Source organism: Porites lutea, chromosome 5 (assembly GCF_958299795.1).
Source record: "Porites lutea chromosome 5, jaPorLute2.1, whole genome shotgun sequence".
Taxonomy (NCBI): domain Eukaryota; kingdom Metazoa; phylum Cnidaria; class Anthozoa; order Scleractinia; family Poritidae; genus Porites; species Porites lutea.
Window position 1 is genome coordinate 16203581 of NC_133205.1, and position 66857 is coordinate 16270437.

The 66857-nt window shown below is 40.5% G+C and overlaps 3 protein-coding genes across 8 annotated transcripts in view; 2 read left to right on the forward strand and 1 right to left on the reverse strand.

Annotated features, from left to right (window-relative positions):
* The window catches only part of LOC140936388 (threonine--tRNA ligase 1, cytoplasmic-like), a 27768-nt gene extending 8985 nt beyond the window's left edge, over positions 1-18783 (forward strand). For both annotated transcript variants that reach the window (XM_073385850.1, XM_073385851.1), the window contains 16 exons: positions 122-239; positions 1139-1203; positions 1677-1755; positions 1925-2008; positions 4050-4112; positions 4334-4432; positions 5131-5226; positions 8176-8246; positions 9188-9350; positions 10239-10376; positions 11595-11672; positions 13078-13178; positions 15775-15879; positions 16561-16633; positions 17019-17133; positions 18236-18783. In XM_073385850.1, coding sequence (XP_073241951.1) covers positions 122-239; positions 1139-1203; positions 1677-1755; positions 1925-2008; positions 4050-4112; positions 4334-4432; positions 5131-5226; positions 8176-8246; positions 9188-9350; positions 10239-10376; positions 11595-11672; positions 13078-13178; positions 15775-15879; positions 16561-16633; positions 17019-17133; positions 18236-18384 — 1597 coding nt within the window. In that variant the 3' untranslated portion in view covers positions 18385-18783. The remainder of the gene's footprint in view (positions 1-121; positions 240-1138; positions 1204-1676; positions 1756-1924; positions 2009-4049; positions 4113-4333; positions 4433-5130; positions 5227-8175; positions 8247-9187; positions 9351-10238; positions 10377-11594; positions 11673-13077; positions 13179-15774; positions 15880-16560; positions 16634-17018; positions 17134-18235) is intronic.
* A 5385-nt stretch (positions 18784-24168) lies between these two features.
* LOC140936839 (uncharacterized) lies at positions 24169-38342 on the forward strand. Its single transcript, XM_073386337.1, has 10 exons — positions 24169-24706; positions 29121-29290; positions 29902-30208; positions 31078-31149; positions 32131-32184; positions 32671-32976; positions 33169-33507; positions 34085-34248; positions 35514-35598; positions 36512-38342. The coding sequence occupies exons 1-10, from the start codon at positions 24568-24570 to the stop codon at positions 36709-36711; spliced, it is 1836 nt and encodes a 611-aa protein (XP_073242438.1). The 5' UTR covers positions 24169-24567; the 3' UTR covers positions 36712-38342.
* A 382-nt stretch (positions 38343-38724) lies between these two features.
* On the reverse strand, positions 38725-59606 carry LOC140936840 (uncharacterized). Of its 5 annotated transcripts, none has more exons than XM_073386340.1 (11): positions 59463-59606; positions 55561-55767; positions 53969-54226; positions 53506-53550; positions 52342-52416; positions 52191-52253; positions 49472-49765; positions 47985-48332; positions 46730-46893; positions 45683-45773; positions 38725-40744 (listed from the first exon to the last, which is right to left on the reverse strand). In XM_073386340.1, exons 1-11 carry the CDS (start codon positions 59536-59538, stop codon positions 40542-40544), a joined length of 1824 nt encoding a protein of 607 aa, XP_073242441.1. In that variant the 5' UTR covers positions 59539-59606; the 3' UTR covers positions 38725-40541. The 5 variants fall into 5 exon arrangements, with proteins under 5 accessions (XP_073242441.1, XP_073242439.1, XP_073242440.1 ...); XM_073386338.1 differs by having other exon boundaries at positions 53506-53556; XM_073386339.1 differs by lacking the exon at positions 59463-59606 and adding an exon at positions 56931-57280 and having other exon boundaries at positions 53506-53556.
* Between the last annotated feature and the right edge of the window lie 7251 nt (positions 59607-66857).

Sequence of the window (66857 nt, forward strand, 5' to 3'; positions counted from 1 at the left end):
GGTTTTTTATTTATTGTTAAAGAGAAACATACTTTTTGCATTTGGATCATTGTTTAAATTATCAGTTTCTGGAGAATGATGTTGTTAAAACTGCTACTTTTTCTCCTGCTGCATGGAACAGACAGGTGTCTTCTAACGACTACCCATCTCTGGACAGTCTGACAAAATCTATTGTAAAGGAAAAACAGCCATTTGTCAGACTTGTGATGACAAAGGAAGAACTTTTAGAGATGTTTAAGGTAATCAGAAAGCCTATGAGGACCACATTTGCTTCCAATTTAGCCATTTTTACCTCCCTTGCACTTTCATGCAGTGTAATATTATTGAGGACGTGCAGTAGATTAATTTGTTTTCTCTACTTGAATGTTCAAGTCCTCAAGTAGCAGCTCCATGAATTATGTAGCTCCATTAACCCTTTAAGTCCCAAAAGTGACCAACATCTACAGCTGTATGTTCTCCTAACAATAGGCATACATCATCAAGAGAAAAGGTTATGAGAAGTAATAAGATGATCACCATAGGGAAACTGCTTTAAGATGGAATCCATCAGGAAATTGAGTCATTTTAATTCTCTGTGGACAAAAACCTTGTACCAGAATAATTTAAAGAATATTGCATTCTTTTATACATTTTCATGGTCTAAAAATGTAATAAGTCTTCTGTAACAACACCAAAGAAAATTTGTCAATGGAGTCTTAGAAAATGAATGTCAAATTTCACAAGAATTGTGAAAACACAGGTAAAATTCTGAAAATTTCATGTGTAAGATGCAATTTTGTGAGATTGGATATTCATTTTCTTGGGCTCCTGTACGAAATTTTCTTTGGTGTTATTACAGATGACTAATCACATCTTTAGCCCTTGAAAAATGTATAAAAGAATGCAATAATGCTTTAAAATATTCTGGTACAAGGTTTTTTCCTGGTGGATTCCATATTAATCTTTTATCAAATTCTCTGAAAACTCGTCAAGGAAATGTATTGAGATCAGTTTGGAACATTTGTATGTGGAATTTGGCGCTTAATTAAGGGATAATCAGCTCTGAGATCAAAGAGGAATCACCCTTTTTACTCATCAATATTTGCTTGTTATTATTATAAGGTTAAATAATTTCTTGCTGGTGTTGTTGTTATTTCAGTACAATGAATTTAAGTGCAGGATTATACGGGAAAAAATAAATACTCCATCCACAACTGTGTACAGGTGGGTTTATTTCATAGGGTTTAGAACTTGCAGACGTCTTAACCTGATCTCGGATATGTTAATCCCTATCAGGCTCTTTCATCTATGTACATTGTTATTAATTTCCATCCTATTTGTACAAAATTCTCTTGAAGTAGAACACCTCAAAATAGTACTTTGTTAACCTGAGAAAAAAGTGTAACAGTGTTAGAGGATGGAGAAGACCAATATCGATAAGAAAAGACAAAAATTAATCAAAACTCAAAAAACTTTGGTTAAGTTGTTTTTTTAAATGCAGACTGTGTTTAATCTTAAATTTTTTTCCTTAACAAATGTTCTGATATACCATGTTTTTAGAAAGGGTTCATAAATCTGGCTGTAACTTTTCAGCACTTGAAGCCGACATCTTGCAACCACAGTTATAATAAATTATAACTCTAGACCACTATCTTGAATTGGAGAAATCTAATTACAGTAAAATCTTGTTCTTAAAGGTGTGGTCCCCTGATTGATTTGTGCCGAGGACCTCATGTGCGGCACACTGGCAAAATAAAGGCTATGCGAGTTACAAAGGTATGTTTAGATAGTAAGTAGGGTAATATAATTTTCATTTTCCCATAGGAATTCTTACACAAGAGAGAAAAAAGGTAAATCTTGATACTAGAGTATTGTTTGATCCTACTGTACTACATGTAAATCTCTTTGAATGTCAAAAATGGGTTTTCTTTTTTTGTATTATCAGAATTCTGCCACATACTGGGAAGGGAACTGTGAGGCAGAGTCTCTTCAGCGGTTGTATGGAATCTCGTTTCCAAATGAAAAGCAGGTAAATTACTTGTTAATATACTGTATCTTTCCAAATTCTTGTATTGACAGATCAGAGAAAATAATAGGTCTCTTAACCACATAGAATTAAGGCTATGATTACTGTGATTGCAACTACAGTGTACAAGCAGTTTATCTGTTAGTGTATAGCTTTATCAACATCATTAGAGACCTTTAGATTTTAAGACGAGGACAGCTACAAGTAAGTGATTTTCTCAATACTACAGCTGCTTGCAGTGCTCAGAGGTGAACCAGCGTCATTTTGGCAGGAAAACATGATAGTGGTCGTCATTCTACTGTGACTTTTTAACGAGAATGTCGTGGTGGTAGAAACAAGTTATCAAATGTTTGAAGTTTTATGACCGTAAAATTTGGAAAATAAACCCCTCCGTGTATAAGCCCTCCAAACCGGTAACTCAAAAAACCCTCCGTTAAATTGCCCCTCCAAACATAAGCCCCCTGGGGGCTCGTAGCTGGAAAATTGCCCTCAAATACAAATTAAAACAAAGCAAAAACGATAAATTTACTGCGAACTGTAAGGCTTGTCCAATCGATTTTGAAACGCAAATTTCCCTCCATAGATAAGCCCCTCTGAATATAACCCCCTTGAAAAGGACTTTTGAAAAATATAAGCCCCAGGGCTTATTTTCGGAATTTTACGGTATTTTGCGATCAGGAAAGGGCTGTACCTCCTTCAATTACGATAACAGTGCTAAATTTTCAGGTGAAAAAAAGTACAATGATGCTTTCCAGGGTGTCTATAGTTTGACAATACGCAAAAAAACTTTACATCAAATCTTGTCCTCGAATCTAAAGGTCTCTGTTCTGTCTACTCGAGATGAATTAATTAGCAATGAATGAGATATGAAGAATTAAGCAGATCGAGGAGGGTGTTATGGGTAACATCGTCCGAGATCTGCTTAATTCTTCATATCCTACAAAAGCTGAATTCATTATTTGCTTTATTATTCATTCACAATAACTCCTAGTTTAAAAACGTAGGTAAAACATGCTTACCTGCATCGATTTTAACTTCATCTTTGGTAATGTACGTTTACGTTTGTCCAGCTCCGCAAATATTCTCCAAATAGCGGATGTCGCCCTCCAAGTTGTCTTCTTGCTGTTTTTGCCATGTTTTTAGCTATTATTTGGCCTAGTTCTAGCTGTAGGTCTTACTCTTGAAATGAGTGAAATGTCCGCCATTTTTTTTTCACAACCAAAACAACTCAACCTCGTCCCCAGGTCTTCTTGGTAACATTTTTGATGTCATTTCCTCATTAAACACAAAATTCTTCCAAATTTTGGTCATCAGTAACTGGTTATGGTGAATTATGCGTGTGCTTTTAGCTGATCAGAATTCGGGAAATATTTTGAATGAATAATAATATAGTTTAACTAGCTAGTAAGGTGGTTGGTCCCTCTATCTCATGCTCCCAGGAAAAGTGTCTTGGCAGGTAAATAAAATAATATTAAATTATTATAGTGCTCCAGAGCTCCCAGATTAAAATAGATCCAATTTGCCAATCTTCATCATCAATTCTAATCTTTTCCAATATAATTAAAAAAATTCCTTGCAAAAAGAAAATAAAGTATAATAATTAACAATAATACATAGGTAAATAAAGAAATAAATATCAAATAACAAATACCCTGCGAGCTGAGGCTACATTTTTGTTGTGTGAGCTGTCGAGCGAAAAGTAGCCACCGCCGACAACCATTCAAATCTGTCCAGACTAATAAATTTAAAAAAACGGGTTTTTCTCTTTTCTCTTGACCGGTTTAGAGCATTGTGTGAGTCTTGCGTTAGTTTTGCGTAGCAGATCACAGTTGTCGCAATTTTTTATTCCCGCAAAACTTGCACCATTTGACGACAGACCTGACGATTAACTGTGCTTGCGAATCACTTGACGAATTTTGTGCATGCACAATGGAAAATTGAACTGTTGTTGGCAGAGGCTACTTTTTGCACAACAGCTCACACAGCCAAAATGTAGCCTCTGCTTGCAGGGTAAAAATAACAAATGACTCTTTGTCCCAACTAGATGAAAGAATGGAAGAAATTTCAAGAAGAGGCTTCCAAAAGAGATCACAGAAAACTAGGAAGGGTATGTACATTTTTGAATTTGCAGACTTTTTAGATTTATATTTTTTATTTTCTTTAACAGTTCTATGCACATGTACTTTCTTCAAATTAATATGACCAGTTATGTTATTATAACACACCTGTGACAGTGTGTGCCATTACTTTTCCTGACCAACTGTAGGACTTATTCAACCTATAAATCATTGGTAAAGTTTGATCTTATGCACAGTTTTCTTTCAACAGGATCATGAACTGTTCTTCTTCCATGAGTTGAGTCCTGGAAGCTGTTTCTTTTTGCCCAAAGGGGCTCACATTTACAATACTCTGATTAACTTTATCAAGGTCTGTTATTATGCACCTGCCCATATGCTTTGTTTTTTTTATGTTTGTAACAGATGTCTGTATATTTTAGGTTTTATAGAGTCATATAAAATAATTCTAACCAGTTTAAGTGACCCTTTTAGTGGAGGGATGAGATCATTATACGTTTCTGGGAATGTGCCCACCTACCCCTCCCTTAAGCCAACATTTTGCTCTAAGTGAGAAGTAAACATGTAAATGTTAATGTTGGCTTAGGGGAGGGGTCGGTGGGCAGTTTCCCAGAAACGTGTAATGATCCAGGGATTTTCCCTTGGTAATATGATTTGGACATGTTAGTGGAGTTTTGTGTTATCTCATGTTATTTTATAATATCAGAGTTTTCGCTAAAATTATTGTTTTTACTGGAAATGAGCATGAACACAAAAGATGCAAAAATCTAGAGGGGACGTAACCTCTTTCTTGGAAACGTTTTGTTATTAAACAGAAACGCTGAAAGACCTTTTGCAACACAAGTCCCTGATTTTTCTTTTTTTTGACCAGTGGTCTGCAAATACGGTGCAACCTCCCAGAATGCCAACATTTCATTGTAGCTTGTGAGAGTTTCCAACTTCAGTGGCCTTTTTTGTTGTGGTATAAACTAGATACAAGCCATGTAGTTGGTTACTTAGGAGAGATGGTTGTAAATTAATGCTGCTGTGTTTCTGTTAATTTTGTTCCAGGAGGAGTACCGCAAGCGTGGATTCCAGGAAGTTGTGTCACCCAACATTTACAGCACCAAGCTATGGGAGACCTCTGGACACTGGCAGCATTACTCAGTAAGACATTAATAATAATAATAATAATAATAATAATAATAATAATAATAATAATAATAATAATAATAATAATAATAATAATAAAAGAGTTTAAAGGGGCCATGCTACGAGGATCACTTGACAAGTAATGTCTTCACTTCCTGTTGCGAATGTGTATCTTGGACTACCCTGTATGAACTTGTACTAAAAACTCACATGGGTATCATTTTGCGTTAAATTTTTTTTTGTGTAAGGCTGGTTTCCACTTTTTATGATCACATTCCATGATTTATGATAACATTCCTCGTTCTATAAGCCATAAACCACAACAAGCGCGCTCCAAATGTAACATTCCTCGTTCTATAAGCCATAAACTACAACAAGCACGCACCAACAGTAATATTCCTCGTTCTATAAGCCATAAACCACAACAAGCACGCTCTAAATATAACATTCCTCGTTCTATAAGCCGTAAACCACAAGAAGCGCGCTTCAAATGTAGCATTGCTCGTCCTATAAGCTGAAACCTCAAGAATCGCGCTCCAAGTGTAACATTCCTCGTTCTATAAGCCTAAACCACAACAAGCAAATGATGATGATGTTGATACCTTTATTTAAGTGTCAAAACTGTAATAGCGGTGTATAACCACTAAGTGGGGACATTCCTCGTTCTATAAGCCATAAACCACAAGAATCGCGCTCCAAATGTAACATTCCTCGTTTTATAAGCCATAAACCACAAGAAGCGCGCTCCAAATGTAACATTCCTCGTTCTATAAGCCATAAACTACAACAAGCACGCACCAACAGTAATATTCCTCGTTCTATAAGCCATAAACCACAACAAGCACGCTCTAAATATAACATTCCTCGTTCTATAAGCCGTAAACCACAAGAAGCGCGCTTCAAATGTAGCATTGCTCGTCCTATAAGCTGAAACCTCAAGAATCGCGCTCCAAGTGTAACATTCCTCGTTCTATAAGCCTAAACCACAACAAGCAAATGATGATGATGTTGATACCTTTATTTAAGTGTCAAAACTGTAATAGCGGTGTATAACCACTAAGTGGGGACATTCCTCGTTCTATAAGCCATAAACCACAAGAATCGCGCTCCAAATGTAACATTCCTCGTTTTATAAGCCATAAACCACAAGAAGCGCGCTCCAAATGTAACATTCCTCGTTCTATAAGCCATAAACCACAAGAAGCGCGCTTCAAATGTAACATTCCTCCTTCTATAAGCCATAAACCACAAGAATCGCGCTGCAAGTGTAACATTCCTCGTTCTATAAGCTATAAACCACAAAAAGCGCGCTTCAAATATAATACTTCTCGTTCAATAAGCCATAAAGCGGGGTCAAGCAAGGGCCTGGACACTACCGAGAAAACATGTGCTGAGGTTCCCTTTCAACAAAACAATGGCAGACGGAAGTGACGAAATTTATTTTAGTATTTTTTAAGATTTACAGAACGTATTAGGGTTTCATGTAACGTACGACATTGAGAGTTTTTTTGCGGATCAAGAGGAGATAGTTGACAACTCTTCGAATCGTATCAGATGTACCGTAAGTCCTCTATTAAGCCCCCTTCCCTTTGGCTTATTTATTTCAAACACGTTTCGCGGGGGTGGGGGGGGGGGGGGGGGGGTAATAGAGACGGGGCGCGTATTAGAGAGGGAGGGCTTATTTGATTTAGTGAAGATGGTGGTATCAGCTCTCCATAAAGAACTAGAATGCAAAGTGGAAAAGCTCAATAGAGGAAGTTGAAGTTCATGCAGCCGAGGGTCAAAAACAAATCCGACCTTCCAACATGTGAATAAACTATCAGACCAAATGAAGTTTTATATTCGTGATTGATTTAATAGTCTATCATTTATCAGTGAAGAACAAAAAGGGTAGGAGAGAGGGGGGCTTTTAAAAGACAGGGGTCAAAGTTAACGTAAAGCAAAGTTTTATTCGTGAAAAATTGGACGCATAAAAATCCCCAAAGACGCAAAATAATTCACGGCATGCGTCCTGTAGGACGCAAAGATCGATCAGTCGATCTGAACGTGTGTTTTAGTAGTAATATCATAGGTGACGAATTACTCCTTAATTTTGACGCGAAATTTCAGCGTTAATTTGTAATTTCACATGTGAAATTACAAAATTGCCATGGCAACCCGTCCGTATGTCTCAGTGTCAAGAAGGCGACGAAGTTTTAAAATGCCGTGAATGAAGATGTCAGGGCACAAAAAGATGCTTTAGAAAACCTGAACACACAAGAGAACATCAAGAAGGATTCTAATAGGTATTTTGCCAAAAAAGTCTAAAAAAACTCTGAACTTTATAAGCCAAATTTAATTTGAGAGAGTGGAGTTCTCGATCGATACGATCCAGGATAAACATGTCAAAAATCCAAGATTGCTAACGTAATTCGTCACCCATGATATTAATAGGTAATCAAATGGTATACTCGTGAAATTAGGGAATAATTTCACTTGCGTTTTGTCCAAATCCTAATAATTTCCCTCGCCTGAAGGCTCGGGAAATTATTAGGATTTGGACAAAACGCGCGTGAAATTATTCCCTAATTTCACTCGTCACATTTGATTACACATACATATATTCTGTCCGTGTAATAATTATTACTGTGGCAGTTATTATGACTGTTGTTTAGCTTTTGTTGTGCTTTAAAAAAGAAGGACTATATTTTAATGTCAGTATACTGTAATACAGAGTTTTGGAGTCTGTCTTCAGTTTATCTGTCTGGTTACGTAAAGGTCAAGCATTTTCAATTTTGGACTCGTTGTTTTTTGAACTGGGACTCAATGGTTCTGGATGGGGACGCGTGATTTTTCACAAGATAAGTCCCAGGACTCACCACAACTATTTGTAACAAAATCACTCTGTATTATTTGTTTGTAGACTTAGAATTTATTATTATCATTATGCAATTACATGTACTGATTCTTTGATTAATTTGCTAGGAAAACATGTTCTCATTTGAGGTGGAGAAGGAAAAATATGCCTTAAAACCCATGAACTGTCCAGGGCATTGGTATGTTTTTGTAACATTTCAACAATTTGCAATGTAATGTAGCGACGTTCCGGTTAAAGCTCCAGATACTTTAAACCCTATATCAAATTAAAGCTCTTTTAACTTACTATCGTAACAAACCAACAATGTTTTAAAAAACTTGCAATGTCAAAAAAACAACAACATAAAAAAACAGCATTCGCTCGCTTATCCCGCCCGCTACGCAGGCTGTGATCATCCAAGATTTTTAGCTCTGCTCTATTTCCAACTGTTATTTAACTCTTCTTACTACATGGCTGAATCCACGAGCGGGCAAGATGACGCGAATCCTGTATTCAGATTGGCCACCCGAGCGGGCAAGGAGGGAACCTCTTGCCCGCGCGGGATTTCCCGCGTTGGTCCCGCAAAAAAATTATGTAATAAATGTACACATGTAATAAATGCTTTTTTTGACTAATCTTGTTCGTTCAAGATGGCTGCATTTTGGCCTCTTTGTGTTTTGTGTGTTTTCATCGGCCTCAACTTCGTTTTGGTCTACAATGTATAAAAACGTAGCCTGCATGGCATACGTCCAAAGGGGAGGTGAAAGGAGGGGAAAAGGGCGAGGGTATTGGGGAGAGAAGGAAAGGGACTCTCTCCCTTTTCCCCTTAGCTCTTTTCTCCACCCTCCCCTCCCTTCCCCTCCCCTTTTTTTGCGCTTAAGAACTGATTGGTGTACGGTCATTGACCTCACGTTTGGTCAATAATGCATATATCACAATCATTTTCTTAGCGCTTTTACTCCAGAAGGACTAGAACAAATTAAATTATTGAAAATTAAAAATCGCTTTGAGTTTTAGCAACAACACATTAACAAACTCTTTTACATGAAGCTTGAGTTTCTTTTTTAGATAGATTAAGACCTAGAAGGACGTTGCTTTTGTTTGTTAACTCTGGTTTTGTCGTTGTTGTTGTTGTTTCAGCGTTATGTTTGATCACCGTCCTCGTTCATGGCGTGAACTTCCCCTGAGGATGGCAGACTTTGGGGTTCTTCATCGTAATGAGTTGTCTGGAACGCTGACTGGACTGACCCGTGTCAGGAGATTCCAGCAAGATGATGCACATATCTTCTGCAGACCAGACCAGGTCTGTTAAGAATATTCTTCCTTTGCCAGGTTCCTTTTGCCGTTGGGGAGCTTTTAAAACAGCTAATATTAATTAGGGAGCTTAAGCAAAGACGTTTTTGAGCAACGCACGTCAACCGCAAGTGAGGTATTTCTCATTTTAAAATACCTCGACGCTACAAAATTTGTATTACTAAGTTTCTTTACTGTTATGGAGACGACTTGTTGGAAAATTTGGGCAAAACCCCAGCCCATGAATGGAAAAAGTCTACTTCCGGTTGATGTACGTCGCTCAAACCCTTTTTGCTTAAGCTCACTAAAACATGTACGATGACGGCAGCAAAAACGTCGCCGTCGCCGTCATCACTGCTTCAGCTCGCTATTGTTATCTAGAATCCGGTTGGTTTAGTGGTTGAAGCTTGACTTTGAATCTGTAGGTTCAGGCACAGGCTTTGTCATCTCGCTGTGTCTCAGCTCCTCATTCTTTCTTTTTTTCCACTCAGGCTTCTAGTAGTGCTATCCACGGGGTAAATCACTATTAATTACAACTGTGTCACCTACTGGATAGATGGCTTTTAAATGCTTTAGTTGTGCACTGTAACCTGAAATTCATATAAACTACAAGACAAGCGTAAAGCAAGGGGCACACGTGTTGTGTGGAGCTTGCGCTTAAAGGATTGCTTTGCACTCGCCCTGGAAGGGTTCGCCCTTTTGTAGACCCGACGGCTATGCCATGCCGATTAGCCCTAATAAGGGCGAAACAGCTGTCCATGGCTGCCACTGCCAGGTAGATATGGCTGTGCGCATGCGTGAGATACTGGCCAGGCTGTGGATGGGTCTATGCGTGCTCCTTGCTTTAAGTTTGTCATATAAACTACAGCTTGTCTGACAGTCCTTGTGTACTCTGCAGATTGGCGATGAAATTAAAGGCTGTCTGGATTTCCTGAGGTTTGTGTATAACAAGTTTGGTTTCACCTTCAAACTCTACCTATCCACCAGACCTGACAAGTATATGGGAAAACTAGAACTGTGGAATGATGCAGAGAAGGTGAGACTACCAAGGGCCTGATAAGATGCCGATATAGCGTAAGCATGATTAGAGAGCTTTACCAAGGGCTTGATAAGGTGTCGATACAGCGTAAGCATTATTAGAGACCTTTAGCTTCGTTTACTTGGGCAAACTGGTCGGTTCACGGTTAGAGTTAATGGTAAGCAAAATACAGGACTGGTGTAAATTTCGTCCCGAAATCGCTTTTACCAGTCGTACAAGGTAGTTCTATTTGCTAAGAAAAAGGCCCCGAAATCCTGTGGCATCAAAGATGGCGTTGAAGAAATGGAACGCGAGTTCCTGTTTGGAACATTCCGTCCGGAAAAATAGGCTAAAAACCGGAGTAGAATGGCGACGGCTATCGCGTTTTCCCACAAAAATAACGCTGGTTCACGTGCTTGTATTACTTAGTATTGAGAAAATCTCGTCTTCGTAGTCGTACTCGTCTTAGAATCTAAAGGCGGTAATTTCTAAAAAGGATGCATTAAATATAGGAGGCAAAGGGTTCTTATCGTTTACACAAACCACACGTGTGGAAATTTTGTACATAAACATAAGACTATAAAATTTGAGGTAGTGAAAGGCCGACCCGATACAAAGTGTATCTAAGTCAGCTAAACCGACTGAAATGAGCTAGTGGAAAACTTACATGGCCTCAAATTACAGCCCATGTTTTCTGAACCTTCCCAAACGGAATGAGGCAACCATTCGATTATCTAACCGGAATATCCGGTTTTCTCATGTAGATGGTAAGTACCCAAGGACACTCGCAAGTTTTCTCTGCGTATGTTTATTCCTTGTAATTTGGAAGGCGTTTGCGGTATCCGATAAAATGACGCCAATAGTACAGGCTGTAGCTCAGTTGTTTTGGTAGGGCTGGAGAAAATGACAGAAAATTTCACACCTTTTGCGAAGAAGAAATAGCCGAGCGTCTGCCTAAAACCATAGAAAGAACATTAAAAATACAACCGAACGAATGACAACTGCTCTTTGAAGAATAATCTTCTATACGGCCTCGGCGCTTAACACTCTCCGAAATCTGCATAATTCTTCATATCATACGAAAGCTAAATCCAATAATTGCAGCTGCTTGTTAGTTCATCCATTAGCACTGTATTGAATCATTAAGGTCTTTTTGTGTGATGCAGGTTGCAGTTACTTAGTCCTTGAAAAGTGTTTTTGTGTGTTGATAACAGTTTGATTCTTTGTTTTCTCCAGGAGCTTGAAAACTCATTAAATGAGTTTGGAATGCCATGGACTTTGAACCCTGGTGATGGAGCATTTTATGGGCCTAAGGTAATAATTTCTGTGCCCTCCAAAGTCAGAAACTACATGGCTTCGCAACATTTATGCATTATGGAATGCCTGACGGTGAATGGAATTCAGCTCCTACACGAGAGCCGTCTGTTCGTGGCTCAGGGTTTTTTTGACCCCTGTAGGAGTCCATACTCCATACCCGGGTCCAACACATCTTGACGGCATTTGTTTGTTTGTTTTTTCTCACATAGATAGAGCGATTTTCGTATTAGCCTGCGAAAACATCCGTTTCTCGTCGCTCTTCGCCGCTGGGGACGTTTCGCGCGGAGGAACGTCTGAGACTCAGCGGCAAAAATTCCATACTGGTGACGCAAATCAATGTTTACATAATAAACCCGGTAGTCATAGAGTTCCAAATTTAAATTTGTCCGGTTTTACGTGTCTTCTGGTCGATTTTGGTAAAGTGTTGTGTTCATCTGCCGACGAGCTCCAGCAAAACTCAAATACTTCTTCTAGAGAAGACTTTATTCCACAAATATTGACTGTTTTGTTAGAGATTCTTCGCGTTTACATTTGACCTCTGTGGCCTTTTGTGGCCTTCTTGTCTGTCATTCGTAAACAGTAGCTAAAACAATCTAACTACTCCGTCGTTCAATCAACGCTTCTGACCGGATTCTGGACAGATCTTTCGTCATCAGTATGGAATTTCTGTCGCTGAGTCGCAGACCTTCATCCGCGCGAAACGTCCCCAGCGGCGAAGGGCGAGGAGAAACAGATGTTTTCGCAGGCTATTTTCGTATGACCTTGACATGAAAATGCGCAAACTAAACAGGGACAACAAACGAACGGAAATAGAGCGATTTGATTGGTTTATCAAACGGAAACAAACGGGCGTGGCTTTTGGTTGAAAAACTTCATGCCTTAGAACTTTCTAGAATTCAAGCGATACTTCGCTTTGACGTCATAATGCAACACGATTGGCCAATCGGACAATGCCTTCTCCATATTAGGGTTTTCTTTGGCTGGAAAACGAAGAGGCCATGTTTTAATCTTTTCATCCGTTGGCTGATAAACAAATAACGATAACTTACCGAAAACATTTTTCAAGGTCGAAGCGAGCCGAGCAGTGATCTGGGGAGGGAGAAAGGGCGGCTCCTCGCCCCTGACTACATAGATTTTTTTTCTCCCACGCCGATTTTTTTTGTCCTTTTTCCCGCAATGGGGAGCCTAGTCCCAGGCTAGGTTGTGAGTCCCGTCGGATGTAAGCCCCCCCCGGTTTTAAAACCTACTAATACCCCTTACGAAGATGTATATGCAACGGCAGTTTATAGCATTCTAAATTAAAGTTACGCCAAGCAAGCAGGCCCAATTATCTACCATAGCTTAATTTGATATGGTCATTTAATGTTTTCATGTTTGTTTTTGTTTGCCTTTGTGCTGACAGATTGATATTCAGATACAGGATGCACTGCGCAGATATCACCAGTGTGCCACAATTCAACTTGACTTCCAGCTTCCTGAAAGGTTCAAGCTATCTTACGTCAGGTCAGAGCCCTTCTTGTTCTGTTTCATTTTTATAGGAAAAAGTTCTCTAACTTGTATGTCTTACTCTCGTCAGTTTGGTCACTCTTAAGGTGGCTCGACTGGATTTTTTGGGGTTGATAACTCCCCAGTTTGAGCATTAACTACGTCGGCATGAGTAAAGATATGGAAAAAAGGTTACCACAGCTGTATTATATAAAGATGAAAATTTCTTATGATCTGGGTTTTATTGCAATCGGAGTCGCCATGGCAACGTAATGACGCCATTACGTTTTTCATTTATCTTTGTGTTTCTCTGTACCAGGAGTTTTTTGAAGAAATCGCGTAAGGGAGTATATACCTGCCATAATTGCCTCCATTATGGCAAAGTTTGAACAATTTCTATGGGAGCGTTTTCAAAATATTTTGAAATGCAGTTTAAGAATCATAAAAACAGGGAAATAGCATGCTAGCCACACAATTCGCTGATATTTTAAGAAAATGATAAGCTTTGGGAACGCGGCTTCATCTCATAGTGGTTTGATTCCATTAAAACTGCATACAAAAAAAGAGGGGAATTGCTCTGAGCGATCGCGAGTAACAAGAATTTTATTAACTTGCATTTAGCTGCTTTTGATACAGTTTTTGGACGTAGTTTGGTCCATGCCTAAAAATTTCGCATTTTTCCAAAAACCGCTCGATAAATTTTTTTATAAATTCGACAATCCCGAGATCAATCGTCAAGAAATATTCCCTGCAAGTTTCGAGAACATTGAAAACAGGGAAGGCTTTAAAATAGGGCCTCAAATATAGCCAATTTTTCCTCCAGATTTTGTGTTTACAAGTGAGCGTCCTCATTATTCACTGGCATTGTTTTCAAGTTTCATATACACGTGCACAACTAGCAAAAGATATAAATTTGCATCAAAAAGAACTCTCGATTCCTTTCCGAAGAAATATCCCGAATATGCAAATAATTGGCTTGTCGTCACAGATAGCAGTGAGAGCCGAAACGGTGAACGTCACGACTCATCGTGTAGAATGCAATACTTTATTATCTTACTCGGGTTATAACATCACAGAAAGTCTCACAAAGAGTTGCTCTGATGTTATAATGTATCACTAAACTCTTTACCCGGTAATTAGCATATCCCGGAGATTTAACCGAGGGTCCTTTTTGATGCAAATTCTATCTTTTTGCTAAATGTGCACGTGTATATGAAACTTGAAAACAATGCCAGTGAATAATAAGGACGTTCACTTGTAAACACAAAATCTGGAGGAAAAATTGGCTATATTTGAGGCCCTATTTTAAAGCCTTCCCTGTTTTCAATGTTCTTGAAACTTGCAGGGAATATTTCTTGACGATTGATCTCGGGATTGTCGAATTTATAAAAAAATTTATCGAGCGGTTTTTGGAAAAATGCGAAATTTTTAGGCATGGACCAAATTACGTCCAAAAACTGTATCAAAAGCAGCTAAATGCAAGTTAATAAAATTCTTGTTACTCGCGATCGCTCAGAGCAATTCCCCTCTTTTTTTGTATGCAGTTTTTAATGGAATCAAACCACTATGAGATGAAGCCGCGTTCCCAAAGCTTATCATTTTCTTAGAATATCAGCGAATTGTGTGGCTAGCATGCTATTTCACTGTTTTTATGATTCTTAAAACTGCATTTCAAAATATTTTGAAAACGCTCTCATAGGATTTCTTCAAACTTTGCCATAATGGAGGCAATTATGGCAGGTACATACTCCCTTACGCGATTTCTTCAAAAAACTCCTGGTACAGAGAAACGCAAAGATAAATGAAAAACGTAATGGCGTCATTACGTTGCCATGGCGACTCCGATTGCAATAAAACCCAGATCATAAGAAATTTTCATCTTTATATAATACAGCTGTGGTAACCTTTTTTCCATATCTTTACTCATGCCGACGTAGTTAATGCTCAAACTGGGGAGTTATCAACCCCAAAAAATCCAGTCGAGCCACCTTAATAGTAACCACCATCTAATTTCTCCTTATTGTATTATGGCTGACAAGTTACCGTTTTGAATTTGGCGCCAATCCCGCAATTTATTCCTTATCACCTTTCGCCCCATGCATGGGATCTGGAATCTGCGCCGTGGATTCCAGATTTCAGGTACTGGATTAAAGTCTCAATCATTAGTGGGATTCCGGTCCCCTTGAGCTGTATTCCAGATTCCAAAGCCCAGGATTCCGGATTCCACTGGCAGAATTTTCCTGGATTTCGGAATCCGGACTCCCTTACACTGGACGACACCTTGTTACTGTTTTTGTTTTCACTATGAAATATTCATCAGTTGTTCCATCAATCGATCAACTCAATCAAAGTCTTCATCTTACTTCGATTTGTTAGACCTCAGAAACGCCAATATCTCCCAAGAAAATAAGGTCATTAAAATTATAAAATTCATTAAAATACATAGATAAATACTAGATGTATTGTATTTTTGTATTTGGTGGCTTTGAAGAATGGAAGTAGATATTTTAGTGAGTTCTGAAGGAAAAAGCACACTCTTCCCAGGTATAGTTGACTGTTTTTATTCTGATATAGCGTGATGACTTTGTCATTTTTTTAAATTTATTTATTTTAGTGGCGAAGGAGATGAAAAGAAAAGGCCGGTCATCATCCACCGCGCTATTCTGGGCTCAGTGGAAAGAATGATCGCCATCTTGACTGAAAATTTTGGTGGAAAATGGTAATGTAATTTCTACAACACCCGTTTATACTTGTAGCAGTGCGCAGTTGAAACATTTAAGAGGACTGATCAGTAAGTGGGAGGTTAGATCGAGGAAAAGCTTGGCTTTTAGATAGGGATGGAAGCCTCTTCCTCACTAGTCTCCCCCGCAGCTGTTTTTGTCTCGTCACGCAACGGTCCCCCCTCCCCCTCCCCCCAACAACAAGGAGCGTTTCGTGACGCGGGGACAAAAATAACTACCTGGTAGACCCCTTCACTTTTTAGTCGTGCAAAACGGCAAAGAAATGTACAAACCTGTTGTTTTTTTGACGTTCTCGTTGCGGTCACGTTTAAAGCAGCGACGTTTCTGAGCCACGCACGTCGACCCGAAATGGACTTTTTGCACTCTTGAGCCATGATTTTCAACAAATGTTTTGGCAAATCGTCTCTGTAAGGGTTAAGACACTAAGCGATACAGATTTGGTAGCGTCAAGGCGTTTAAAAAGAGAAAAAGGCTCACTTCCGGTTGACCGGTTGACGTGCGTCGCTGAGAAACGTCGCCGATCAAACTCTCCAATTTTCCCCTTTGTCCCTAGGAGTAGGCCCAGAAGTCTTCGCGAAAGTCAACTCGTTTCACTTTCCCTCTCGTTTCTAAAGTGAAGAATGCTACTAAATATTATTTTGACTTTTATCTCTTCGCAGGCCATTCTGGTTGTCACCAACTCAAGCCATTGTGATCCCCGTGTCTCCAAAATACGAAGAGTACGCGAACAAGGTAACTTTGTTATAACAATGTTCAGCGTAATAAAAGAAGCTCTTCCAAATATACCTTGCGTTTGCAGCCTAAGTCTGCTCCTTCTTTGGTGTCCTCACGATCCTTATTTATTTTCCCCTGTCCTCGAACTTTAGTCGTTGAGTTCTTTTAGCTGCCCTCCTGGATGTCTTGGCAAACTAAACTTAAGAGTGCAAAAAGTACTCAGACAGTTAGCCTGCCAGGAAGATTTCCATTTTGAGCGACGAGCGAAGCGAACCGTGACAGAACGCGCTAGGCAGCGTCTCCTTTCTCGCGCATGACTTCTCACGATGCTCCCCAAATGGACAGCTTACTCGCAGGCTCGCGAACGGTCACAGTCTAACTCAGTTATCTTTCGTTGTTGCAGGTCAAGCAGACCGTTTGGGATGCTGGGTTTTTAACTGATATTGATCTTGATCACGGTACAACACTCAACAAGAAAATCAGGAACGCCCAGCTTGCACAGTACAACTTTATTTTTGGTAAGAGATCTTTTGTCTTATTTGTTTAATTAAAATACGATTTGACTGCGTGTTAGCTTTCGAATGTCATATAAACTAACGATCACGCAAGAGCACAAAAATCGCGATGACTCGACTCGCTGGAGCGGTGGGGGGGGGGGGGGGGGAGGGGGTGAGGAACTAGCCAAAAATCGATTAGGTTAAAATTCAGATTGAAGCGATGGTAGAAATAAACTCTCAGGTTTGTGTGAGTTCATTTTTTGGAGCTACATATTCGTTTCTAGTGCTTTGGTGATTAAGTTAGGCTACAAGCGTGTTATTGCTCAAGGCCCTCACTTGGTTTTTGTCCACTTCCCTACTACATGCGACCATTCCTCGCATAAGACTGTTCACGCGAGTCTATATGTTAACTATCGTGACTGTTCCTGTTTAGAGAGCTTCAGGATAGCCTGTAGAGTAGCTTGCGAAAACAGCAGTTTCTCCTCGCTCCTCGCCGCTGGGCACGTTTCACGCGGAGGAGCGAAACGTCTTCAGCGGCTAGAAGCGAGGAGAAACGGCTGTTTTCGCAGGCTACCTGTAGAGAGGTGTTATTCATTTATTTGCTTGTTTGCTGGTTGGGTTTTTAAGGCAACAGAGGCAAGCGCTTGAGTCCGACACGAGCGTGGCACGTGTTACGGTGGGGCGCCCCTCCAGTCGTGTAGGACTCGCCCTTCGGACTCGCCTCGCTCCTGAAACACAAAACAAAATGACGCTCTTTTAAGGGTTAAAAGCTCGACTTCATGTGGTCCGTATGATTGTTATGATCATTGCAGTCCTTCCAGAGATACGTGCAATTGATTAGCCGTTAGTAAAATTTTTAGCCCGTTCCAGGCGTTTAGATAGTTTAGAAAGTGGCTTGAAATGGAAGCACCCTTTCGCTGTTTTTCCTGTTCAGTTTTCTTTGCGCCGCCCTCACTATTTGAACACCTGGAACAGGCTATGAAGTTGTCAGCTTTTAAGAACTTTCATTGGCTTCGCAAGGAACAACATTGTTGCTACCATCGTTTGATTTTCTGAAAGTTTATATCGGGGAACAGAGGAGTTTAATTATCGGCCGGTAATATGTCTTTCATTCTTTTTTCAGTGGTTGGCGAAAAAGAAGAAAATTCCAATACTGTAAATGTTCGCACTCGCGACAACAAAGTCCACGGAGAAATTAGCATCGAGAATTTGCTGGAAAAATTCGCCTATCTATCCAAGGAAAGAATCAGGAACAGTGAGGATGAATTTTAACTTGAAATTATAACATTTTTCACGAAATCAAGTAGTAAAAAACGAAAACTAGACTGTTCTGCTGGAAACGAAAGAGGAAAAAAAGGCAGAGGTATTAATTTAACAGACTCATATTCATCGCCTTACAAACGAGAAAGTTACTGGGGCCGAAATGTGTCTCGCAGTGGTCTCTGGGATCGTTACTGCCTGGGGAAGCGCTGGTCAGCTATTGGCCAATTATCTTCCTCCATCCCAGAGAGCCCCAGAAGTCTTAGCGAAAGTTACCTATACTCAGTTTTCGTGGTGAATTATCCAGTCACAATAAAAGAGAATTATTGTACCTCTAACCCCTTAGGTTACGGATGGATTTTATTCCGCGACCATTCAAATAAAACCTCTTTATAGAAGTACTTTGGTAAGGTACGATTTGCTATCTTTTTTTTTCTCTCAATGTCTTTGTAAAGTACCGTGAGGGTAGTCTGAAATGTCAGCCGTGTCTTCTCCCCACCCCTCTGCCCCTCGTGCGGAGGGGTGTTGAGGCGAAGAGACCGTTGACATTCCAGACTAGAGTAGCCTCCCACGCAGGCTTTTTTAGGGGAGCTCGTTTTTCATCCCTGGGAGGAATGAAAAACGAGCTCCCCTAAAAAAGCCTGCATGGGAGGCTAAAACTAGAGACGTAGTGTGAGCTATTATTCCCTTGAGTACCCCCCTGTTTTATATACCCCCCCCCCCCCACCCATGATTTTCGCTTGTCTGTGTTTTAGGAGATATCTATAATTATACAGTCTGTAGTTAGCTTGTAGCTTAGTAGCTGTATTTCTGCAGCATGCTTGTATTTTACTTTGAAATGAACTCTTTTCTTTCCTGAGCCAATCTTACAGATATATAATGTCGCTCTTACTTTTGAGTCTGTGGTAAAAGCCAGTGGTGTCTTCTATCGGTATTTTGTTCGATTATGCTACTGATTTATAAAATAAAATTGTTGCGCGTCTGCAGCTTAAACAATCTTCTCAGAAAAATTCTGTTGCCTCAGGTCTCCAGGTGTCAAGATTTCGCATCTTTGAGAATAGCTAGTTTATTGAGTTTGTGATGTAACGCTGAATATTATACGTATCGTCAGCTCATTTGCTAGACTAGCAACTCGGGGTAACCCTCAAAACCCGGAAATGAAACCAGAGTTGGCACGTGAGGGCTAGTTCGTGGTCATTCACCAAGGTCAAACTGGAGGGCGTGATCGTGATTTGCTGCGCGTTCTCAACAGTGCCCCGCGTGTATCGATATCTTGACTAGACGTACTTCAATATTAAATCGCCAAGGTGATAAAGTCTGAATGTTTGACATTTTAAACACCTGGCACAACAACAAGCCAGACGTGAATTGTGTGAACACTGTATGATATCTTCACCTATTAAAGAGCCTTCTTCACATCTTAAAAAACAGGGGCAGCCAATGTCAATTTTCAGAAAATATCTGTTTGGAAGACGATTTGAGATCTAGAATTTTCGGAACATTTTTTGTAAAGTTTCTTGCTAGGGTTTTCGAACATCTAAAAAATGGTAAAAATTTTCACCTTAAAAAGGTCACCTAGAATTTTCGGGAGCCTTTTTTCGGGCCGAAATTTTCGAAAAGGTAAGTTTTGATCCCTATTATTTTCAGATCACTAAACTTTCAGCTAGGAAATCCCAAAAGATGAAAAATTCTTAGCGGATAAAAAATGGCTATATATACCGTTTAACTACTAAAATACGTTTAACAATGCTATGTTTAAATGGTTTTGAACTATATCGAGAAACTATTCTCGTTGGGTGCCCCTGAAAAAACAGTACCTCTGCCAACTGGTGATCGTAGCACTAATTTATCTCTTAAACATATAAATCATTTCGGCAACGCTGATGAAATTATATCAGTGAATTATTTTTAGGATACTTGAGATGCAAAAAGTTTCTCCTGATAAAGCGGAAGATATGTAATAGCAGGAGCCTATTACCCATGGGCTCCTGGTAATAACAATCATTACTCAACTTTGTTACAACGGACTAGATATGTTCTACCCAACTAGAGAAGGTCCGTCTATTTGCGAGTATGGCACTGTAAAATGTCCAGCTGGCACACCCCCTTGAATAATAAATGCGGTAACCAGGTTATCCATGGTTTTCCGCTAGACCAATTTTGTGGCTTCCTGTTGTGCTTGTGCGTGACTCACTCCATCAATTCACCGTCAAGGGCGGGTTCAGAGGGTGACTCATTACTCAAGCAGGTCAGAGGCAAAGAGAGAAACAAATTAAACACTATATCTAATATTCCATGATTTCATTGCAAAACACCACGCAAAAGACATGCGTTTCACACACATTTAGTGGATGGTGGAAATGTTGTGGTTCATTTTTAGCCTTTTTGGATTTTTTTTTCAGTTTTGTTAAAATGACTTTGAAACAGAAGAAAATAAAGGACAGGTTCATGCACAACAGAGATGGCTATTTTATAGAACGATTTGTACCAGGGCGGATAAAGGTTCAGAGCTCGCCGTTTTTTCCATCTCCGTTTCTTTAGAGGCTGTCTCCACCACTATGAAAAACCGGCCGGAACAGACTCTTTTATTACTCATCGCTGTCAGTTCCAATATCTACACACAAATTATCCAGAGTAAAAAAAAAACTGTTTGAATGCAGAGGTCCACGCAACGCGTAAATGTAACTGACTGGTTCTTCTTTCCGGATCTCTAATTAAAGAGATGCTGTAGCCAGACGTCACTTAAAAGTGTAAAATAAAACAAAACTGAATGCAGGGCTGGCACTACGACAGGGCTGAGATATTATAGGACAATATTTCGGCTAACAAAATCCAGAGTTATCCCCATACATTTCCTTAAGTTAAATAATTAGGTGAGAGAACTTGATAAAATATCATTCTATTTTCCCTCTGTTATTTACTTTATTAATTCTCATAACATTTTCTCCTGATGATGTATGAATATTGTCAGAAGAAAATTGATGCTGGTCTTATAATATTAAATAACACAATGAACTGTAATCACGCTTGTGAGCGCGCGAGAATTGACAGTCCCCACCAACAGTGCGCTGATTTTAGACGATGTGAAGGTCAAGCGCGTGCGTTCTTGCATTTTGATTAGCTTGTCAGTGAAGTGTAGTTTTCGCGTACGTGTTAACGGAAAAAGTGTGCGGTTCACTTGAGATTTTTTTTCTCCACCTACCCTTTGCTTTGATTTTATCCTACAGACAAAAAGAGCCCTTGCACTGGTTTTTAAGAAAATAGCGCTGATTCAGTAGTCGGAGAAATATGTTGTTCCTTCCTTCTTGGGGGTTCTTAGAATTGCCTGGTTTCTTACCAGTATGTGAAATATCCGGACGTAAAGGTACCTGGGTCACTGTACGTGTCCGTTGCATTGATCTCTGAAAGTCAAAAGGGACATGTGATGAATATTAGACTATGTAGGATATAATAGTCACGTCTTGCCAGAAGAAAGGGCAGTATCCGTGCCCCTGTAATCCAATCCCCGCCCCCCCTTAACCTCTGCCTTAACCGTGCATCAAAAAATTAAAATTTTCAAATTGAATTACTCCTGTAAAGACTGGAAGCAAACGACTTCAATGCCGCCTAGTTAAACAGCTTGTACCCGAGATTCAAAGAGCCCACACTCATCAAAAAGCGCCTTTGTTATAAATTTATCCCAAATTTTTTTTGGCCGGGTATAAAAATAATTTCCTGTTTTATTATCTGCAGGCTGTAAAAGAATTAACAAAATCCATGCTAATTCCGATCATTAAATCCGCTTGGCGGAGTTTGCCCTAACCAATCTCTTGAAAAAATCTCATTTGCATGAATAGAAGGAGTGCCCGGGTCTGGATCGGACTCAATTATTCTTATGATTCGTTTTATGTTTCAGACAAATGCCCTGAAAGTTGTATTCCAGGGATTGTTTCGATTTTATGACTTTTCGAGATAACAAGATACATTTTTCAGGCTTATCATCTCCGAAACAAATCGGTTATCAATATCCCCGCGTTTTGCCATGTTTTGCTCTTTTTTCTCCCAATTTTTTGGCATCAGCCTAGCCTCTATAACAAAACCTTAATTTAAAAGAACACAGAATTAAGCTATTCTCCAAACGACCTGAAAATGAAGTCAGAAAATACGCAGGTCCGAGATAAAAAACGAAACCAAAAAGAAACAAAAAATCGCATTGAGATTCATGAATCAATAATTCATTTCTTTTGTTTACTTCCCCTTAGTCTCGAAGCCAAGACTGAATTTGGATAATTTGAAACAGATTTACTGGCCTCTTTGAACCCTAATTTACATTTGAGAAGAATATTAACAAACAATATGATTGGAACGATCCTTTGCCCTTTGAGATAAGAGTATGATTCAAGTACACTGACGAGTTACATACCTTAAGTCAAGAGGCTTCGATGGGAAATATTCTAGGAATAAGAATGCACCTAGCTTATAATATCACAAAACGAGTTCATATCTTAAAGCTCTTTGTTCAGACATACCTACAGTAAGTTTACGATAGCGAGGGATGTTGTGGGTGATAAATTTTGGGTTTGTGGACTTGTATCGTTATTTAGTTTTCTCAATGTTTTATACAGAATCCAATGGGATTTGTCTTGACTGTTTGACTGTTAAGCACTTGTGATGGTTTGACCTCCTTTGTTTGGCAGTAAAACATTATATATTATATACCCCCATGACTTCCGCCACCACCCGAAAACTACTGGACATAAAATACATTTTCATCCCTTGAAAACAAACCCGGACAAAAGGAGCCTAGCTTTTGGATGTTTACAATTATAAAAGGTTGACGGCATTTTGCGCTGAAGGGAAACGTCAATTTTAATGGAGAATTTTTTTAAGAGGTGTTTTGGAGAAATTTTACCGACATGTCTCATTGAGCCCATTGTATTTCTTGGAAAACGAAACGGAAGGAATTGGCTCGGGAATTGGGCGTATTTCTACATCTCATTTTCAAAGTGGAACGATTCTAATTTAGATAGAGAGGTTGCTGACAGATGAGGTTTGTCAGCTTTAAAAATACTATTCTCCCAATTTTATTGACATGATCGCGAACTCAGCTCTTAATTCCAGTATCATGACCTTTGTTCCTTTGCCTTTGGTGTTGTTTGATTTTGTTTTATCAACCGTGAGTTTATGTGTACGAAAAACTACATTGAAGTTGAGGAAAGCAACAGGGTTTTGAAAACCTCAATTACTTATTTCTCAATTAACGCACTCGACACCGACTGACGCAATATTTCCCATAGCCGGAGAAGCGTGTGATGATTCATAGCCCGCGCCAGATCAACCGTTGCTTCAGAGCACGTCCAGCCAGTGCGCGAGTATCATTTCATCCGGGACACGTACATTACGTCATCTGCAAAGTTTAGCAGAAGAGCGAGCAAACAAATCCATTCGACACGCTGTGACTAGCTATATATACCATTTGATCGGCATGAAGATAGCTTATTGTGCTTATACTTTTTCGGATAGGTTTCAAGAACAAAGAAGAGGTTTCTTTGTTCGTTCGGTCCTTACAACATCAGGTGACTCGGACGACAATGACGTTCTCGTGTTACTTCCCTATGTGCCCTTAAATGGCTTTTTTGCGTCATGCAATGTTTGTTCAACAATCGTTGCTATGTGCAGCTCAATTTCAAATTACAGCGATTGACAAATCCAAAGCACCTCATTTCTCGTAAAATAGCGTTTGCTCGTCAGAATACGCGGAGAGACAGGTTTCTTTGCCGTTCGGTACAAAGCTAGCTCTGCAAAACATTAGAATCCATTGAAAAACTGAGTCTTTGCAGACCGGAAGTTTCACGGTTGATTGATCAATTTGCGGTTAATTTGAGCACAATGCACGGAATTTTCTTACAGATATAAAGACCACGTCTCGTGAAAACTTCCTGTGATCATCATTCGAATTGTTAGCAAGGACTCGTACTACACCGATCCTTTGGAAAACATTCAAGTGCGCCATTGTAACATTGTCTTCGCATCGGTGAATCGACTTCTGCAACGTAACTAAGCAATCTTCAAACTCACACGCCGATATCAAAGTGCTGCGGCTTTCGTGATAGCAGAGACTTTTTATTTCGGCCATCGAAAGCTCATTCTATATTCATTCTGATTTTGTTCGGTCACCAAACCCCCACGCCTTCGCTGTTGCACTTCAACTCAAGCATGAACAGTTTGGAAATGACCGACCCGTACGAGGAGCACATGCTTAATGTAAACGGGAAACCGATCACACTGGACGATATTTTGGAAGAGACAAGTCTGTACATCAACTCCAGCCTCTTTCCTGTGCCTGCGGATCCAGGTACGATACCATAACGTAGAATTAATTTGGTTTGATAAAAACAGCGACATATGACTGGCAACTTTATATTAAACATGGTCGTTTTCTCTGGGATCGCTGTCACACCAATGGCAGTGCCCGCCTTACTAATAAAATAATTCACACCTGTAACTTACTACCAGTGGGGACTGTGAGGAAAACGGTGAAATTCTTACAGAGATTTTGTTTCATCCTTTTTCTCTGAGCTCCTTTTATTGCTTAATTTTAAAATTTAAGTTCTTATAGTTCACTTCTGCCCTGTCTGATGAGAGGTTCCTTGCAGCTGCGATGTCAGATTTGAGATTACAGCCACTCTAATCTTTAATAATATTCCTGCAATAATTTATCTTCGGTACTCAACTTTAATATAAATCAGTGTTTTATCTTGGCATTCCATTTCCTTTCATTAGCGTTTTTATTATTATTATTATTCTAGTTAACTCCGTGTTAGGCTAAATCGATAGTCAATTACATAGCTTGTTTCACTAAATTTCCTCTTAGTCAGCTTTCGATTGCGTCTGAGTTGTGTTAGTGGTTCAGTAAATTTTACTTTCAATCTGTCATATGCATGGCTTGTTAATAATGTGTTCCGATTCCTTTCAATGCCTTCAAACAATTCGGATGACAGAAGATTATTCTGTTTATTTTGTTGACCGTGGCCTGTCAGTTTCGTTGTCCATTTCGCTGTAAGCTAAGCTCACTCTAAAGTCTATTTCGTTACGGTCGGACTTTTATTATAAAAAATTCATTCTACGCAATAAGTAAGATTGGCTGTCTGCAGTTTATACATGACTTATTACTGTAAATTAACTCACGCTTATTATCGAGTTGAAAAAATTCTTTGTTATGTTTATTGTCGTGAGGAAATCATGCAATTTAACACACGTTCGAACGCTCCACCGCCTTCATTATACCTATAAATAAATATTTCTCTCATGGTAGGCCGTAATCTAACTTCAATCCACAAAAAATCATTCAATATTGCAAATTTACCTGGAGATGAAATTCGACGTTAATTTCCGGCTCGGTTCTAACATGCACATTAAAACCTACAGCATCATTACTTTAACGGTGTCTGACATCATGACTTGGCAAAGGTTATAGCCCATCGATCATCACGCCGAGATATTCGATCTGTTACTATTCTTTTACTTGTGATAGCTTGTAAACTTACATTTTATTTTGCTTGTGAGAGAAATATTCTTTTGAGACTTTTTTCACCACTCGCGATTTGCAAAACGTATACAAAAAAAAAAAGCTTTTTGATGGCGGAAATGTATAAAGTCGCCAAAAATCAGCAACATCAGAGTTCTTAAAGAAATAAATATTGAAAAAAGACATCGCAGATAAAATTTCGTAGGACAAAAGGAAAATAATTTTTTCGCTTATTTGATTTTGCAAAAAGCGCAAGTCACATATCCTTTCTATTTCCTGTGAAACCGACCCCCTCCCCTCCCCCAAGGGAAAGGGCATTCTCGATATTGCCCGATACTCGGAATGTCACGAACGCAGAACTAGTTTTACAAGTTTACAGGTTAAAGACTACTTTTTTGCTGCGCGGTCGTGTTTTCTAGAGTGACTCACATCATCATTATACGGCGTTATCTGTTGGTGTTGTGCAATACCAGAAGTCGCAAATTTATGCTGAACACGTCTGCCCTTTAACAATGTGGTGTCCACATCGTCATTATCTTTGTTTTATAAAACTCCGCGACTTTTTCTGCACCGATGTAAGGTCAAAACTTTTGACTTCTTTGAAACTAAAAATTATGCGACGCTTTGGGGCCTAGTTAAGTTAAAAGAAGTTTCCGGATGAATACAGACGTTCATATATTCACGAGTATCATAACTGTTGTCCGTCTCTGTCCCTCAAATTGGATAGTTTGTGATGTCCTAGGATATATTTTAAGCTGTGCAATGAAAGTGGAAAAAAAAAGTAAAGAAATTAAGTCGTTGGCAAAATAGGGTTATTGGCTCATTGCGCAACTTACGATGTCTATCATTGCGCGAAGGGTTAACTTTCTTTCGTGCTGCCTGTAAAAACTCTTCATCATATCATGCCACTAATTTGGCTTGCGTTTCTTTAGAATATTTCAACGTATGGTACATGTGCGTCATAATAGATACAAATAGATTTTTACTTTATGTATATTGTTTGGCCAAGGCCAAATATCTGTAACATCAACAGTATTGTTCATTGTTCTCTTAACAGTGTTATATGACTTACATTATTTGCGCTATTTGCAATATTGTATAAACCCTTGTCTTTCCCAGACAGTGTTTTTTGTAGTTATTTAGTTCATACAAACTTATACTTCTCAGAAGTACACAGTTGTCTTAACACAGACGATTAATTCTACATACTAAATGACAAAGGAACCGTGAGTTGTTTTTAAAAGCATAACACAGTACGTGTACTGTATTAGAGTCAAGTAGTGAATCTTTTTTGACGAAACACATAGGTTGATGAAAATGAGTTCGCAGACGTCTTTTGCGATGTTTATTTAACTATTAGCAAAGTTTCGAAAGGTCTCATTTGCGCGAACTAACAAATGTAACGGGATTTTTTGTGGAGGCTAAACTCATCAGCAGCAATTTTTAAACGCCGTTTGAGGAACTTTTGTCATTTTTAAAGGTACTGGAAGAGGTGCCTTTGACTTTTTACAAATCAAGGACATTTGGGTTGAAAGCAACCTTTTCGTGCTTTTTGCCCGGAGTTGCAGAACTGACCAAATGATTCGAGCATTAATATTGGGAAATGAATGTAAAAAATTCTTATTACTCGTAAGCAACGCCCCAATGCATGCGATTTTTTTAAAATCTGTTTTTCACAAATCGGCAGCCAGGTGAATCGTGGCACAAGCGCCGGATGACGTCATAAATTCTAATGGAGACCTAGCATTTGGCAAGCAGATGACTCTTTCACTGAAAGATAATATTTTTCCATCAAACGTCAATAAATGCTATTTTGTACGTACGATCGAGATATATACTACAGGCCCATTATAATAAATAATTTGATTATACATTGTACTCATTTGTCTTCTCATTGGCTAAGAGCCTACGGTTGATTTTGGAAATCAGCACCTACTGATTTGTCGGTCAACTGCTGGTAGATAACTGACTTATCTTTGGGGTTTGGGCACGCAATGCATGATTTCCACGTACAACAGAGAGAATAGAGAATTTTTACATAACTTCACGTATACAGCAAACGTCAGATTCAAGTTGAGAATTTCTCAAAATAGAAAATGAGCGTATAAAAACAGGTCAAAACAATTCTTATGGATAAAAAGACTGCGTGAAACTACTAGTTTATGTGTAGAAGTAATGAAACGTAAACGACAAGTAAAGAGGAAACTTGGTCATGTGGTACAAATTCGCGTTTGCCGTTTGACGTAAACGTGGTGCTTAACCTTTCTATTAACAGTCACGTTTACGCTAGCCTGCGTAGCATGGCGGTTTGCCGGGAGCACGACTGAGCGGCGAACCCTCAAAAGCGCGCGTGAACGAAAAGCGAAGCAGCGACAAAAATGAAAACTTTTCAAGTTGCTCCCGCACCAATCTCCTCGCGGTTTCTCTGTCCTCGCCTGCCTTTATTATTCAGCGCGCCCAACCAAAACCGCCATCCTACGCAGGCTACGTTTACGCCAAACGGCAAACGTGAATTTGTGCCATGTTACCAACTTTTGCCCTTAGTTGTCTTTTACTGTTTAAGATACCGCTCTCTCAGTCTATACCGCGCTCCGACGTGTCTCGGTCTCTATTTTCCCTCAGAGATATTAAACTAGGGAAGCACGCGCGTGATTCGAGCATGCGACGGGGTAACAAAAGCACATTCCGCGGGTTTCGACTAGTTATTCATTTGATACTACGGTAACTGCCTCTCTCTAAGAAGGACACATGAAATCGGCATCAAGTGTCCACTTTAGAGTGATGTCCGTCTTACAGAGAGTCAACTGAAAGGGTTAAGAAAGGCAGGGTCCAACTCTAGGTGCCCGTCTTGTAAAATCAAACTAAGAGGGGTAAATAAAGAAAGGCAGGCATTGACTTTAGGTGTCCGTTTTAGTTGCCTGGGACCATGCTCGGCTGTGGAGAAAACAATAGCAAAAAAGGGGTGAAACCGCATAAAATCCTCCCCAGACTACCGCTCGGTTCGCTTCGCTCGCTAGTTTTTCGCTGTTGTCCCCAACTGCGGAGCCTGGACCGTGGCTACCGTTTTATCGAATTGACCGTTAAAAGAGCGTATTATACTGCCTTACTATTGCTGGGAAAGGAAAGTATTGAATGGCTGACACTTCGTGTCTTTCAGACTGTTAAGTTTGCGGGTTTTATGCCAGTAAAGGGTGTCAAATACTATCTTAAATGAAAGAGTCATCGTTTTTTTTTTCCACAGTATTTCCTTCTTTGGATCTCTGCTATACGGAGGATACAAAAGCAAATGTGACCGTTTTGGATTTGAAAGATGTCTACGATAAAGGGCAAAGTCGGCGGAAAGCAAACTCAGAACAGAGATTATTGAAGGCTGACGTTCGTCTTAAAGCAACGGCACAAAAACAAATTCAGGTATTTATCGTGAATAATGGAAAGCGTTAAACTCAATGAGAACCTTTATTTACAGTTTGTAGTAATTATAGCATAAAGGATAGTGGAGTCGAGAAAATCGCTAATATACCATGGTCAATAATCCCAGCTTGCGAGAAGCAAATCAATAGGCCATTTTAAGTGCGACCGAGCAATAAAACCTCGGGACTACTGAGGAGAAATCCAGCTAGCTGTCATGGCGGGACTTAAACTTGGGGCCACCGCGATCTGACATATATCAGTTAGGAGTTCGTATTGGGCGCACTAGAAATATGGAGCGCGAGATAGAAGTTGTGCGTGGGAGAGGAGGATAAGCGCGAGCACAGAGTGCGTGAGTCCTCAAGCGTTATCCTACTCGTGGGCATCGCTTTTTTTTTGGGCGGCGGAATAATATTAAACGTTGCAAACGCCAAATTGACATTTTGAAAACTTTGTATTCCTTGCGTTTTATATTTTGTCTCACTCAATTTGGTCTTGCAGTTCCTACCGTTTGAAATTCGCTGAGCTTTGCTTCAGAGCCCCTTTAACAAACGATTTCAATTGCATTTAATTTGGGAATACGTGCGCTTATCTTCTGTTTTGTTTTCATTCAGGGAGTGTCCGCTTACGTGGAGAGATGTCCAGAAGCAGCCAGGATTCTTCAGGATTTGAACGGTCGCGTCCCACTGGAAGTGGAGTACAGCAAAAAAGAACCTTTTTTCGTGAACTTTTCCGTTAACCTTGATTCAGTGTACATTACTCATAAGGGAATAAAAGTGTACGAACTTTCGCGCGTCAAGGGAGAAGAAAGAAACATTTTTCGGTTGATCGTTGTGTTGCATTTTCTGGATGGATCAACAAAGGAGTTTATAAGCAAGCATTTCCAAGTTCAAAGCAAAAAGCACCAAAAACAAATTCTAGGTTAGTACAAGTAAATAAATGGTTTTGTCTTTGAAATATGCTCGTTTACAGACCAAGATACTGGATACTGGGATGTGCGGAGAGTAAAAAAATGTTTTTTACGAGGCAGTTTTTACTAAAATATGCCTGATTTGTTACCATTTGTTTTACGTGTCAGATCCTTTGCCAAATCTTTCAGCTGGGCGAGTTCTTCTAACATGCGGTCAGTTCATATCCTGGGTCTTTTGTCACACATACCTCGTTCCCAGGGCTCTCTCCAACCGGTTTCTGGACGGGTAGGACAGAACCTTGGGAAAGACGTTGCTAGTTGAGTCGTTTTCGTGCCCTGCATGTATTAGATACAGTAAAACCCCGCGTATAAGAACCGGGGTTTTAAGAATCTGTTAGGCTAAAATTTTCATTTTAAGCCCCCTCCACATAAGAACCTATTAACCCATATTTTTTAAGTTAGGTTCTTATTAGTGGAGTTGCTGTAAGAGTGTATCAACTTTGAAATGGCATTTCAGAGAACTGACAATGAGTTTGTTTGTTATGTTTTGTTAAGGACATACCTGCAATGTACTGTGCCTTTAGGCATTATGATATAAACGATTTATATTGTATTATGAGATGATATTTATAATATACATAAATGAAATTCATATGAAAATATAAGAACCTATTTTAAGAACCTTGGTAGTCTAAATTTGCTTTAAGTACCATTTATATAAGAACCTGTTGAGGCTAAATTTAAAAATCCAGGTTCTTATACGCGAGTTTTACTGTAGTAAAAATGGTATTGATGAAAGCCTTTCGCCGGAATTTGTTTGTTTCTTTTTCTGGCGCTAATCTATAATAAGCAATGAAAACACATTCTTTCTCTTGCTTAGATGAAGATTCGTCAAGTGATAATGGCTATTATGGTACCCCTAGTCCAGAAAATAAGAGGAAAAGACCAAAACGTAAGTCAACGGAACTTCTCTTGTTTTATATTATCAGGGGGGAGATCCAGACCTTGGCTTGAGATAAGTCAGGGGGTGGGTAATGGGCCCTCTCAAAACGACAGCAAATCTCCCTCATCTATAACGTAGTTCTGAGAAATACCTTTGCCGCATTCCTCTCACTGCGCTTTTCAAAAACACGCGAACTCTAAAGTTCAAAAGCAGCCTTCATAAATGCGTTTTTTGCTGCCCTCAATCATAATTACCATCATGATCACAAGCAACGAACCTTGAAACAGAGAAACACACGAAACGGATCGAAATTCGCCAATCACAAATCACAAACCGTGACCTTTTGAGCCCGTTAAAGTAAAATTCTGTTTCCTAAGAGGTCCGCTGAAAATCGCAAAACGGCAGTTGGCTTTTTCAACTTTAGAATTCACGTGTTTTTGAAAAGCGCAGTAACAAAGGCGTCAACTCGAGGATTCGGTGGACATAATACAGTGATTTGTATGAAATTGCTTTTCGTGCCTCGACCTCATTTTTTATCTTGGCTCACTGGGGCGGAATGCGTGAAATGTCTACATGTATTCTTGACGAAATCATCTTTAACCCTTGAAGCCCCAAGATCAACATACAAATTCTCCAAACTGGTCTCTATAGATTTCCTCAAAGAATAATTTGAGAGACTTTGATAATAGATCAATAGGTGTTTTCTCTTTGGTGATCATTTATCAATTGTCATAACCTTATCTCTTGACTATTTATGGATATTGTTTGGAGAAAATTGATGTTGATCACTATTGGGACTTCAAGGGTTAAAATGTTTAAGCTAGGTGCCACTCAGTCCTCGTACCTTGCAATGACTCGGTAATTTACTTCGCATAATTGTTGAACATGTGACCATACCTTAAAGAGCATTAAGTTTGCCAATCGTTAGGCCAATGTGGTGAAAGGGTGGAAGATTATCCTTATCTAATACGGTTCCTTGTTTACTTCTAGTTGAAGAGGCCAGTCCACTTGGCAGTATAGGCAGTGATTTGAATAGCGACAGCAGTAAGTTCATTCATTGACATACATGGTAGTAAATTTATTCACTTACAATGTACGTTATACTGGAACTCGACACAAATGTTGAATTCTTTGCCAAATGATGTGTAAATGGATAAGCTAGCTTTAAGTTTTTTTCACCCTCTAGTAATTGGAAACCACACGATTAACGGCTCATTGATGTTTTTGGGACTTTAAGTCACACACCTTTATTAAAACATCCACTTGCAAGCAGCTCTAGAGACCGCGATCATGTTCTCTTTTTTTTCTCGCGCCGTCTCACGCCTTCTGTCACACCCGATGGAAGGATTAGCTTGTTAAAAGTGGTAGCAGCGTGGATTTCCTTTAGTTGACCACTCAGCGAGAAACAGTTGCCCCTGTCTAGATCCTAGCATGTGGGGTCCTTGTGAATAACTTTATTAACTTGAAACCATGACCTTAAAGCACGTTTATGTAGTAACGATTGTTAACAGTGACTTTGCTTTCCTTTAGGCGTTGTAGCCTCCGAAGTTGTCACGGACCGCCTTGAAGCTAAGTCGGCCGTCATAAATGAACTACAAGTTAACAAGCCAATCTTAACTCCCAGAGGGGACATCGCTTATCATTTTAAACTGGAGAAATCCAGCCATGACCTTCCTTTAGAAGAGGGCGACGTCGTTGGATTTTTTGGAGAACCGCATGGAAAGAGTCACATTGAGAAACTAACACATTTTAATGCGTCAAAGGCAAAAATGGCGGGTGTCATTAGCAGATCAGCCTACCTTGAAGCCAAAACGCCAGCTGAGGACGAAGAAAAAGGTAAAAAAACGGTACGTCGTAGAAAACTGTGTCTTGGGGCAAAACTAAGTTTCAATTTGTTTTAGCAGATGCATGCTTGCAGCAAAACCTAGCAGCTCACTCGAGCGTTCTCTCGCTGCTTGCCTCGATCGCTAGATATGGAGAGCGCGTCCTACATTGATTTAAAAAGTTTCTGTATCTTCTGATTTTCAGATCTCAGCGACCTTGTCTGTATAATTGGAATGGTGAACGTCAAGGTTCTTGGCTCGGTCGAAAACGGCGAGCGGTTGTATTCCTCTCTGGAGCACCCGGGAGTGGCTATACCCCAAAGCCGCCTTTGTGATGCTGTGTCTAAAGACGCCTTTCTCCTCGGCCAAACGCTTGAAGGATCGGACGCTAATACGAGCAACATTCATTTGGTTCAGTCTTTTGTTTCGGCCTTGTTAAGCATTACTAACGGACACTTGGCGGACGCTTTCGATGATGTTCGAAAACACGTGAAAGAGGATGTTAAAACTGAGGTCAAGGCAGTCAAAAAGAAGTGTTTGAGAGGTAACTTAGTGGCAACCGTTACTTTTTTAAAAACAGTTATAGAAAAAGCTCACCTCATTTGAACGTCAATGTATTAAGTACGAAAAAAATAATCGAGAACACTGGAGATGGGACCGCCCTCTCTACGTGGTCAAGTAAGTCTTGCTAAGGTTGAGCTGTTTTGCTGGCAAAGGCAGTGCTTTCATTTCCCAGTTATGTACCTCGGCTCTGACGTAATACTGTCATATAACTGGCTCTAGACACAGACAATAGTATTTAGATTTCCCTTTAGCTCGCAGCTTGATTGCCAATCGAATTAGATCAGTATGATCAAAGATCTCAAAAGTTCGAACTAACGATGCACACAAATGAATCATAGCATGCTAACAAGAACCGCAGGAAAGGGCTCCTCTGTAGCTTTCGCTTGAACGCCTGATCTGTTAACAGTTAACATATAGGCATGACCCTTTCGCTGTTTGATGGCATACACTCAGAATGATTGTATACAGCACTTGGCTAAACCAATAGGATCTTGCGTCTCTTTTTGGTTTAGACAAATGGGAGTCTTTCTAATATGACCTGTTCTTGACGTCTTTAGGTTTTCGTCGCTGGTTGCTTGCGGGCTTCATCCTAGCCGTTCTATTAGGAGTTTTGCTGTATCAGTTATTTGCACCTGGCACCGCCTTTCGTTATTACAGATGTCAACTAGGCAGTATTAAAAACAGTGAAATGTGGTTTACATTCACGACAGCTGATAAGCAGGTACTTTGCTTTTTTTCTTGCACCCCTTGGTTCTCTTTGTCGCTTTTTAGCACATACAGGTGCGTTAGGGAGAGATCCAGATGGTGGCCGGGATATTGGGTTCCTTCGCTCATTTTTTTGTTTGTTTGTATGGACTGAGCAGTACCGGATCCAGACCTTGTGGTCATCCAGACCCTTAGATAAGGGGGAGCCCGGTCTCCAAAAAAGCTTTTTTTCGGCCCTTCGGGCCTCAGTTTGGTTGAGGGGTTCCCCCCTGGATCCACCACTGCTGAGTTTAAGCTAAGGTACAAGAACACGTGAAGTAAGACCGAGGCTAATACCCATCCACCTTCACTGAGGTCCCGTTCATATGGAGATAAGTTGTCCCAGGAAAGAGCATCACTCTCCCAGCCGAGTCAACTGTGGCTAGCGTACATATGAGAAAAAAGTAGACCCCTTTGCCTGAGCCAAGAGGAGCCAAGGGGTGACATCAGCCCTTGCGCATGCTCTGTTTGTCTCTTAAAATGGTGACCAGGCTAGTCGAGTCACCCTTATAGCCGAGCCACCTTTTTGTTACGCATAAGGGTTCACAAAATTTTGCAAGGAAATGTTAAAAAAAGTTAGCTCGCCTGGGGTTACTCGGGTAGGCGAGGATCCTTCTATCCGGAACAACTTTTCTTCATATAAAAGGGGCCTGAACAACCCTGGTAAATAAAGAATTTAGAGCGATTTTCATGTGACCTTGAAAAATGGTTTCGGTAAGTGTTCGTTATTTGTTTTATTAGCCAATGGACGACAAGATCAAGACATGGCCTGTTCGTTTTCCCGCCATAGAAAACCCTAATATGGAAAAGGCATTGTTTGATTGGCTAATCTTGTTGCAGTATGACGTCAAAGCGAAGTATCGATTGATTTCTAGCAAGTTCTCGGGCATGAAGTTTGTCCCCCGAGCGTTCGCTTAACCAACCAACAGCCACACGCTTTTGTATCCGTTCGATAAACCAATCAAATCGCTCTATTTTCCGGTTCGTTTGTTTTTTCTGTTGTGTTTGCTCGTTTTTATTTCAAGGTTGTACGAAAATCACTCTAAAGAATTTATTACATGACCAAAAGAAAGTGTTTTCTTGCGAGAACAAGGCGGGTATTGCTGAGCGCGAAAATAGGCCCATCAAAATCCTAGACTCACCCCTGACACCTATTGCAGATATGGCCTGTTGTACTTTTTAGTACATAAATGTTTTATTTGTCGTAATTTCTAACCTAATTTTATTTGTTTCTTAAACCAGATTCCTCGAGTTCACGGTGTTGAATTTACTTTCGATAAATTGAAGAGCAAAATGGACTTGAAGTTTGGCAAAATAAATCAAACAGGTAGGGAAATGAATCTTGAATGGTGAACATCGGGGAGTCTTTGTTTACAATAGACCCGGCCTTCCAAGTTTTTGTTTTATTTTTGTTTGTTTGTTTTCAAGTTTTGATATAGAGCATTAAGCGCAAATCCATTGAGACTGCTGGAAAATGGGCCTTGAAATAAGGTGCCTTAAACTTCCTCTTACAAGCGCCCGCCCCCTCCCCCCCCCCCCCCCCCCCAGTTATAGGCCCATATAGGTTCCTTCTGTAGTTAACGAGGCACAGATTACGTACAACAAAAGAAACATTACAAACAAACAATAAAGCCCCCAGGAGAACTCTACTGTTTGCTTTCTTTGTTTCTTTTGTGATGACAGTACCTGCAGAAAAGGCCCCCCATCTACCTGTAAACACAATAAGCCCCCCTATAGCTTGTATTGAAATGAATTCGAATTTTTACGACGTTTGATCATCACTGCTGTGTCGCTTGTTTTGAAACGCTTTTTTCAGTCCGGTTATAAGTCCCCCAGGATACAAGCTTCCCTCCCCCCCCCCTTTATCAACCCTCCTAAAACCCCTACGAAGTTTTATAAGCTCAGGGCTTAAAAGCGGAAGTTTACAGTAACTTACCAAGTTTAAAGATGATACCTCCAACGAGAGCGAAGATATTGCTTTACAAAGTCTCGAAATTTTGCAGACGTTTGTATGGTAGTGGCAAGGCTCAAAGGCTCAACAAATCACTTTCACGTTTGGCATCTTAACTGACTTATAGCACTTACTTAGAGCGCCGGATTGTTTGAAAGTGAAGGCGGAATACGATGACTCGGACTCAAAGCGGTCATTTGCGCTGAGAAAGACGAAGATCACAAAGAAATAATCGTAACAACACCGCTGACTTGTTGATTTTTACCCAATTTTTCATTCTTCATTTCAGACGCCCGCTATTACCTTAATCTCGACCGATGCGCTTACGGCGGAATTCGACTTGTAGGATCGCCGTTGGATGGCAAAGAAATGGTCCGTGGAGCCGAAATAGTGGCAGTAAATCACAACTGTTCAACTGTTTATTATCACGCTGAATACTGGACACCTTATGTGAGCGGAAGGGACATTGTTTGCACGGCGCATCCCTGAGAAAAGAGTGAGAAAGAACTCTGTTTCTTTGCGTTTACGGGAAACACGCGATCTCTTTTATAAGAAGACTCCCCAAGACGACAATTCAACGTTGAACGTTGGAGAAGCCAGGTTATTTCCACGCGGTGACGTTTTTTAATGCACACGCAACGTTTTCAGTGTTTTTTTTTTCGCTGACATTAAGATACAGTGCACATCAAAGCGGAAACCAAGAATACATTTTATAAAACTCAGTGCATAGCTTTTTAGGTTTGGTTGTCGTGGTAAACGTTTGTTTAAGTAAGGTTCACGTCAAATGACTGGGTCAAGATTTCTTGTATATAGAGAATGATTCACGATGTGGTAAAGTTTGTATTGATGCGTTGGAATAACGACGCTGTATCTTGTCCAAAGAACTTTGTTTTACCACGATTTTTTCTTCAGCACTACCCGTTTAGTGAAGTGCGCGAAAAAAAGATTGTCCACCGTGATTAACACATGTAGTGATTCCCAATAAATTACCGGTTGGGCCCTGTTACAGTTAATGCTCATTTCTAAAGATGTTTGCTACAGCCCTTGACTCCCTTGCGTGAGTCAATTCTGTACGTATCATCTTCGACTGTTTTATAGGCACCACACAAATTAATTTTTTTGGATAATCGTATAATAATTGACAACTGCGCCTCATGCACATCCAGGTAAATAGTAGGTTGCTATAGTTCTCCCGGAATACATAATTATTTTACCATTTGTAGACTATGAGGAGAAATTTATGTGACTTTGGAACGTAAGGAAATGAGATGGTTATTAATATTTATAGTGATGTTACAATGTACCATTTTAGAAGATTAGGAATTTTTCGTACTCATTCAATACGAAACTTATAATACCCAATCGATGATTATATTTCAAAGGGGGTTTATATACTAAAAGTTCATGCCATTATAGACATTCGAGGAGATCTGCTCCAAAAAGTACTTACTGATGACTGTTTTCACAGACCCTTTTTGTTGTGTAGCCCTGATACCTGATATGTCACTTTTGCGCATGCTCAGAGAACGCCTCGAAGGCTGGTCCTTCGTTTTAAATTAAATTTTGTTGTATTAGTTATGGAATTTGTAATTGCTTTTTTGTTTAATATCGAAGTGTACAAAAACTTTAAGATTATTTAACTGAATACATTATTGCAGTGTAGACTTAAAGCCGCGCGCTTTTTGAATGGCTTATACACGCGCAGGGACGATAGAACAAAGGAAAAGGGGACATTTTCATGCGGTTATTACTATAAATTATGGGAAGAAAGCGAGCTGGGAGTATTTTTTTTCGTTTCATTTTATTGAGAAGCTGTTTGTAATCTATTAAAAAATGTCGCTAGTGATTGTAATGAATTAGAAAAAAGGTAAAATTATGTAAAATTTATTATGTAAAAATTTGGTAACTGAATTCTCAGTTTAGTTTAAAAAGTATACAATAGATAAAGAAACCGACACCAAGTATAAACTGTTATTAAACAGTACTTTGACAATTGCCGTGAAAACACTCAACAAATGTTCATCATACTCGACTGTGGTTCGTGATTTTGAATACATTTTGTGATAGCTTTGTAATTGATATTGACGAATGTACCAAAATAAATTGATTTATATAAATTGGTGGTGCCTGTGAGTGATAGTTTTACTTTCTCGAAAATCCTTTTTCCAGGGCATCTCTTCTTCCATTCAGTGAGACCATTCAGAGAGAAACTGGGAACCAGGTTAAGATCTCGACTGATAAATGAGAAGAGTTTAAGCTTACGGTAAACGAGAAACGGCAGAAATTATCTGAACTAACTTTACCCCAGTTTGAGAGCTCATGTACTTGTCGAACATAAAAAAGTGAAAGGTAAAGAGTCCTTACTTTACATCGGTAGTTCGAAATAGTCACCAGGCGAACAAGCTTGACATCGACAGTGCGTTCATTTTCCCAACCTTCCCCCCCCCCCCCCCCCCCGACCGTATAGTTGGTACAGTTACGCCACACAAATTTGACAAAACGTTTGTTAAATAGCAATTTTTTTATTGTACAACAGAGGTACACAAACTAAATATGGGAACATGCCTTCAATCGGGACATTCATATGTCCCTTATATAAATAAACTACAAAACAATGCAGCGGTTAAAAAATAAATTGTATGAATTGATTCACAGCCGTACACGCATCTACCCTCCAAGAAGTGATTGGCATGTAACTTCTCCTTGGAATATCCAATACACTGCCCAACAGATAGGTGGTGAGAATGGGCGAATTAACAGCCCGAGGATGTGATGTTGACATAGCCTGTTCCAGGCTCCTAGATTGTCGGGTCCGTGAAATTGAGAAAGTGCGAATACACGTAATTCCTACTATCTGAGAACCTGGAACAAGCTAATGTTGACATAACCCCAAATTCTCTTATTTAACATTCAATAAAGTGTATAGCAGTCAGAAAGGAGAATTACGAATCCGATCTTGGAAGTTTAAGGGTTAAAACTATTGAAACCACCTACTTTTTAAAAAATACGTTTAAGCCTTGATAAATCCCATAGATACGTCAATGACGGTAGAGGTTCTTTTGGCGATGCTCGACTCGGATACCGAGAGAGAGCTTGCTCGCAAGCTGGTCGACAAGAGCTGGAAAACAACGCAGTTTTGTGTTTACTTATAAAAACTGCGGTGCTATTTTAGTCTCTTTAAAATTTTTAAGAGACCTAAGAGGTGGCTTCAGCTTGAGCTCCTCCAATAATGACTCTCCTCTGGAAGAGACATGAAGGAGATACTTGATCTACTCCCCTAGGGGTATGGTTAACAATGTTTCTCGTTTAATCCCATGAGCGAGAACTTTGAATCCCTTTACGGTGCAAGCGACTTAACAAGCTGGTCACTCATCGAAAAGATCAGAATTGTTTCTGAAGCAGAATATAATCACCTTTTCAGGTGTAAATCTGAATTTAAAAAAATCATACGTGTAACGCTTAGAGCTTCTATATGCTTTAAATTAGCTCACAACCTTTTGTTTCTTACTACGATACCAATTAAGGGTGATCCAGAGGTAGGCTCGGTTTCCGCCTTCTCCCGGGTCCGGTCTTTGATCCTCCCCGAAGAGAGACTTTCGGGGGATGAGTGCGGGCTCATTTTCCCGAACAGCGGCTGGTAATCGAGCCTAATCCAGAGGGTGATCATTGCAAACTCATGACTCGCAGTCACGGGAGGTGGGGGGACCCGGGACCCAGGAGGGCCGGGGATGCTTGTCGGAACATTAAATTAAACCTCCTAAAGGGGAACAATCGGTGTGCGCGGCTCAGACCCGAAGAGGACACCATGACAACCAATTGATTTTAATTGCGCTTAAGATGTTGGCTTCGAATGCTCTTTTAAACACAGATAGTAAGACGGAGTTTATATTTTAGATAGATATGTTTAGGGACGATCGTAAGCGATACATGAGTGTATGGATATATATACCGTTAATATTGTCTCTCCGTCCTGAATACTCTTACTGAGACCAAAATCTGCCATTTTCATCCCTAAGCGACGAGACAAAACGGCATCCCCTCCTCTCTCATACTGCATGTGTTCCCTTCCCCAGAATCGTAATTTGCCTGTGGGGCTTAAACCTCTATCAAGTTACGTTTTATGAAAGAGAGTTCTTATGGAATCTTATAGAATTCTCTCCTCATGGAGACATTCCTATCTTTTCGTTCTCTTACTTAACACACGCAATAACTTGTTATATAGCACGAAGTTTAACGTTAACCAATGGCTATGAAGCTGATGATCGCGTTCCAGATTCTCCTTGGCTACAAACAGAAAATCTGAGGAGGAATTTGGTGTTTCAAGTGGATGGTGGCGGCTTGCATTTGATGTTTCGCGCCGAATTGTACCGCGTCCATTTGTGAATATCGCACTCCACATAATACACCTCAGTGCAATTCGGATTCACTGCGAACAACTCTGGTCCACGAATTTGCGGATTGTGATCCAAAACAATATGTTCAAAGTAGGCACAGCGGGCAAGGTTGAGATAATAATGCATTCCTGTAAAGAGAAGTCCGAGTAAGAGAAAAGTCAAATCTTTTGAGAAGTAAACTGTACGACCAAATTAATTAAGGCTGTGTTCACAACATAGAGTGTTTTCACATGACGTCACGGCGGCCATATTGGTGTCCGAAAACAATGAAACGGCGGCCATGTTGGTGTTCCAAACTAATCCTTTGGGAGTTGAACTCTTTTCTTATGCAAACCCTTTCTTTTGTTCCAATAAATTTGCATAGATGCTGGCCACGTGAGTGAAAACGCTCTATACCGGATAACTTTTCGTGCCGACATGAAACGTTATCTGGTTAAAAAGAGAAAAGGCACAGAACTGGGACAAGTCGTTCACACACATCGAACATCTTGCCGAAGCAATTGTTGAACTAGATCCCAGTCCCGACTCCTAAATATTTACTTAGTTCTCAGTGGATTCCAGTCCTCGCTCCTACTTCTTCACTCCTTCGCGGAACCTATGTGATATGTGACTCTCCATTTTCAAGATCGGCGCGGCGGAGCTTCGCTCCGTTACAGAAATCGCGCCTAAATCACCTTTCTAATGTGTGAACAGTATCCCTATCCGGTATATAGTGGAACCCCGCTATAAGGAAGTGCCACGGTACCCAAAAAATTGTTCGTTAGAGCGAACACCCAGTTATAACGAATTATCTGGTTAACAGCAAAAATATTCGTTACAGCGGGGTAATTTTTATTCATTTGACACTGTAAACTGTCAGTGTGAAGCGCTGGCAATCAAGACATTAAATTCAAAAACAATTTCAATTAAAGCAAGCTGTGATTTCGTTCTCCTCAAATCTGTCGTTTTTACTGACTACTGCGAGCGAACGGACAAAATATTCGCTACAGCGGGGTAAATTGTGCGTTGGGATCAATTCGTTATAGCGGGGTTCGTTTCCACGTGATGTAATTCTGCCAGGCATTCAGATGTATTTCGTTATAACGGGGTCTTCGTTATAGAGGGGTTTCACTTTAGCTGTCGTGCCGCCGGTGCAAGAGCTATCCGGTATAGATGTCGTGCCGCCTGCGCAAAAGCTATCCGGTATAGTTGTCGTGCCGCCTGTGCAAAAGCTATCCGGTATAGTTGTCGTGCCGCCTGCGCAAAAGCTATCCGGTATAGTTGTCGTGCCGCCGGCGCAAAAGCTATCCGGTATAGTTGTCGTGCCGCCTGCGCAAAAGCTATCCGGTATAGTTGTCGCTTCGCCGGCGCAAAAGCTATCCGGTATAGTTGTCGCTTCGCCGGCGCAAAAGCTATCCGGTATAGTTGTCGCGCCGCCGGCGCAAAAGCTATCCGGTATAGTTGTCGTGCCGCCTGCGCAAAAGCTATCCGGTATAGTTGTCGCCCCGCCGGCGCAAAAGCTATCCAGTATAGTTGTCGCGCCGCCGGCGCAAAAGCTATCCGGTATAGTTGTCGTGCCGCCGGCGCAAAAGCTCTCTGGTATAGTTGTCGTGCCGCCGGCGCAAAAGCTATCCAGTATAGTTGTCGTGCCGCCGGCGCAAAAGCTATCCAGTATAGTTGTCGCGCCGCCGGCGCAAAAGCTATCCGGTATAGTTGTCGTGCCGCCGGCGCAAAAGCTATCCGGTATAGTTGTCGCGCCGCCGGCGCAAAAGCTATCCGGTATAGTTGTCGCCCCGCCGGCGCAAAAGCTATCCGGTATAGCTGTCGCGCCGCCGGCGCAAAAGCTATTCGGTATAGTTGTCGTGCCGCCGGCGCAAAAGCTATCCGGTATAGTTGTCGTGCGGCCGGCGCAAAAGCTATCCAGTATAGTTGTTGCGCCGCCGGCGCTAAAGCTATCCGGTATAGTTGTCGTGCCGCCTGCGCAAAAGCTATCCGGTATAGTTGTCGTGCCGCCGGCGCAAAAGCTATCCAGTATAGTTGTTGCGCCGCCGGCGCTAAAGCTATCCGGTATAGTTGTCGTGCCGCCTGCGCAAAAGCTATCCGGTATAGTTGTCGCGCCGCCTGCGCAAAAGCTATCCGGTATAGTTGTCGCGCCGCCGGCGCAAAAGCTATCCGGTATAGTTGTCGTGCCGCCGGCGCAAAAGCTCTCTGGTATAGTTGTCGTGCCGCCGGCGCAAAAGCTATCCAGTATAGTTGTCTCGCCGCCGGCGCAAAAGCTATCCAGTATAGTTGTCGCGCCGCCGGCGCAAAAGCTATCCGGTATAGTTGTCGTGCCGCCTGCGCAAAAGCTCTCTGGTATAGTTGTCGTGCCGCCGGCGCAAAAGCTCTCTGGTATAGTTGTCGTGCCACCGGCGCAAAAGCTATCCAGTATAGTTGTCGTGCCGCCGGCGCAAAAGCTATCCAGTATAGTTGTCGCGCCGCCGGCGCAAAAGGTATCCGGTATAGTTGTCGTGCCGCCGGCGCAAAAGCTATCCGATATAGTTGTCGCGCCGCCGGCGCAAAAGCTATCCGGTATAGTTGTCGCCCCGCCGGCGCAAAAGCTATCCGGTATAGCTGTCGCGCCGCCGGCGCAAAAGCTATTCGGTATAGTTGTCGTGCCGCCGGCGCAAAAGCTATCCGGTATAGTTGTCGTGCGGCCGGCGCAAAAGCTCTCTGGTATAGTTGTCGTGCCGCCGGCGCAAAAGCTCTCTGGTATAGTTGTCGTGCCGCCGGCGCAAAAGCTATCCGGTATAGTTGTCGTGCCGCCGGCGCAAAAGCTATCCAGTATAGTTGTCGCGCCGCCGGCGCTAAATCTATCCGGTATAGTTGTCGTGCCGCCTGCGCAAAAGCTATCCGGTATAGTTGTCGCGCCGCCTGCGCAAAAGCTATCCGGTATAGTTGTCGCGCCGCCGGCGCAAAAGCTATCCGGTATAGTTGTCGTGCCGCCGGCGCAAAAGCTCTCTGGTATAGTTGCCGTGCCGCCAGCGCAAAAGCTATCCAGTATAGTTGTCGTGCCGCCGGCGCAAAAGCTATCCAGTATAGTTGTCGCGCCGCCGGCGCAAAAGCTATCCGGTATAGTTGTCGTGCCGCCGGCGCAAAAGCTATCCGGTATAGTTGTCGCGCCGCCGGCGCAAAAGCTATCCGGTATAGTTGTCGCCCCGCCGGCGCAAAAGCTATCCGGTATAGCTGTCGCGCCGCCGGCGCAAAAGCTATTCGGTATAGTTGTCGTGCCGCCGGCGCAAAAGCTATCCGGTATAGTTGTCGTGCGGCCGGCGCAAAAGCTCTCTGGTATAGTTGTCGTGCCGCCGGCGCAAAAGCTCTCTGGTATAGTTGTCGTGCCGCCGGCGCAAAAGCTATCCGGTATAGTTGTCGTGCCGCCGGCGCAAAAGCTATCCAGTATAGTTGTCGCGCCGCCGGCGCTAAAGCTATCCGGTATAGTTGTCGTGCCGCCTGCGCAAAAGCTATCCGGTATAGTTGTCGCGCCGCCTGCGCAAAAGCTATCCGGTATAGTTGTCGCGCCGCCGGCGCAAAAGCTATCCGGTATAGTTGTCGTGCCGCCGGCGCAAAAGCTCTCTGGTATAGTTGCCGTGCCGCCGGCGCAAAAGCTATCCAGTATAGTTGTCGTGCCGCCGGCGCAAAAGCTATCCAGTATAGTTGTCGCGCCGCCGGCGCAAAAGCTATCCGGTATAGTTGTCGTGCCGCCGGCGCAAAAGCTATCCGGTATAGTTGTCGCGCCGCCGGCGCAAAAGCTATCCGGTATAGTTGTCGCCCCGCCGGCGCAAAAGCTATCCGGTATAGCTGTCGCGCCGCCGGCGCAAAAGCTATTCGGTATAGTTGTCGTGCCGCCGGCGCAAAAGCTATCCGGTATAGTTGTCGTGCGGCCGGCGCAAAAGCTCTCTGGTATAGTTGTCGTGCCGCCGGCGCAAAAGCTCTCTGGTATAGTTGTCGTGCCGCCGGCGCAAAAGCTATCCGGTATAGTTGTCGTGCCGCCGGCGCAAAAGCTATCCAGTATAGTTGTCGCGCCGCCGGCGCTAAAGCTATCCGGTATAGTTGTCGTGCCGCCTGCGCAAAAGCTATCCGGTATAGTTGTCGCGCCGCCTGCGCAAAAGCTATCCGGTATAGTTGTCGCGCCGCCGGCGCAAAAGCTATCCGGTATAGTTGTCGTGCCGCCTGCGCAAAAGCTATCCGGTATAGTTGTCGTGCCGCCTTCGCAAAAGCTATCCGGTATAGTTGTCGTTCCGCCGGCGCAAAAGCTATCCGGTAAGGTTGTCGTGCCGCCGGCGCAAAAGCTATCCGGTATAGTTGTCGTGCCGCCGGCGCAAAAGCTATCCAGTATAGTTGTCGTGCCGCCTGCGCAAAGCTATCCGGTTATGTTTGAACATAGCCTGACACGAATTTGTGAAATTACGGGATCTGTTGGAATGTTCAAAAAGAAGGAGATGAAAAATACCTCCTTGACTAAATTCATGGATTTTTTTTTATTCAATATAAACAATATAAATATTTCTCCTCTAATTTAAACGAACTAGATACGAACACGGCGACTTTTGTCAAGAAGGCATTTTATGCCTTGCTTTCTCAGACTGAAGATGTCAGCAAATGCCATAATTTCATTAAGTCTAAGGGAGATACTGGCCAATTAAGGATAGGTACGTGTCACGAAGGTTATTAAACCCGGACACTCATGCTCTTGGGTCCTATTGAATAAGTCATATAAATGAAAATTTATATCTTATTTTAACGCTCAGGATGACACAGAATTTAGTTGAATGAACACCTCGAAAACCACATCCCTTTCCTTGGCACATCCTGATGCAGCTTCAATATGGGAGTACCTAGCTAGGGGATCTGAGGTTACACGCCGAGAGTCAATGGCTAAGCATAGACGTTTGCAAAATCTCCTGGGCAGATAGACTCGGTAGTGCCCATTGCAGAGATAAAAACCCTGGATTTTTACTGGCTTGTACATACGTAGAGAGAACATCTGACATATAGAATTAAGACTGCGTTCCACTTCAGCGAACGTGAATAATTAGTTATGCATGTACCTGATGCATTATACGGCTGGCAATAACCTTGAAGATGAAGCTTCTTCATCAACTTTTCCCACGTGAATTCGAGTCCATAAACTTTAGGATACTGAATCAAAAAAAGCACAAATATTTGATCAAGGACAATCGAACCATTCACTCTGAAAGTAAGCGCTGATACTAGCTTGTGCACAACCGCCTTCAAACCTGTAAAGGTGCTTTATATCAAAGAGTCCGGAGTAAAAACAACCGACGTTTATTCTCCCGCCATACTTACTACACCGATCTGACAACCTTGTGCTCGCACATCCGGGAATCCTAGTCCACTCAATACAATCCCATGTATGGTAACAACACTATATATATGGTAACGACAGTACATAACCTAAAACAAATGTTTTATTGTTTCATAAGAGGGGGCGACTATACACAGGTACCATATGACAGTTTGTTGCAGAGGCTGTCGCAGTCATGAATACAATGGTTTCCTCGATATATCAAACATGCAGTAACGTTTGATCAGTAACAGCACCATATGCATTGAACCTCTCGTAAACAAATACCCAAACAGTAGCTTATGGGAAGAGACTGCTTACGAAATTTTAACCACAGGGAACTCTTCCGAGTGGAGGTCTGGACTCGTCTACTTTGGGGAAGATAATTTATTGCATGCAATACATTATACACTGTGTAGTTCCATATTGCCACTAAACGTTCTTCGGACTTTGAGCAGCATTGTAGATACAGCAGACATGGACATCAAACCATGCATCCAGTGGTCGCTTACAAGGGTTTAAAAGCAATACAAAGCGCTCCAAAAGTGGTCACGGTCGCTTAGAGGAGGTTAGCCTGCGTAGCTGGCGGTATTGTGTAGTAGTCGTGTGGGATTTGCCGGCGAAGCCTAAGAGGAGGAGCTCGTTTACGAGAGGTTCCAGCTGTAAGACTTTGACTGGGAAATATTTGGTGATTTGGATAAGTGGTCGCTTATGCATATAAAGGTAGTCGTTTACGAGAAGTGGTCGCACATAGAGATTCGACTGCAATATGCTAACAGCTTGCACTTACCTGGTGATCATAGGTAACGTATTCAAAGTAAGCTGTATGACCTTTGATTCTTCCTTTCTTACACTTCCAATACTGGTAGATAGTGCCAGGAGCACAAAATATGTAGAGGAGTGCAGCTAACATCCCAGCGAAGACAAGAACTAACGCCAACTTCCACGCAACGCCTGACAAATAAATCAATAACACCAATATTCACGAAACAACGCACGCAGCTTTGAAAAGCAGACAGAATTATCAGTTCTTACCAAGAGAGTATAATTAATGCTCTAAGATATGATATGATAATTGGGAGGTATGAATCACCCTCTTCCGTGGCCTTCCGCTTGACCCTCGAGCTTCTTGTGACTTTTTCTCGCTGGATTTATCGGGTGTATGGAGATTTGCTCAGTGCACGATGATGATGGTGATGATGATTGTAGTGATTATGCTGACAATGATGATGATGATGATAATAATAATTATGATGATGTTTATTCAGAACAGCAAGTCCGAACCGGTAATCAGAAAGTTAAAATGAACTACTTAAAATTGAATTTCAAAAAGGTATAAAAATATGAATAATATTAAAAAATGAAAACATAAACATAAACATAAACATATTCTCACAGTTGGGGTAAAATGTGCACTCGTTGAAAAACTGCTGAAGCTCTTTTCTTTGGAGTTTTTTTTCAGAGACGGGCCCAGGAATTTTTTATAAAAGGGATCCAAACTTAAGCAGCAAACTAAACTCTCGTTTTGCCACTCTCGTGTTTCTAGTAATCTTTAACACAAGTAAAATTGAAATATTCATATGAACACACACACACTTAGTGGTTAAAAAGCCGTGTTTTTCAAGTTTAGGCCCTCTGGACCCCTTCCATCTTGATCGGCCACTTTTTTTTTGTTTTTGAAAACTGCAGCAACTGTTTTTTACGTCGATAGACTTTAAGGGTATTTGAAGTTAGTTACAGCTTCACAGAAAGGAGAGAAGTTGAGACAAGGATGTGGTGTCAGCGGGCATAAATCTCTTTTACAAGGGCAGCCTATTAATGCGTTATTTTATATGTATGATATTTAGCCTTTCTGACCTGGTTAGCATGTGCAAAATACAAAAGAATTTCTTTCTTTCAAACGAGTTCAGAAAGACTAATTATCATATTTATGTATGATATATGAAAGAGGTCTATAGGACTCGGGACCTCGCGCACCAAAGGCCGCACTAGCCAACTGTGCTATCCTTGCTGCTCCCTTAAGTTTTTTATTCCTTATTAATCACCTTTGAGCCATCTTGACCTGTCCTTAATCATGACTTCCTGAAAAGAACCTTGCATTCTTTCCTGGAGATTGTCGATGGCGTTGGTAATTTGTCCCGACTGAATACCCAGAACTATCGATACAAAGCATCGCACCAAGTGAACGCTATCTAGACGGTAGCTTGTCTGACTCTCCAGCGCTTGGCCAAGAAGCGTTGGTGAACGATCCGCCATCGGACGTAACGGGATCTGAGTCTCTGGTACTGCGACTGCCGGAGTGTCTAATGCTACATAGATGCGCTCCCCATTCTGGACTGTGCCAAGAACCTTCACTTTAACGATTCCGATGACACAAACTGTTTCCGTTCTTCCTGAAATGGTTAAGCCATCGTAGGTAAACTTCTTTTATGAACGTTCAGAAAAACGAGTGCGGGGAGAAGTGAGTCCGGATGAACAGGGGTTACAAATTTCAGTTGTCATTCAGGATTGGCTCATAATAAGTGACTTGGTAACTTACTTAGTTATTTCTTCTTGAGACCCAAAGTTAGGGCCTATTTACATGGAGGTTGGGGACCCCAGGTAGGTGAGGTAATGTGTGGCGGGTCACCCCACCTACTCATGTAAACGTGATCAAATTAAAATGAAAGATTATTTGGCCAGGCGGGTTACCCCACCCAAGCGGGTTACTTCACCTACCTGGGGTCCCCCATCTCCATGTAAACAGGCCCTTAGAAAAGCTCAATTTAAAATAATGATTTATTATATTAATAAACTCAGTGTGCCCCCAGGGGGTTTAAAAAGGCGCAATACTCAACCGAAGAAGGTTGAAAAAAAATTTCAAAGTAATACTTTTCATCGGCAACAGAGAATGATCTCTCTTGGTATCAGTTTGTTGACGATGTTAAGTTCAAACAAGTCAATTACCAATCAGAAATTATATTTCAACCGATTTCAAATGTCAAATCCACACAGTTTTAAGGACTTCTTCCATTTGACTCGTCACTGTAGGCATTTACTATTTCTTTGGTGTTTTAGGGTGTTTTACCACTGGTGCGCAATATTTACGTGCGTACGAGCGTAAAATTTACGGCGTGCTGTAAATAAAATATAAAACACTAAAGAGGCAATTTATGAAAGGTCGCGCGTAAACGTAAAAGGACGTTGAATCACGCTCAAATTTTACGTTTACGCGCGGCTTTCCGTAAAGTATCCACTGGTGGATCTACGGGAGGGGCCCGAGGGGGCCCGGCCCTCCCCCTCATTTTTAGACCAAACTGAGGCCCGTAGGGCCGAAAAAAATGTTTTGAAGACTGTGCCCCCCCCTTATCTCAGGGTGTAGATGACCCGCCTCCCCTTATCTCAAGGTCTGGATCCGGCACTGGTATCACTACTTATATTTTATTTACGCACGAAAAATTATGCGACAGTGGAAATCCACTTTTACTGTTTATTTTATCATTTTATGTACAGCTGTAAGTTACATGAAAATCGGAAGGCTTCTACGTTTTACCTTTTTCAACGTCATGGCTTGGCGCATGCGCATACAAGTAAGCAGACCGGCTGATGACTCCCGCCATCAAAGCGCGTTGAGTGTTTTCCTGTGTAAGCTTCTCAATCTCCGTTTGACCAGTCTTAGCATTGGTCACAAAGGCAATCACATCGCCCTCCTCTAAATCAGGCCTTCTTTGAGCAGATTCTGTAAGGTTCAGATGATAAGCAATGTCCGCATTACCAGTTGTCACCATCTTAACCACCCTTAGATCTTCGATGCGAGCTCGTTGTGCCTCCAGGTGGTCTGTTAAAACTGAGGCAATACAACTTATTGTTAGTATTCACCATAAAAGTGACGGGGGTGCTTGTCGGAAAATTTCGAGAACACCCAAAAAGGTACCAGAATCTTGGTGTATGGGCACGTCCCAAATTCATTTCCACCCCTATACCCCTAAGAGCTAGGTACTAAGTCAACAACAACAAATTATATAACTGGCACTGCAAATTTTAATAGTAATCAAGATAACTTTCGAACACTTTCTTCTCGAGGACTTTTTGAAATTATTGTCATAAATCTTTATTCTAATAAAGCGTATCAACTCTGACAGTAGTCATCTTCCCTTTTAGCACCTTCAAAGGTTCGACTAGCACCTCCGTCACTTTTATAGGGAAGTAGCCCCCCAGGCGCACTGTAAGCTTTAACTGTAAGCCCCGCTCCAATCGTTCCAATCCTTCTCGTGTTCACGTGATCATAGCGGAGCTCTCGCGCGCGAAGCGCGCAGCGGAGCACCATGGGTAAAAAAATGTGGTAAACTACCCATCCGAGAAAATTTGGTAATCACGTGACCGTACACCGACCGCCCGCCCGTTCGCCCGACCGTCCGTCCGCACCACAGACATACCAATGTAAAATAATTCAATTAACAGGTATGGCAACCCAAATGCATCTCAAGGTTTTATTTGGAAAGAAATCGCATGGCCGCCCGGACTTTTAGAAAGAAAAAACAACAACAAAGTCGTGTCTTTTTCAACGTTATTTTTGATGTTTACACTCACGTGGATAACAGAGAAACTGAGCTAGAGCTAGTTTCTGAGAACAAAAGAGAAGAATTTTGTAGGAAGAAAAACATGAAAATTCAAAGCGGCTCTGAGACAATGAGAAATGCTAGTGGCCAGCAAGGTGAAACTGAGCGGCACTGAAAAATAAAAGCGAACATCAACACAGGAGACAAAATATTGGGTAAGAATTCCTCCATAAAAATAATGTGCAACTAGGAAGTTTGACGTTTAGTCCTACAAAACAGCGTTGTAGTTGTGCAAAACAACGGCAAAGAAGGACGAAAAGCGTGCTGCACGTGCAAATTTTGTTGTTTTGCTAATTAGAAAAAAAAGCGTGCTGCACGTGCAATTTGTTTTTTTGCTAATTAGATCTATTGATGCAATTTCCATTGGCCTCCCCGTTTAGCATTAGACGATTTAATTTTTTTTGTTTACAAGTTTTATTAACAAGAGCTTCGCTTTTAGCCCTGGCTAAATCTATATATTATAGTACAGAGTGCAACCTGGTAACGAGTAAAAAGGCGCGAACCGTACGGCGCGAAATACGAGACGCGGCTGTTCCCTCCACGATTAATGCAAAGAGTACTATGTTGTTTTGGTTTGAGTACTAAAATTTAAAGCATTAAAGTATTTTAACGCCCGAAAATATTCACTCCTACCCAGTTGTCGAAGGAAACAGTCAAGTAAAAGGTGAGAGGCAAATATTTTCATGCAATGAGAGCCGGTAAGCCGAAGTCCAGTGAATAAGCTAAGACAGACAGTCCGCCATTGAAGGAGCTCATTTATTCGCAACCCTGCAGTTATAGCTTCGGTGTGTTTTTTTTAATACTTCTTTATTTTTAGCGAGTTTTTCCAGTCTTTCTAAACGCTTAGATGAAAGACAAAAATGCATAATGGGGTTTACAACCAGCGTCGAGATTCATACGAGAATATTCATTTGAGTCATGTGTTGTAACCAACGTCCCAACAATGAACATCCCCAACTGAAATTCCTGCTGTTCTTTTACTTTCACCGAGGGTCAAAACAGTCACTTGTACTTCAAACCTCTTGTTAAGGTCCCATTTGAGCACAAAAGAACTCGGGCAATATTAATTTAACCGACGCAACTACGATTTTTCACTGTGGGATATTTACACAGTAGTTATGGAGCTTTTCACAAAATTTTCAACACGTGATAATGTAAGCTTATAAATGATTCCTTTTGATCTTCTACCTTTTTTCATTAGAAAACTGTGCATGAAAAAAGAATAAATTTTGCTGAGATACATCCTCTGTTACTATAACTCTATGTCTCTGTAGTAGTATGGAAGCACACAGTACCAATCTCCAGGTTATCTGATGGCCAGTTTCTTATGTTATGACAATTTTTTACAGTAGTAAGCAGGGTAAAAACCTGAGTAACACGTGGCAAAGACCTACATTTGTAAAGTTTTTATTTTTAATATTAATACATGTACGACTTAACCTAAGTGTTGCATGTGGACGGCTTAATTGCCGTGCTTACAGTACTGTATTGGTCATAACTGTGGAACGTGGTAGGGTGTGTTTCCTTGTTGAATTTTGGTCTTCTTGACCATTGGGGAAATGGCTAAATAAATATTAAAATGTAACTACATTATTTTAAGTGAAGGGTACATTGAAATGATAATAAGGTGTATAATCAAAAGAGTCAACTTACCCTTTTCAGCATTCAAGGTTTGTACCCCAGGAGGGCTGTCACCCACAGTTGTACATGTACCTACTGAAAAGCACAAAAGAAAACTGATCAGATGACCAAGCAACAAACTGTTGGATATTGAGTCAACCTTTTGGATAAATTTAAAATGTACCTGAATGCGGCGAGCCCCCAGGATTATTTTGAGGACTTGAATTTACACCTGAAGAATAGTCAGAATGACAAGAACCTACAGAGATCAATCATCTGTCAATCAATCCAAGGAAATGGTAAGTGTAGATATAAATAAATGTCAATACACTTAGATTGCATGCAGCTAAAAGAATACCGGTACTATGTATATTGTACTATTAACATGCCATAACCTTACATGCCTTCCCTAAAAGTATTTGTGTACTGTAAACTCATGACCCATCACTGCAGAGCACTAACCACTCCAGAACTGCAGTACCAAAGTCCTTTTATGGGCATGTTATTTTCTAATAGTAGTAGTTCACTTTGTCCACAGTCTACTGCATAGCCAGAATTATAGCTGTACCTGTTAAGCTTACCTTTTAAAAATGGACTCTGATGGTGAGAAATAAAACTCAGATAGTGTGTACACAGCACCATTTTGTGCTGTTCCATAGGCACTGTCCTAGTGCCCATTCACCAACTGAGCACAATACACTTTAGCCTTATCCAAACCGGAATGCTTCCTTAAGCTAATGTTTTGTTGTACGTCTCCAATTGTTTCCTTTTATACTTTAAATCCGCCCCTACCTTTGCAGAAAATCCCTTTTGTACAATAAAGGAGCCCTCCCCTTGCCTTAAAGGTTTTAATGCTATAATATTATCCTGCTAGTATGTGGGGATAACAATTTACATTTCCTTGATCTTTACATTAGAGGTAAGATTTACAACATAAATTTATCGGTGTACAGTACACTATTTGATTCATCCCCAACATAACTAGTAATCATTTACAGTTGTACCTGCAGTTGTAACCAACAATAACTAAGCCGGCATGTAATTTGAATAACAATAATAAATAAAGCAATCATAACTTTATTAAAATCTTATAAAAACCTATACACACAAAAAAACTGCCGTTAAGTAATAAATTATTATAGTTCCTCGCCATACACATACATGAAAATCTCAAACTAAAAGCATAGGAGTTAGTTGAAAATATAAATTTTATATAATATATATAAATTCATTGTAAAACATGTGCATGACAGAACCATTCATTATGCCTATCAGCCTCTATCTGCTATCTATAAAAAATTAACTACAACATATACATTCTACTACAAGCCATTTCTAAAAAAGTTACCTGATTCATTTCTTTTCCTCTTATTTGAATTTGTTGGAACTTCGTCTGGTGCTAACAAAAAATTGTAGTTATTTTAGTATAATGTTAAAAATAATATGTATCTTGAATCTTAAATGCTCTTCTAAAATTTATCAGAGCATTAAATGCTAATACAATTGTGTAATAAATTGATTATCAAGTTTAACTACTGATAATGCATTATAAAAACAAAACATTTTCATTGATCAGTTCATTGTGAATAACGAAGTGCTGTTTAACTTTAAGTTGTTATTCTTGCTCCAATACATGGACTGCAAAATGAAACCATGTTATTTTTATGTTAATTCATTATTCATGCACTACACAACCTGAAAAATGAGCTTCTCATGACTTCTATTATCAATAGAATTAGGAAACAATTAATTGTACAGCTCTGCAGCAAAGTTAGACATAGTTCATGGTTCTTCATTGGAAAACACTTTACCTGTACCAGGGGCGTCTGGTTTGGGTGCCTTTGGTCTTGTTCTAATGCGAAATCCCTTTGAAGTGAATTGTCTCACAAAACCATCAATAAGTTCCACAGTGATAGCAATCTGCCATCTGTTCCTTTCTTCCACCTCAACTTTGTCCAGTGAGTAAACCAGTTCGTCTGTTGGTGTTTTGTATACAGAGTCCAGATCAACTGAGAAATGAACTGCATTAGCTTCATATTTCTCATAGCTGACTTGAAGCTCTGTGGGACCTGTTGGAATAAAATTTTCAAATGCCGACTGAATTTTTTAGGGCTACAGAAACAGACCCGGGGAAGGAGGGGGTGAAGGTGGTGGGTCATGGGCCCTTTTCAGACTTGAAGTTAGGGATTTCTGTAGTTGAGGTGTGAAATATCTATGAGAGGGAAATGTGACACTTAGGCATTTAAAAGGGCCTTTAATTAAAATATTTAGAACACCAACAATCTATGGTTTTGTTATGTTGTCTTGTAAAATCATTTATAAACTTCAATCCAAGTAAGGGTTTAGAAAAGGTATGCAGTGTTCTTAAATATGTGTACATGTTCAGGAAAGCTGTACCCTCTTTGTGAAAAATGGAACTTTTATGAGAGGGTACAGTTGGAGCCTACCTTTATGCAAGTACCCCCCTTGTGATCACAGGGCTTGTACTGTATTGTTTTGAATAAATTTCCTTCATCTTTTTTTATATACAGCTGTATATGCAGGGGTTTCAATAAAAATTGAAGTAGCCAGCAGATTTGAATAGAGTAACCAACTGTTTCAACAGTCCACATTTTCAAGGGGTGTCTGGGGGCATTCTCCCTCAGAATATGTTAAAATTGCAAAGCCCTTATAAGAGATTTTCAGCGTTTAGGGGACTAAAATGAGTATAAAAGAGTGAGTTTTCCATTCAGGAAGATTTGGGTTGTACATGTAGTCAAATTTTGATTTATTGGCCACACAATTAACTCCTGCAAGCAATGAACAAATGATAATTATACTAAGTTACATACATTTCCACGTGAACAGATTCTGTTTTTGTCCATGACACAATTCAAACTACTCGCTTCTTCTTTGAGGGAAAAAGTAGGGCCGACTTCTCTGAGCAACGCGTTTCGTCGGTTATCAGTGCTTATTGAAACCCCTGATATGTATATGTATACAGTGTACAGTAGCTACATTTTCGGTTTTACTTTCCCATAGCACTTAAAAGTTTACGAATTATCACCACCCTCTTGCTTATTTGTTAGATGCGGGATTAAAATGGGTGAATTCAATTGATGTGTCAGCTAGCTGCCTCTGTAAACTGCATGGATTGTAAAATACTGTAGTGGTAATAAATAATGGTGGTCACTCCTGTTATTTGTAAAGCTTTTAGCTAGCTACTGTGGTGTATGGTCACTTGCCATAAAAAATATTGTCTTCATTAATAATGAGGCAACTCTCTGTGTTAAAATATCAAACTGACTAAAAAAGGTGGCAATGTTATGATTTTGGAGAGCCACCTTAACATTTTCAAAACTATGTATTCTGTAGTGCAGTCTGCTCCATGTGTCTGATGAATCACTTTCTGAAATCTACTTACCAACATGAATTCTGTCACTAACTTTTCCAGCTGCCTCGGGAGTACGCTCAACATTTGCCCTAATACTTTTTATTTGGCCCTCTGTCCATGCAACTCCATTAACTTTTCCTTTGGCAATACGCTGTTCAGAACATGGTAATTTCTTAATTTGGACTTTGTCGTAGACATCTCTCAGGTCATCTAACTGAATGTGAATTTGTGGTGGTCCTGGATAATGGAAATGACTATTAGGTCCCTGATTATTTTGCTTCTTAAAAAGCACTAATATTGCAGTCATTGACAAATATCATGCAGTTATGAACATTTCAAACTCTCAGTTTAAGGGGCTGTGTCATGGCAGTCCAGTTCATTTTGTTTAATTTTGCCAATTACTCGCCCTCAATCGCTATGGAACTTAAAGTAAGCAAAGAAATTACTGGTAAATGACAAAATCAGAGATTGAAGGCAAACAAATATGTCTCCTGAGCATTATTTTTGAAGTTGCAGGCAGCAGGGATCAAATTTGAAAAACTTAGGCTGAACAGTTTTCAAAAACCTAGTTTTAATCCGTTTCAATCAATCAATCTCTTTCAATCAGTTTTGCCCATCCATGGCATCTGTTGTTTCTGCTATGTTATTTTAACCTTCCTTTAAAGTTTTAAGGGGTTATTTTTATGTTTCTCTTAATTTAACGGGCATTTTGTTTTCTTCCTAATTTGGCTGAATTTCGTGATACAGCTCTTTTACTTCTACAGTGGATTTTTCACTTAATAAAACTCCCTTTGTCAAAATCTGGTTAAGGACCACAATTTGAATAAAGAAAGGTAAGCTAAATAAATTAACTTTTACAAAAAACATTATATTGTTTCCCTGTTGTCTCAAGGTAAAGTGAATTCATGTATGAGTACATGTATCAATAATCAGCTGTAAATAATTATATTCTACAAAATGTAAATGTTCCTCCACAAATAGAAACAGCCCTCATAAAGTACAGTGTGTGAGATGTCAACACAGTGTCAGTGCAATAATTAATTGATGTTTTTCGGGAAAATACCTAAAATCACCAACCCGGAACAGATATTATTACTTTCGTTTTGACGACTGTTTATTTTTGATGTGATTGTAAGCAGCTAGAATTCGGTTAATTAAAAACTACGTGCGAGTGTATTTAAAAACTGGCAAAAGGCTGACGCATTTAAAATGCTAAATTAAGCCTGTTGTGTTGGAAAAAAAAAAGAGCAAAGAAAAAAGAAAAGAAAAAAAAACTATATAAAAAGTTAAAGAAACTGAAAACAACGCTCTTCATGATAAAAGAATCAGTCATCAAATACAGTATTATTACATGTTCAATTATACGTATAACAAGAAGTGTATGACTAATACAACTGTACCAAGTTCCTCGCTAAGAACATCCCCAATGTCTTCAAATTGCTGCTCTAGATTAGTATATCCAAACCCAGCCATCGATCACCACTAGTGTTCAACAAAAGCAACGTGCTGACACGATTTTCTTAGTCCTGTTATGGGAGCATACGTGCTTGCCAAAAATTAATGAAACTGTTCACCTCCACTTTCGAGACTGTCTATCTTTAGTCCCTAAGTTTCAAGCCTTGGTGGCATTGCTGAACGTATACCAGGGAGCGCTCAAAAGGAAATTAAATCGTCAAATAATATGCGTCCTAAGTGAAGACGCAGAAATTGAAAGGAAAAGTATGCTTAGTCTTGTGACGTATTGTTTAGGGAAAGTCCCTTACAGTACCACCTCTTTATTGAATTATCAACAATAATCATTTCAGTGTTATTTCTTAGAACTATCCATGTCTTCCGGTGTAGGGGCGATAGGTTAGCTGGGTAAATTTGTCACGCAAACTGGCACTTTTAAGCTTGTCTGCATTTATTGCACTGACCACCGAAAAAATTCCAACAAGAAATACAGTAAACCAAGTGCAATGTAACTGAAACGTTCTTCTAGAACTAACATTGTCTCTTTGTGACGCTTAACTCTGTAGCAAAGGGTTTTCTAGTAAGGGCTAATAATAGTGTGTGCAAGAGGAGTGGTGTTCGGTTGGTTCCAATCTGTTTCATTACGTCCCGTAGCTATACATTCCCCGCTTTAAAACTGGGTCGACTTTCTTACGTTTCCCTTCATCTTGTTCTCTATATTTGGTTGAAGGTCGGAGTGTTTGCTCCGGCAGAAGGCGCGATCTGTGTGATGATTTTACCTCAGAAAGTAGGACATGCGCCGTGCTTCGTGTACGTGTTCTCTCGTGTTGCCTTGCTAGAGCCTTTGTGAAGAGCGTGCAGCCCTGTCTCGCTCTTAGGTGAGGTGATTTCACTGTACAAATGGCTGTCGCAGATCACCCAACATTGGAGTCAAAATTGGAGCACTTACTTTAGTTAATCTAGTAAGAATTAAGATCCCAGATAGTTCCTCCTTCCCTACTGTGCAGCCTATCAGTAAAAGCTTCGGTCAACTATAAAAACAAACAAACAAAAAAACACGATGTGGAGTGTTCCAGGCCTCTGTTACATTTTCTGGCCTTCTCTGTCTAAATCTTTCAATTGCCTAATGTCAATGCACACTGTATGACCTAAAAAACCTGGATTGCGGTAATCCTTTCTGTTTCTTCTCTGAGAGGGACTTAATTGACGTGTCGTCTTCCTAAAGATTTACAATGAAGCAAAGTTGTCTTAAACAAAAGACAGTGTTCCCATGTAGCTATTTGTTCCGTCATCATGCAGTCGATGTAGAAAGTATTACGAAGGTTGACGTTGCTTTCCGAACGAGACAGCGAACTGCCAAGGTTTAGATTATTTTGCTACACAACAATGTACTTGCTTTGATGAGCGTCAGTACTTTTTAGCTACGTGAAACAAAACGCTGGATCACACGATCTTTAGAATGAATTCCCTTGGAGAAGAAGGAAACTTTCCCGGTGAACTAATCACCAGCTAGGTGCGTTCATGACACTACGATCGGCACGTTTATTTGTACAGCCACAAGGAGAATTTAACTGAAATCAACCTCAAACATTACTCCACGGCTCCTTGGGACTTTTAACGACAAAATATCGAGACTTTTGATAGGATTATTTTTACATTATGATACAGGGTTTGCCTGTCAGGTGAATTCTTAGTTTTTCACATGAGTGTCAAAAATTTATCATCCAACAACAAAATTAAGCTGTAAGTATTTTTTAATTTTTAAAACAATGATCGAGTTTTTTTCGCGCGAGACTTGATGACTAGAAGACTTGTCGTGAGTATTTTTAACAGCTTTCAAATTTCCCCATAGTGCGGCATGTTTACTTTCAATGATCCATGTAATGATCTTAAAAGCGTTTTCGATGAAAGACACAGCGAAAATAAAACAATGAATTGAACAACAATTAGAAAAGTTTGTGAATTGTGGTTGTGGAAGTCTGAGATTCCTTTGGAGCTGAAGTATTGAGGTATACAGATTAAGCTTCAATAAATTGACTTGCCTTTAGGATCGACTTTAGGATGCCGCTATCCTAAAGGAACTCTCTAACCGTACAAGCAGTAGTAAATGTAGATTCATTTAGTAATAATTGCGTGGAAACACCGGCATGAATGACTCAGATGGTTAACACAAATATGTTTCCGTCGTTTTTCTTAGAACCGCGAATTTTCTCGTCGTTGAAAATCCTTTACGTCCGAAGAAAACTATTTTGATAACTGGCGTTGTTAAATCAACAGTTGATGTTTTCAAATTCTATATAGTACTTATTTCAGTCAATTTTACAAACGACGTATAATTACTGGTAAAATATTACACTTTACATGTAGTTAAGATGGCAACTCTAAATAGCATTGAAGTACTTTGCCAAATTGTAGTAAATTTCTCCCCTTTGACTGCTGGTTCAAATATAAATTAAAACGCGTTACAATTATCTCCATACCGAGTTCCTCCCCAAGTACTTCCTCTATATCTTGCAAGTGTTGTTCCAGATTAGTATACCCAAACCTGCAGGCCATTGCTTGCAACAACCTGACCCTCCGTAGGGATAAAGCGTTCTTCTGCTGTTTTGAAGACCTGTGGTCTGTCGGAAGCTTTGGCTTGTGAAATTGGCCAAATGTTTCAGTTTTGGTTTCAAACTGCGTTGTCTATCTTTAGTTCTTTAGCCTTTTGTTGAAAGTGAAAAACAGTTGGTCTTGTGACGTGTTCTTAAGGAAAGCCCGTTGTTGTGACCTTTACTTTCGATTATCCCTGCTAGTTTTTGTATTTTCCCAGAAAAAGTTTCCCTTAGCTTCCCTTATCGCTTATGTTTCGCTTTGGATTTCCAGTACCCAGGGCTCGGCCCGTTCTATCTATGTATTTTTTTGGCCTCTCACCCTATTATGGCTTTAAATTTCTTTTAGTCTAAAGGCTCTGAAAGTAAAAAGAGCCTTATAAAAGCTAACTTTATGAATTCAACTATTGATATCTGAAATTCATGGAATGATTCAATTAAAACTCAGAACCAGTAATGTACTTTACGAAGGACACAAAACGACGCCTACTGTGAAGTTACTATAGCAACAGTTTTACTTCTAGATCTCCTTGGCATTCCCCTAATCGGCAAGCGTTGATGATGTTATCACTTCTCTAATTTGCATAACTCAAAACTTGAATATCTCGGAAATGGGAGAAGATGTTTTAAAACAGCAAGCAGATGTTGGAAGGCCTTTTAAATAAGCATCACTTTAATTTCCTTCAAGTGCACTTGAACATGTTCAAGGCCTCTCAGTTCCAAATGTCGAAAGGGCGAGCTGATTCAGAGGTGAACATTTCGAAAGTGAAACTTCTCTCTTCACCATGAGGAATAGGGAGGTACCACGTACGCTTTGCGTGGTCAGGATGTCTATTAAGCTATTATTTACCACCCTGGAAAAGCTAAGCTGCAAATATCACGTTTTTTCTTTGAAAATACGTATACGTCAGCTCAATCTCTCGTTCAGTCGGTCAAACTTGCATGCAGCACAATTCGTTCGATTGAAGCGCTTGTTGCACACCTACAGAGCCCATAGAATGATGGAAAGAGTTTTCCCGAACAGGAACGCATCGAAGTGGGAGAGAAACCGATTGTTTGGGCAGGGTACCAGGAATTATTTACCCATGATGGATTATATGGCTTGAGAAAATAACGTCATGAAGTTTTTGTCGTTTATTCTTGGTACCCAGGCCGCAGGAACATGGCGTTTGAATGGCAGACAAAAATTAATGGCCTTTGAGCATAAAAAATACCACTTTCCTTAATCGTATGAAGCTATAATTTCGACGCTTACTGTAAAAATCACTCCGAATGCTTGTTGCAGCCATATGACTTGGTGACTTTGGCTCCTAGACCCGATGCTGCCGGCAACAAAGAAAATGTTAAAACAGCTTTATAAGATTTTTTTGCTGTAATTCGATGAAATTATGTGGACTTCGAAGTTGGTGATTTTACTCTACTTCACATGTTTCGACATGCGTGTCCATTTTAATGAACGCAGTATCGTTCAAAGTTTTAACATTTAATCAAAATTAACTAATCAATCAATCAACCAATCAATCAATTTTTTTGTTATGTGGAAGTAAAGAAACCTTGAATTTCGAATTCCAAACCATATAAAAAGGGCTTACCGCTACACGCTGTATGTTCAGACCAACTTCACACATTTTAAAACTTGATGAATGACAACTCTTGCCATGATTTCAGAAGTTCGTTGTTTTTAAGTAACGACAAGTCGGTCTTCCTTTGTTGTTTAAAATAAATACCGGTTAGTCCTGTAAGTAAGTTTTTGAGCTCTCTGGAACCTTCCAAAGTTAAACGTTTTTATCGTTTCCTGCAACCGCATTGCAGTTTTTGTATACCGGACTGTTTGTGTTTTCGCCGGGAAGCTTCCCCATATAAGCCTAGCATTCATGCTTAGAAGTGTGTTGCCCCAGAGCCAGGAAATACGAATATTGAAGAAATACAAAGGGTTGCCCCCTCCCCGGCCAGTTATTAGCATCTTCAAATGCATGGTCTCTCTCATCAGAACTAACTTCTCTCTGGATAAGGACGTCAATGCCTGAATCGGTAAATCTGTTTACGTCATGTCATAGCTCATTAAGTGAGTCTGGGAACACAAACACGTAACGTTTGTTACCAACTTGCAGTTTACCGACGTCTATGTACTAAAAAACACATCTCTGTACACAGACAAGAGTCAAAGCTAAATGTCTACCATATAAGATGCCGTCGGAAAATCTTGGGCATTACCACGACTGGGTCAGCAATTCTGCACCTCATGAAGACTGTTTTTATTTGTGTCACCTGTAACAGAGATTGCCATTCAGTTGCACCACAGGTCACCACAGACGTTGTTTTACAATGAAGCGTTATCCCGTCGTCTCACTATACAGAAGGAGACCGTTGATGGATTTTATCTTGGATTTTCTTTATTCGCCCCAAGTATTATAATGCGGATTCCGGAAATTTGCTTGTGAATCCGGAATCCTGGACTTTGGAATTGAGCTCAAGGAATCCGGAATCTAGTACCTGTAATCCGAAATGTACAGCGTCGCAAAGTCTGTTTTACCTGGGATGACATTATCTGTTCGCCATGAGGATCGTAGTCTGCTACACAGACGTTCTTTGTGTCATCACGCAACGCTCCCTCCTGGAAACGAAGATACGGCGTCCTTGTTCGCCTTCTTGCATGTAATAGGCCACTTTGGTGTCACATTAGTGCATGTAAATTTATGCCTGCATACATTTACACACATGACAGTAAGTTTACGTGGGGTGGGGGGTAGGGGATTATTTAAAAAATTTATAGCTGCTGCAAAGTGTATTTTTTGTCAGAAAATTTCGTAAAAAGATGTGAAAAGAAGTATTAGAGTCTTAAAATGTATATATGCATGGAATATCAGTCTATTTTGTATGAAAACAAAAACAGTGCGTGTTTGAAGAAATCAGTCATCCGTCCCATGTTTCAAGCCCCTTAAGATGTGCATGGTCGCCCCCTAACCATCGCGTCTTGACTGCACGTGTCGTCACAGGCGTTTGTTGAGTTTTGCAATTGTAGGTACTATCCACTATTGCAAAACTCAACAAAATGCAACTTAAACCGGCCAGGAAAGACAAGGATACGTTCAGTTGAAGGTATCTTAGCTTTGTTTTGTTATATTTTGACTTTTGGACTATTTTAGTTCATGGGAGTTTCGACGACTCATCCCATTGATATGTCCATGTGAATATTAATATATTCATTCAGTGACACATACTACGTCTTGGCCGCCTGTGGTGTCGTTTCATTGGTCGAAACGTCGCGGTTGCTATCAGAAGAAATATCTTTCCATTGTGGAGCCAAAGGTCAGTTGTAGACATAAAAGACATAAATATATTAAATCCAATTTGTTTTACAAACCAAAAGATTACACGAGAGGGCGATCGACACAAAGGGTAGACAAACACATTGCACGATCGAATCGACACAAAAGAGACCTTTAGCATCAGGTAAACCGCAAACCTCAAACCGCAAACCGCAGTTACGCGTTTGCAGTTTCGCGTTGCCGAGATTTCAAACTTTAGCAAGGCGTTCAGTTCGATTTGTTCAGTTCAGTTCAGTTCACTTTTATTTAGCCAAAATACAATACAATACAAGAATACATATAGGAATCGTAAGGTTGCAAGGGAGCCCAGAAGAAACCAGAAGGCTTTATGAAGCCTGAGCTCCCCAGTCTAAAAGAAATAAGCAAAATAAAATGATATTCGCGGAGTGATACGTTAAAAAAAGGAACCAGACAGAGCCTGAGTTAAGTTATGAATTTAGTAACAAGATAAAAAAAAAAAATTTAACTCTGGATTGGAACAGAATGCTTTCCATTGTTAGTACGGCAGAAAGGAATATAAAATTGGTTTGAACTACGCGTTCATTGTTTATGGCCGCCATGTTGTTTTCATCAAGTCGAAGTGCATCACTTTAATCGCCCAAAAATCAGCAATAATTCATTGATTCAAGATCAAAACCCAACAAACACATCGCAAACGGATACAAAAAGCTAGTTCATACCTTTAAACGCGAGGCTGTACAATTTTTTGTGGCAAAAAACCTTGCCGTAAATCACTTACCGCTGGAAGACCTTCCTGCGGTTCAAACGTGAACTGCAAACTGCAAACGTGATCGCAAGGGCGTGGTCACGTGACATTTTGCGGTTTGCGGTTTGCCGTTTCCCACGAAAAACCTGATGCTAAAGGTCCCTAAAGACCACAAAGGTCAGGCAAACTGATCTCGATCAACAAGCCCGTCATCCCCGGGGGGGGGGGGAGCTTCCCTTATAAGGGCTTAATGGGGACGTGCGGCCAGCCAGGGTATGTTTTTCGGGATTTTTGTCTTAAACAGGGTATCGATTTTATCAATTTTTGTCTTAAACAGGGTATCTTTTCTTAGACAAGAGTCCATAACCCTGTTCTTAGCTATAAAGAGCCTGCGCGTATGTTCTACGAATGTCTTAAACTGGGTATAAAAAATCGGAAGTCTGTCTTAAACAGGGTAGGAAAATCAGCGATTTTTGTCTTAAACAGAAACGACTTTTAGGAATCTGAGCTGTTCTTAGAACTACTGTCAGATTGTCAGTAAGGAAAATGGGGAATAGTTTCCAATATTACAGGCTACTGGTTAGCATGCATTGGTCTGCATTCTGTTTATTTCGCTGGTGGCAAAGGCTACTTAGAGCCTCTTGTTCGGGATAATACCAATACTTAGGAAATGTTGGATCGCCAATGGCGAAATATGACTGGTTGATTTTAGTTCTGCGTGTAATAAATTAACCGAGTTAATGCGCTTTAAATAGACTCTACACTACAAGCACTGGCGCCGGGTAGGTTCGGTGTTTCAATCTGCTCGAGCTTTGCTTTTTTTAGAGACATTTGATACCTCAAGATGTCACGTCCTTGACCTAATGCCGTCACGTTTGCATTTTAACGTGCGCGTGAAGAAAAAAAATTGCTAAGAACTCAGTTTTAAGGCTATTTTATTAACTCGGTTTCTATGTTGGATTGAATTGAAGCCTGTAGAATGAATGAAAAGTCAAACATCACGTGCAACTGTTTCTTGAATGCAGCAGCGAAATGTTAAATCACAGGTAGCCCAAGCTCGAAATATGAGCATCGGCGAGCATCGGCATTGTTGCGTAACATTCAAAATACAACGATTTGTATGGGAAAAAAAACCTATCGTTTTTGTAACCTACGAAAATGAAACGATTTCAATAAAGAACAGCTTACCTTTCTTAAAATGTGTGTTTACATCTCTCCTGTGTGGTCCACGGGCCGATTTATGGCCGTTTTATGTCAGTTTTACGGGTTTTTATGTAAACGGTTTTCTCTCTATATAAAGGTTTATATATAGAGAGAACCGTTTACATACAAACCCATAACCCATTTTCGTAGGTTACAGAAACGATAGGTTTTTTTTCCCATACAAGTCCTTATATTTTGAATGTTACGCAACGATGCGGATGCTCGCCGATGCTCATATTTCGAGCTTGGGCTACCTGTGGTTAAATCGGCCTGCAGCTTTTAACCACAACGTCTAAATTTTATACTGCGGTTTGAAGTATCATCACAAAACGCGGTGCTAAATCTCTTGAAACCTTGTATCTTACTTGAAGATTTATATTACGTACTAACAAATTCATGCTTGAGGGCCGAACTAATAACAAAACTGTTGTTTTTTTTTTTCGATTGTCGCGCGAATCCAATTGCGTTCGGTTATGTTGGTTCGATTGTAGAACAACTGTACAGTACCGCAAATGATCTCCAGACCACAAATAATCTCCAAAATGGACCGCAAATGATCCTTATTATTCACAGTACTATCAGAATAAATGTTCACGTTGGCAAAATGCACAAACGGCACGGCCTGGACGCCTAAGGTCCATTGCTCAACGTTAACCTTAAAAGCCCTACATTTTAATTGCTCTGAAATCAGTCCAAAGCCGGCTGGTATCACCTGGTATCACGTACGCCATATTATGGGTAAAGGCGGACGTAGTGGGTGACCTCACGTAACAATTGTCTCACCTTCCCACGCAATCCGGGAGTAACTGATGCTCTCTGAAAAAATTTCGCTTATTTGGAGCGCTTTGGGGTAAGAAGCAAACGATTATGTAATATGTAGACCAGTGTTCATTTTTTATCAGTTGCTAACAAAGTTATCCCTCTTCCGGGCGTTACCATAATGGGAGGAGCATAATTTTACGTAGACCTCGCCTGAAACATGTCGGGGGGGGGGGGGGGGGGGGTACGTGGGTTAATTTTGCTGGGTATATGCCGCTGGCCTCTCAGAGCCCCTACCGCATTGTAGTCTATTTTCTGTGGCCAATCATAGACCCCACCTTAGTCACTTTTGGGGAAATATGTAATTTTCGCGACCGTTGAATTTGCCTGATGAGTGTAGTCCTACAATTTCGGACCATACGAAACAGCACTGTCGCAATAAACGATCAATGATTACTCCTGAAGCCTGAACTCCTGTGATTTTTAATAATTTTCGCGATCCCAACTAAGTCACTTTTTATTTATGTATCTACCCTATATAGTCCAGTCAAATTGTAGTTTAGCATCAAAGTAATTGCAACAGAATTGTTTTGAACGCCATTTGATTATTGGATTGCTATTAAACAACATACTAAAAATCCGCCAAAATCGGTTCGGTGAAATATGATAAAAATTGGCAATAAACATTTTCAACTTAAAACACAGGAAGCCTAATTTCAGGAAGATCGCAAATTCAGACAAAACATCTGATAATTGTGCTCTTTTTTCTCAAGAATTTTCTGTAGAACATCACTAATGTATTTGGGTAGTTCTGTTTTAAAAACGCCGACTAAATGTGTGAGAAACACGTGGGTCAGTGTTTCGTCTTGAGGGCTTTGCAGAGGTTACGCAGCCTCTCGTCTGTCTTCACATTCTATTTTTCAAGCTTTAACTTTTTTTTCTATGACGGTATTTAAATGGGAATTATTAGTCAGTCTGTGTTAACATGGTTAAAAATATTAGTAATTTTTCTTTTGCGCAATGTCAGAAATGCAGTAAGTATTTTAGCAGTTTTACAGGCCTGTAATTTTTTTATATCCTGCAGCATGGATGCAAATTTAGTAGCTGACTGATGGTGAACAATTTGATTTGATATTTTGTTCACCTTCAGTCAGCTACTAAATTTGAATTCACGCTGCAAGATACGTGGGACTAAATGTTTGCAACGGACGATAGCTTTGTATCAGTACAGAATGTTTAACCTAATCCCATTTTCTGTTATCGAGTTTTGTGAGGTAAATATGTTCA

Bases quoted from the DNA above. Each gene is read 5' to 3' on its own strand.
- LOC140936839 (XM_073386337.1), top strand. From the start codon at position 24,568: ATGAACAGTTTGGAAATGACCGACCCGTACGAGGAGCACATGCTTAAT. The intron at 29,291-29,901 runs GTATTTATCGTG...GTTTTCATTCAG, and splicing joins CGGCACAAAAACAAATTCAG to GGAGTGTCCGCTTACGTGGA. The intron at 35,599-36,511 runs GTAGGGAAATGA...TCTTCATTTCAG, and splicing joins TGGCAAAATAAATCAAACAG to ACGCCCGCTATTACCTTAAT.
- LOC140936840 (XM_073386338.1), bottom strand. From the start codon at position 59,538: ATGGCCTGCAGGTTTGGGTATACTAATCTGGAACAACACTTGCAAGAT. The intron at 52,417-53,505 runs GTAACTTTTTTA...TGATCTCTGTAG, and splicing joins GAGGAAAAGAAATGAATCAG to GTTCTTGTCATTCTGACTAT. The intron at 40,745-45,682 runs GTACATGCATAA...TTCTCTTTACAG, and splicing joins CCAGCCGTATAATGCATCAG to GAATGCATTATTATCTCAAC.